The sequence below is a fragment of the Miscanthus floridulus genome, chromosome 10 (genome assembly GCF_019320115.1).
Source record: "Miscanthus floridulus cultivar M001 chromosome 10, ASM1932011v1, whole genome shotgun sequence".
Taxonomy (NCBI): Eukaryota; Viridiplantae; Streptophyta; class Magnoliopsida; order Poales; family Poaceae; genus Miscanthus; species Miscanthus floridulus.
This window is the reverse complement of record NC_089589.1, coordinates 109,410,548-109,482,397: the sequence shown is the minus strand read 5'-3', so window position 1 is coordinate 109,482,397 and position 71,850 is coordinate 109,410,548. Positions and strand designations below refer to the sequence as shown.

The 71,850-nt window shown below is 45.6% G+C and overlaps 3 protein-coding genes and 3 pseudogenes across 3 annotated transcripts in view; 2 read left to right on the top strand and 4 right to left on the bottom strand.

The window, feature by feature from the left end:
• LOC136485303 (probable galacturonosyltransferase 4) overlaps positions 1–6,741 on the top strand; it is a 6,841-nt gene extending 100 nt beyond the window's left edge. The window contains exons 1-7 of the mRNA XM_066482212.1: positions 1–195; positions 344–396; positions 519–560; positions 1,163–1,398; positions 1,508–1,865; positions 5,150–5,668; positions 5,788–6,741. The exon at positions 1–195 is cut by the window's left edge and continues 100 nt beyond it. Of these exons, the coding sequence (XP_066338309.1) occupies positions 54–195; positions 344–396; positions 519–560; positions 1,163–1,398; positions 1,508–1,865; positions 5,150–5,668; positions 5,788–6,063 (1,626 nt within the window). The 5' untranslated portion in view covers positions 1–53 and the 3' untranslated portion in view covers positions 6,064–6,741. The remainder of the gene's footprint in view (positions 196–343; positions 397–518; positions 561–1,162; positions 1,399–1,507; positions 1,866–5,149; positions 5,669–5,787) is intronic.
• A 4,947-nt stretch (positions 6,742–11,688) lies between these two features.
• LOC136485302 (barwin-like) lies at positions 11,689–12,411 on the bottom strand (annotated as a pseudogene).
• A 4,133-nt stretch (positions 12,412–16,544) lies between these two features.
• On the bottom strand, positions 16,545–22,066 carry LOC136485301 (wheatwin-2-like). Its single transcript, XM_066482211.1, has 2 exons — positions 21,868–22,066; positions 16,545–16,715 (listed from the first exon to the last, which is right to left on the bottom strand). The coding sequence occupies exons 1-2, from the start codon at positions 22,054–22,056 to the stop codon at positions 16,548–16,550; spliced, it is 357 nt and encodes a 118-aa protein (XP_066338308.1). The 5' UTR covers positions 22,057–22,066; the 3' UTR covers positions 16,545–16,547.
• Positions 22,067–34,648: 12,582 nt separating this feature from the next.
• LOC136489264 (pathogenesis-related protein PR-4-like) lies at positions 34,649–37,547 on the bottom strand (annotated as a pseudogene).
• Positions 37,548–49,230: 11,683 nt separating this feature from the next.
• LOC136489263 (glutathione S-transferase T3-like) lies at positions 49,231–50,302 on the top strand. Its single transcript, XM_066485949.1, has 3 exons — positions 49,231–49,271; positions 49,352–49,565; positions 49,673–50,302. The coding sequence occupies exons 1-3, from the start codon at positions 49,231–49,233 to the stop codon at positions 50,300–50,302; spliced, it is 885 nt and encodes a 294-aa protein (XP_066342046.1).
• Positions 50,303–51,096: 794 nt separating this feature from the next.
• On the bottom strand, positions 51,097–53,323 carry LOC136489262 (uncharacterized; annotated as a pseudogene).
• Between the last annotated feature and the right edge of the window lie 18,527 nt (positions 53,324–71,850).

Here is a 71,850-nt window from a genome sequence, read left to right as displayed (position 1 = left end):
AGATTGGAGAGCCGCGTGGCGTGGTGGGCGGCTGGCAACTGGCGGCGTGCGCGATGTGGGCGGCCGGCGGCGGGAGGGAGTCGTCCGCGGCCGCTGTGCTGCGGGTGCTGCTGATCGCGACCGCCTGCGGCTTCGTCTTCGCGCTCCTCCACCTCCCGCTCCCCGACGGCCGCGCCCGCTCCGCCGGCCCCGGCGGTGAGTCCAGCGATCTGCCTCGCTCCTCCCGTCGCGGAGAATCCCTCGCGCTAATTTGGTTGGGAGCGCCGGGTTCAGTGGTGCGCTTGGTGTCTGGTGTGTGTGCTTTGCCTTTGCTGATAGCGATGGGAACCTGCTTTGCGTGCAGGTGGGGAGCGCGGCGCTGGTGGGGGCGGTGGGGTCCGCCTGTCGGCGCAGCAGGTGAGAGTGAGATTGTTCCAGATGATCCTGATTCTGGTCCCTTCCTTCTTTTGTTCTGTCGATTCCGTTCTGGTTCGCTTCGCTTGTCTCGAATGTGAATTTCGTGCTTGTTTTTTATGCAGGGGAGGATTCCAGAAGCCAGGCTGAGTGTCGTCACCGAAGAGGTAATTCGTTGCAACTGTCATTTGTTGGGACTGTATCTATGAGCTGTGTACTATTGTATATAGTTTTTTGAAAAAAAATTCTGGGAACAACCTTTTCCATTTCATCCCTGGAAGTAGTTGTTCCTGGGACCTGGGTGTCGGTGTGGTAGAGAAGTGCCACTGCTGAATTATACTAAGAAAGAGTAGCGTTCGTCGTGCCAAATTGCTGAATTCTGTAGCCTGAATATGAAGTTGGGCTACGGTAGACAGGGGAACCGCTAATTATCTGTCATGGAACAGTAATTCAAGTAGGATTTTGTCCCTTGTTTTTTTCTTCTTGCTTATACTGTATATGTGGCTGTATACTGTATATGTGGCTGAACCTTTTCCAGTTCACAACGAATATTGCAAGGTTTTGGTCAATTTCCTCTGCAAAATGACTTTCTTTTCAGTATGTTCTGAGCAGGGGTACCCTTTTCCAGTTCACAGTGAATATTGCGAGGTTTTGGTCAATTTCCTCTGCAAAACGACTGGTCCTTTTCAATATGTTCCTGAGCAGGGACACAATCACCGTTTCAACTGAATGCAGTTAAGGATACTAATGTCAGTGAGTCTTTCTGCAGATAGATGTGCAAACTGATGAAATTGCGGCGGAAGAAGATGAAAGGATATCTAAATCTCCCCCGGACACCAAAGAAAAGATATGGATGATGCAAGATCAGCTACTCATGGCGAAGGCATACTTGCATTTTGCTTCTCCCCAAGGTAGTGTACATTTAGTTCGAGAGCTGAGATTGAGGATAAAAGAGATTGAAAGGGCAATAAGCCACTCAAGTGGAGGTACCCATGTACCTGCGAGGTAAGTTTTAGTTACAATGATCATTAAAGTAGTTCTGTTAAACCATGCAAATGTTTCATGGAAGAAAACAATTCTGTTACTGATATAAAAAAGAAAAAACACCATGCAGTGTGTTGCAAAAAATGAAGGCGATGGAGCTGACCCTTTCCAAGGCTCAGAGGACCTACCCACGTTGCTCTCAGATGACATCAAAGCTACGTGCAATGATGCATAACAGTGAAGAATTGTTCAGAGCACACCAAAGTGAATCTTCATTCCTCGAGCAGGTTGCTGTGAGGACATTACCCAAAGGCCATCACTGCCTAGCAATGCAACTCACCGCAGAATACTTTTCGTTAGATCCCATTAAACGTGAATTCCCTAAAAGAGACAGCATTCAGTTGGATGGTTATTATCATTATGCAATATTCTCAGACAATGTCCTTGCAAGCGCTGTGGTTGTCAACTCTACAATTGCAGCATCAAAGGTATGATCTTAGATTCATGAAGCAATAATACTTGGCTTGGTTTTTCTGTGAGCTGTGTGTTTACTCAATGCACTACAGTTAAAAACAATGGAACATCAATGTGGCAACTGCTGCTGTATGCTTTCTGCATGTCTATAATTACCCTGCCTTTGGTTTTCTGCAACTTTGAGGGACTAATTGGGTGGACATTTATTTCTTATTATTTTGTTATTCATGTTGTATGATGAGAATTTACATGCAAGGAGCATGGAAGGAAGGACTGCACTATGACTTCTTCCGTAGCTACAGTCACTAGTGACAAGAAATGTGGATTCCTAACGGTATGGAGCCGTTGGACCCTCCCTGGAGAGTCTCCCAACCCGAGCCCCCCACACCACCCCCCGCTCAAAATCCTCTGAAATCCACCCAAGATCCAAGGCCAAAAACCAAATCCACTACAGATCCTACTACTACTCAACGAGATCTCCCATTCAAGGGGTCGTTTGCCTATTCGGATGGCCAAGACAGGGTTGTAGCCACGTCGGAGGTGGAGGCGGCGACCTGTACGGAAGACGAGCCTGTCGCAGCCTCAGTCGCTGCTGCGCCACCGCCCGCCTCAGCTGCAGTCGCCCACGAGCTGCAGGGGAAGAGCAAGCCGGATCTGATGGTTCGCCTGGTGGAGGTGCGTGAGGCCGCAGCAGACGCGGCCCGAGTCGGCGTCGGCGACGGCGTGGGCGGCGTGGGAGCCCATCCCCAGTCTGCCGTGAGGCCGCCACCACCCGTCTCTGACCCGTGCGGCTCCCCGTCGGCTGCCTCCCTGCCGACGCCGAAGTCGATTCCCGCTGCCGCGGCCATCCCCTAACCGCGCGCGGGTGACGGTGCTGCCAATATCCATGGCCGAGGTGAGGTCGCCCCGTCGCTTCCTGGGGAGGCCGCGGCGGCCGGGCCCAAATCCGTCGCCGCGTCGCCACCCCCAGCCTTCACAGCCGCCGGCACCCTCCCGCCCGTTCACAGCACTCCGCTCGGCCGGGGCAATCCTCTAACCCCGGCTGCCGCCTCGCCTCCACCGGTGTCTACCACAGTTGGAAGGTTGGAGGACGAGACCCTGGTCGTCGTCGAGGACGTCTTGGAAGACGAGGACGAGGACGAGGACTAGGTGGAGGAGGATGACGACGAGGACGACGACGACAAAGCCGGTGAAGCTGCGCGGGCGTCCACACCGCCAGCCACAACGTCCGCCCTCTCCCCGCATGCTCCCCCCTTCTTCCCCGCCCGTCGATCGGCTGGCAGGAGTAAGTTCCGGCGTTGGGAGGAACACCCCGGCGTGGGCAGCTCTGACGACGAACTCGCTTCATCTGCCACGTGCTTGTCGTACGTGGATGCCGCTCGCAAGGCTCTCCGAGACATGCCTCCACTGCCGGTGGGGGCTCCGGACACGGCGCAGAACGCAGCCAACGTGGAGGGAAGCCACCTAGTGGCTGCCAAGGGAAAGCGGCGTCATTGGCGTAGGAACAGCACGCACGACGGCCGTGGGACACCACCGCTGCGGGCCGCGTGAGTGCCCGCGCAGCGTCGCCTTGGTCCACAGTCGGTGGCAAGGGTCCTGGTGCACCAGCACCTCGGCCCGTGGTGTAGGGCGTCAGTGCCTGACAACATCTTGGCAGCGCACAAGGCCGCGCATGTGCCATGTCATGGGCCCAACGTCGACGCCGAGGGGTTCCAGATCATTGAAAGTCGTCATCGCTGGCACTGCCTGGGGAGAATGGCCACCAAACACCACCGTCCCGTCCCGCCGGCGCTGGTGTCTCTTCTTCAACTGTCTCGCGCCCGACCACGTCGCCGCTCAGTGTCACTCCCCGTCCCGTTGCCTACGCTGCTGGGGTACCGGCCATCGGGGCCGGGCGTGCAAGCGTGTTCGTTCGCCGGCGTGCAAGCGAGACCCTCGCCGGCGTGCAAGCCTTCATCCTCGGTGGCACGTCGCCCCAGTCGGAATGCCTTTAAACGTCACCCCGCTGGCCCGAGGCGACCCAGCTTGTCGTCGGAATGTCGCGCTGCGCCAGGTCAGACGCCGACAACGTCGTCGCCTTCGCCTTGTCATGTGCAGCGGTCGACCGCGCCGTCATCGTCGCCGCAGCAGCACCACAACAGCAGTGTGCCGGTATCCCCACCTCTGGGTGACGTTGATAACCGTCCCAAGGTCGAGGTCTTCGTCGTCCAGAGGAACGTGGAGCTCGCTGCGTCTGGAGCGGACCTCTCCCTTGTTCTCGTCGCACTCGTTGGTGGAGACCAGCCAGCCGTCACGCCGGAGGAGTTCCAGGCATACCTTTCCTTGAGGTTCTGTGTCTGGGCGCGGCCGGGGTCTGTGCTTTGCTCGAGGGCCCCTTTGCACGCGAGTGTCAGAAGGACGGCCACTCTAGCGTCGCTAGGCAGGGTGGCGAAATGCAGATACAAGCAGTCTCACGAGCCAGGCCGTGTCGGAGGCGGCCCAGGCGGTGGACCTGTGCCTTTCAGGCCCAGACGAGTGCGGCTCGGGCCAAACCTCTCCAAGGACCTCACTCTTGGAGCCGGAGCAGGTTGGGGGATCCCCTTCGGTCCAGGTCGACTTCCCAAGCAACCAGGTAGGTGCAGGCGGAGGCGGCCCAGCCACGCCGACTGTTGATGGCAGAGCGCCTGACGCGATGGCCGCAACGTCGACCGAGGACTTCATCGCTGCATTTAAGAAGCCGCTCACGATGCCTGTCTTGTCGTCGCCTCCACGACTGCAGCTAACCCGGGCGGCCAGAGCGCGGGCGGGGGAGCTAGACGACTCGGAGCTTGCCCCCAGGAGGAGCGCTAGGCTTGCCGCCAAGAGCAGGAACAGGGAACAGAAGCCGGAGGTTCAGGCGCGTAAGGTGACGATGAAACGTCTAGGACTCGAGGTGGAGACTAAGCTACCTGATGAAGCCTCCTTTGAGGATTTTCTGGTCGCCTTCACCCTCCCCCTGTCGACGTCGACGCGGGAAGCCATGCAGGTCCTCTTCCCGGGCAGGAAGCAGCGGCCCTAGACGCTCGCTTTTGTCTTGCCGATTTGGTCGCAAAACACCTTTCGTATGTAATTTTTTCTAAGCGAATCCAGTAGCAGGTGTGCGTTGTGTCACAAAGGCTCCTCGCTTGCGTGATCGCCCACGGGTGTACCGATAACTTTTTTCCTCTTATTGAAAAACGGGTGAATGGCCCGATCGAGAAAAAAAAACTCCTGTATGACTTGCTGCTACTTTCATTTCATCCTGGAATCTTCTTTTGATTCAGCCTATTTTATTTTGCAGGATCCTGGAAGGATAATATTACATATTGTAACTGATGCATTGAACTATCCTGCAATGATGATGTGGTTTCTGACAAACCCACCAACTCCAGCAGCAATCCAAATCAAAAGCCTAGATGATTTGAAATGGTTGCCTGGTGATTTCAGTTCCAGATTCAAGATGAAGGGTGTCCGAGATCCAAGATACACTTCTGCACTTAACCACTTGCGTTTTTATTTGCCAGAAGTGTTTCCCTCTTTGAGCAAGGTTGTACTCTTGGACCATGATGTGGTAGTCCAGAATGAGTTAACTGGATTATGGGATCTAGATATGAAGGGTAAAATAATTGGTGCTGTTGAGACATGCACTTCGAGTGAAGGTTACCATCGATTGGATAGCCTGGTTGACTTTTCTAATCCAAACATCTTCAGCAAACTTGATCCAAAGGCTTGTGCATTTGCATTTGGGATGAACATATTTGACCTGAATGAATGGCGCAAACAGGGTTTGACTGAAACTTATCATAAATGGTTTCAACTGGTGAGTCTTGATGATATCATGTTACTTTATTTTGAGGGAGAACAACTTTCATGCAAAGTATTTTCTACGTTTATTTGTTGTTTGTGACACCCTATTTCGCTTTGGCTTCCAATTTTCAGGGCAAAATTCAGAAGTTATGGAAGGCAGGAAGCTTGCCACTGAGTCAGCTCATCTTCTACAACAAAACACTGCCTCTGGATCACCGATGGCATGTTCTAGGGCTTGGCCATGACTTCAGCATTGGAAGAAATGAACTTGAGAGTGCCTCTGTCATCCACTACAGTGGGAAACTAAAACCCTGGCTGGAGATTTCTATCCCAAAGTACAGAGACTACTGGAACAGGTACCTCAACTATGATAACCCACACTTGCAGCAGTGCAACATTCACGGATAGAGGCAATAGGGGTGAGGTGATTTGCAGGGTAGAACATGGATACACAGCTCTGCTGTAGAACTTATTAGGAGAGCAAGTTGATGTCTTTTTTTTTATTTCTGTTGCTAGACGCCCTATTATGTACTTAGGGCTATGCATTTTTTTTGCTAGTAGTCACAATCAGTACAAAAACAAAAGGAACAACAAAATCAAATAGAAGAGCTACAGTTTCACTAGTGATACTGAAGTTTCGACAAAAGTCAAACCACTAGCTACCATTATCAATAGCAGATTATTCGTGCCCAAGTTTTTTTAAGCACAGTGAACACACACCCAAGATCTCAATATTAATGAAGTTACCATATAAGCACGTCGTCTACCACTCTTCTGAGTTCTGAAAGAATAATTAGTGTTGCCTCGCACCGGGGGACGAAGAGTGCAGATTCCACGGCGCTCAGTTTGCATTGAACAAGATAGATGCATATTTTCGCAAATAATATTGTATTCTCTTACAAAGAAGGGATTACTATTGTCATTTAGAAAAGTATGCCACAGTGCTGGCATTGCCATATCTTGGTTTATTTTCCTTTTTGTCAGATATTTGTAATGTAAACTATGGGTCTCCAGTGTGGACATCTCAACAGAGCGAAGAATCTGAAAAATATGACGTGTAGCTACCGTTACATCTTCTATCATTCATTTCTATTTGAATATTGCTACGGCCATGGTCAGAATTAATTATACAGGATTCAGAGAACTTGTCATAACTATACATGATATATAGTAAATCTCCTTTTGGAATGGACGGCTGAAATGGCCACACTACCAGAGTCTGTTGTTTGTAGCTCTTGCTCTGAATCATCTACGATCCATCACGTTCTAAGTATTTGAAGCACGCAGCTCGTTCAGGTTATCCGATCGAGATGTGCCACCGTACAGCACGGCACAATGGGCCTTATTTAGTCGGGCCTTGACTAGATTGTAAGTTTTTTCACTCTCTTTCCATCATATCAAATCTTTGGACACATGCATGGAGTATTAAATGTAGATAAAAAAATAACTAATTACACAGTTTGATTGTAAATTACGAGACGAATCTTTTGAGCCTAGTTAGGCCATGATTGGACAATAATTGTCAAATACAAACGAAAGTGCTACAGTGTCAAATACTGATTCCTAACCCCAACCTAAATAAGGCCTACCAGGGACGCATTGTTTGAAATTCTGAAAGAGTACAAACTTTGGCGTATCCGTACGTCGCTGTGAGTTGCGCAGAAGTTCCCAGTTTGAGAAGAACAGAAACCGTTTTGGTTTGTTGTTTGCACGCACGTCCAGGAGCCGAACGCTGACACGCGACGTACTCCCTCCGTCCCACGGTATTTGCATTTCTGGGTTTGGGTACGCACACCAAGACAGATATAAAAATGACGATTCTGCCCCTATAAAGAGGGGGTTTTTATGTGTATGCCATTAAAAAAGTTTGTAATTATATACAAGCCATTAAAAAAATTGACCGTACACGAGTGCCATCGTTCTGAACTTCTTTACTCTCCAAGCCATTCCGTCGGTGATCTGTTCGTTTTTCACCATTTGGGAGTCCTGAAAAGTGGGTCCAGTCAGTCAAAATGTCCATAATACCCGTCTCATCCTTATCCTCTCTCTCACGCCCGCCCGCCCCTGTCCTCTCTCTCTAGCTTGCCCGCGCCCGCCCCTGTCCTCTCTCTCTCTCGCGAGCGCGCCCGCGGCGGCTGGCTGGAGCGGAGCTCGCCCGCGCGTGCCCGCGCCCGCGGCGGCTGTCCGGGCCGAGCTTGCCCAAGGCGGTCGGGGCAGAGCTAAGCCGCGCTCGCCCCGGTCCTCTCTCTCTCCTGCGAGCGCGCCCGCGGTGGCCAGGTCGGAGCTGGCCCGTGCGCGCCCGCGGCGGCTGCCCAGGACGGAGCTCGTTCGCGCCCGCGGCGGCTGCCCGGGCCGAGCTCGCCCGCGCGCGCCCCAGGCGGCCGGGGAGGAGCTCAGCCGTGCCCGTGCCCGCGGCGGCTGTCCGGGCCGAGCTCGCCCGCCCCTATCCTCTTTCTCTCTCGAGCTCGCCCACGCCCGCCCCTGTCCTCTCTCTCTCGCGAGCGCGCCCGCGGCGGAGCTCCCCCGCGCCCGCCCTTGTCCTCTCTCTCTCCTGCGAGCGTGCCCGTGGTGGCCAGGTCGGAGCTGGCCCGCGCGCGCCCGCGGCGGCTGGCAAGGGCAGAGCTCGCTCGCGCCCGCGCCGCGCGCCCGCGGCGGCTGTCCGGGCCGAGCTCGCCTGCCCCTGTCCTCTCTCTCTCGAGCTCGCCCGCGCCCGCCCCTGTCCTATCTCTCGTGCGCAAGCGCGCCCGCGGCGGAGCTCCCCCGCGCCCGCCCCTGTCCTCTCTCTCTCGCGGGCGCGAGCGCGCCCACGGCGGCTGGGGCGGAGCTCAGCCGCGCCCGTGCCCGCGGCGCTCAGCCTGCTGCAGCTCCCCGCCATCTCCTTCTTCTTGGTGCGGAGCGCGCGGCGGCACAGCGTGGAGGGCACGCCCACGGCCGCGAGCACGACGAACTCCACTAGCGCGAAGGGGAAGCAACAGCACACCGCCTGCGCCGCGACAGAGAGTTTGGGTGGCTGACAAACGGACCCCACCGTGGATAAAATGGTTATTTCACCTGTCGGTTTGACATCATTACGTAGAAAAACGGACGGAATGGCTTGGAGAGCAAAGAAGTTCAGAACGGTGGCATATATGTGCGGCCAACTTTTTTAATGGCCTATGTGTAATTACAAACTTTTTTAATGTCATACATGTAAAAGCCTCTATAAAGAGCCAGGCGACGGGAAGAGGAACAGTTGCAGCGGCGACGGGAACCATCGAGAGACGGAGCGAACAGATAAGGCTGAGCGTCCGTTTTTTTTAAGAAAAGAGAACGAGTGGCCAGGAAGTAGTGGAATGATCTGCTTTCTATTTTTATTTTATTTTGTTAGCTCTACAGCTGTGTCGGGCGTCAGACTTTGTGTCAGACTATGCTCTGTATCCAGCTATCTCGACCGATCATTTTGGGAAAATTTTTGAATGGGATACGTGCAAATATTAGGGGACGGAGGGAGTATGTGTGTAACGACGAGGTGATTATAAGATGGCTACGTAGCTGGGAAATGGTCTCTAGAAGCTTAATTTCTGTGATTTTTTTGAACTCTTAATTTCTGTCAATTTTTTGAACTGGATGTAGAAGTGAAGAAGAGCCAGGTTTGGCGTGTTTGGAAGTGAAAAATATTGCAAGTACGGTAATGCTGTGCTAAGGGCGTTCATCCGTCCGGACGCTCCTGTTGATGGGCTACGACACTAGCCTAACGGCCCAACTCTCCACTTGCGTATCCGCTTGCCAAGCCTTATCTGCTTGTGAGCCCATCGTTGTTCCTCTCCAATCACCACGCCACCATGGTGTCCGCACAGCTGCACGCGCTCTAGTGCGACCACACTGCCGTGGCGCTCTCCACCGCGCCTGACCAGCCGTCGTCCTATCTCCACCGCGCTCTAGCGCCGCCGCCCGCCATCCTTCCTCTCTACCGGGTCATCCGCTTGCCGCGTCGTTCTCCACCGGCCACCGCGCCAGCCACCTTCTCCACCGGAGCGGCCTTCTCCCCGTCGGCTGCCTCCCTGCCTTCTCCGCGTCGACGAGCCTCCAATCGTCTAAGCAACGTATGTTTCAAGTGTTTCAGATGTTTTAGATGTATGTTGCAAGTGTTTCGTAAGAATGTTGAAAAAGTAGATCGGCGTGTTGCATATGTTGCAATGGTTGTACACATGTTCCCAATGTTTCATCTATTTTTTAGAACATGTTGCAAGTGTGTTTATCTAGATGTTGCATATGTTTCACACATATGTTGCGAGTGTTTTATCTGGATGTTGTGTACGTTTGCAATGTTTCAAGTGTTTTTTAGGTGTTTTTGCAAGTATTTCATACTCATGTTTCAAGTGTTTCAGACTCATGTTTCAAGTGTTTCATCTGTCTTCAGACATATGTTGCAAGTGTTGTATCTGAACGTTTCAAAATTAGATCGGGGTGTTGCACATGTTGTAAAGGGATCCGCCTGTTGCAGCTGCTAGAGGGGGTGCGAGGGGCGAGGTGAGGCGCATACGCCTCGTGGGGTCAGATGGGGGCGCATACGTCGTGTGGGTTGAGCGGTATGCAAGGTGCAGCGCGTGGGGACTGGGTCGCATGGGGACGGGGTGCAAGTGCGAGCGTCTGGACACGGGCGTCCTGTCCGGACGTCCGGGTGCTAGCACTGTCGTTGGAAGTAACATATATGGACCGAACTTGTCGGGCCGTTGTTGGCTGCTGAGAGAGATAATAGGATCATAATAGGGGTTGGGCTGGGCTCCAAGGTGGTCTGGGCCGTGCATAAAAAAATGGTGGTCAGGCCGGCCTGCCGACCAGGTTAAGATCCGTGGTTCATTTCAAAAAAAAAAAAATCCGCGGTGAGGACTTGTTCTTCTGTGTTTGAAACCCGATTCTCAAACTCACAAAGCGTTGCCCTGGGCCCACGCCTGAAGTTTTAGTTCATTTGTACGTGACATTCGAATTCTGCCTGAGTATCTTGGTCAAAATTATCCACGATAGAAGGAATATAGTCGGTCAAAAATAGATGACAAAGTGACTTCCTGTGGAATGGGCAGCCGAGACGGCCACACATTTCTTGTTTGTGCGGCTTGTCTCTTTTGACTTGGGATGCCAAAATCCAGTCATGTCCAAATTCTAATCCACTCTTCCAATCGGGCATGACTTTCCATGGTAGGATCCTGGTTTAGATTGATGTTAGGAATCCGTATTTGGCATTATAGCACTTTCGTTTGTATTTGACAATTATTGTCCAATCATAGCCTAACTAGATTCAAAAGATTCGTCTTGTAATTTACAATCAAATTGTGTAATTAGTTATTTTTTTATCTATATTTAATACTACATGCATGTGTTCAAAGATTTAATATGAGAGAGAGTGAAAAAACCTGCGATCTAAACCAGGCCTCGTTCGAGTTATCCGATAGGATCGAGATATGCCGGCCTAGCACTCAGCCATCACGTCAAGGGCGCAGTGCCTGAAACTCTGAAAGAGGACAGATGGACATATATAAATATCGTATCAGTACGCTAGTAGGTCTTTAGTTACGGCATTTCTTTACTCCATATGCGTTCCATACCAATCGCACATCTCGCGTTCAAAAATTTTCCCAAAATAAGCATTAACATAGGGTCTCAGTTCTTGTATGTACAAAGGAGTAGTAGCTGCCTCCTGCAACCAGCTGTGGAGCTAACGGAATAAAAAAATCACCAAATTCTCTCATCCACTCGTTCACTTGGTCATTCTCATCTCAAACGGTAGGACAGAGCCTTTTTCAGAGAGTTCATAGGGGCAGCAGCGTCATTTGCCACGTACACTAAGGTTCTCATTCAAACCCGACATGTAGCGACCCCGTCCGCGGCCACCTCCCACAACCGCCTGCGGTCGCGAGCGACAAACTGCACCGTCTACCTTCAGCCCCCGCATGTCAACCCCGCCTTCCGCTAATCCGTCGTCTCCGTCAACCGATCGCCAACGAGCCTCCCCCGCCCCTGATCTGCCCAAACCCCAGATGTATAAATTCCGTCCGTTTTATTGATCGATCACGCCATGCTTGCATGATGCATGGCTTGTTATTACAGACAGTACGTAGTACTTGATCGCGTGGATGATCGAAGTGATGATCAGCAGGCGACAAACTGGTAGTTGACGTTGAGGTGGCCCATCTGGTATCCCTGCCCGTTGGTGTCGATCTTCTTGAACACCGTCTCGTAGTCCAGGTCGAGGCCGCCGTTGCTGCACTGGTCCACGATCCTCGCCACGATGGACGCGCCCGTCGCGCGGTTCGTCACCCGGATGCACTTGCCGCAGGCGGCCTGGCCCTTGGGCCCCGTGGGCCCGCAGAAGGCGGTCCAGCCGTACTTCTGGCGCCACTACAGCGGCTTGTCGGCGTCCCACGTGGCGCAGTAGGCGCTGACGGCGTTGAGGTTCCACCCGTTCTGCTGCGGGTTGTAGTAGTGGTACGTCGCCCGCACGTTGGACGCCTGCTGCGCCGCCACCATACCCGCCGCGGCGCACAGGACGACGCCGGCCACCACCAGCGCCGCCCGTACTCCGGAGATCGCCGCCGCCGCCATCGTCAGTTGCCTTTGTCTGCCTGCATGCATGGTGAGGATAGATGATAATGATGTTATCGGCAGCAGCAACCTTTATTTATTTTCTCATGCATGCTTGTATGATAAACCGTGAGTACCGAGCGAGATTTGCTTACCGTGTGGCTAACCCCAAATTAGTAGCAACGATGCGGAACCAAGTCACGAATGTGAGGTGTGTTCGTTACACCTCCATGGAGATCACAAGCAGCATTATATAGAGCGAGGTCTGGGTGCGCCGGCCAATGTGGAATTTTCTTCATCCAAGACATCCAAGGACACAAGGGAGCTCATGCATGCTGCGTAGGGAAGAAGCTAGGGTCATAACCGACATTTCGCCTGCTTGCTGAGCGGAAGTATGGTTTCCTTAAGGAAATTCCTTCGTCCTACGGTAAATAAGTAGGATGACCAAGTGATAATAATATAATTAAGAAACATACAAGTTTAAAAAAATAACTCGACCCGCGGTGGCTAGACAACCGACTGAATTTTTGGCTTAAGGTAGAGGCCTCTCACGCAGGTTAAGAAAACTCCCAAACCATGTATCCCACCAGCACACAGGGGCCTGTAACCTATGAGTGAGACGTGCCTACAAACCTGTGCTTTGGTAATGCGGAGCAGGTGAGAGTTTTTTTTTCACCTCAGGCGCTGCAAATTCACCCCGCGGGGGAACGAACTCATCAGGCCTCAAGGGTGCCAAGCGGACTGCTTGACCAGCCGGTCTAGCATCCTTTGGCAAACGTACAAGTTAGGGAACACGCATCATGCAGTTCGTCTATGTATGTAGTAGCACGCACAATTCACCATTTATTTTTTATTTTTTTTAAAAAAACTGTTGACTAACTGCTGACTGCTGACACGAATTCTAGAACATCTCGTACCTTTAGGAACTAAACGGAGGCAGTAACGAGTTTTCATGCGAAATGTGTGCGACCAGTTCGCCGACTCGTGCATTAACGGTGTTGGCGAAACCAGTCCCACCCATACGCCCTGGCTTAGGCCCTGTTTAGATCTCACCCAAAAATCAAAAATTTTTAAGACTTTTCGTCATATCAAATCTTGCGGTACATGCATGGAGCATTAAATGTAGGTAAAAAAAATAACTAATTGCATAGTTTACCTGTAATTAACGAGACGAATCTTTTAAGCCTAAATAGTCTATAATCGAACAATTTTTGCAAAATACAAATGAAAATGCTACAGTAGCCCAAAGCCAAAAATTTTTGGAACTAAACGCGGCCTTACTTACTGCTTACCCATGTGGCTGTACGTCCATGCGCTGTTGGAACGCTGACCTAGCTAGAAATGCGCGCGGCGGCTCGGTGGATCTCCACGAGCCTCCACGAACGGCGTGCGTCGGATGGGCAACTGGCCTGCTGTGGAATTCCAGCATCGTCGTTAGTAAGGCCTGGTTTAGTTCCAAAAATTTTTAACTCAAACTATCACATCGAATCTTATGGCATATGTATGGAGTATTAAATATAGACGAAAAAAACTAATTGCACAGTTTGATTGGAAATCGCGAGACGAATGTTTTAAGACTAATTAGTCAATGATTAGCCATAAGTGTTACAGTACCACCATGCGCTAATGATAGATTAATTAGGCTTAATAAATTCGTCTCGCAGTTTCTAGGCAAGCTATGTAATTAGTTTTTTTATTAGTATCCAAAAACTCCTTTCGACATTACCCAAAACATCCAATATAACATCCAAAAATTTTCATTTCGCGAACTAAACGTGCCCTAAGTGCTTTTGATGTCGACCGGAGAGTCTTCTTCCACTTTCAGTATCGTGTCGTACGTGCACTCCACGAGACTACCTTTACCTCTGGAGTATGGTGTCTGGACTCTGGTGGTTTTTGCTTTCAGATGGGACGCAGCCGCATGCATAGCCACAGCCCACAGCCAGGCCGCCACCAGCTTTGACCCGACTTTGCAGTCTCTTGTTGAAAATTCTGCATGCATGTGACATTCTTCTTGGCACACGTCTAATTTTTTTTTCTACCTATACGGGGCTATCCGCAGTACTCCGCACTAACTAACATTGGAATCTGGAAAGGTACGTTGAAAGTATTGCTCCATCCATAAAAGAATGCAACAATGTTATTTGTATCCATTAAAGTAGTTAAAGTTTGATTAACTTGGAGTAAATAGTACGTATTCACATTTATATCTTCTAATCAGTTTATTACGAAAATATATTCATAAATGATTTAATAATTAATCTAATAGTACTTATTTTATATGTATACTATGAAAATAGGAAAGGAGGCAGCGGTTGAGGTGACAGTGGTGTGCTAGCATAGTAAGGCCTCGTTTAGATTATGAAAAAATTTCAACCCGATGAATAGTAGCGCTTTCGTCTTATTTGACAAATATTGTCCAATCGTGGATCAACTAGGCTCAAAAGATTCATCTCGTGATTTCGAACTAAACTGTGCAATTAGTTATTTTTTTTACCTATATTTAATACTCCATGCAAGCGGCTAAAAATTGATGTAATGGAGAGAGAGTGAAAAAACTTGAATTTGGATGGCATCTAAACAAGGCTTAAGAAAGGGAAGATAGGAAAAGAGGAACAGACATTAGTGGAGGGTGGGGCTGCGACGGCGGCGGGAGCTAGGCAGGGAGGTTGTCTGTGTGGCCTAGGTGACGGTTGAGCCTGGCGGTGACAGATTAGCTAGGGGGTAGATAAGTTATGAGGAATAACGAATAAGACGAGAGAAGAAATCGTGTGCGGAGTTGGAAGAAGAAACTGTGTGTGTTGAAACTGTGTGCGCGTTGATATTCGAACCGACGCGCGCACACATTAATAAATAAATGGTGCTGCATATGCTCAGTCTCTAGGTGGTGAGGAGAAACCACCGTGACAAGGCGCATGTCATCATCTATCTCTCGAGGAGAGCGGGATCCCACCTGGGAGAAACTATGGGAGGATGATCCGAAAGAAAGGTGTGACAAGTTTGAGCAATTCTGTCGCACCTAGTTTTTGGAAGAAGACAAAACACTAAGTATATGTATGACCAGGATGTCCACATGACATATATAGTGAAAAATATTACAAACAATGCTATATTTTGTATTGTTAAGTATATTTATATTAACTTAATTATATCTGTAACAAAGCTATTCCTAATCTTCTCTTCAGAACTCTACACTCCACAGAGACAATTGATTAGGGGAGCACCACCTAGTACTCCTGGAACACCTCAGGTAACTCATCGCTTAACTACCATCTGGTACCCATCCAGAATTTATTGATTTATAGCAAGTATGAGCGCACCATACTCAACAAATATAACATCAAAAGGCTGGTAAGAGCCTTTCCATCAGATCTCCTATTCCTTCACCCCTATAACCAGTTATATAGGAGATCTCTCAAAAGTATTGTTAGGATATGAGAGACCTTTGCTCCAGCAGATTGCTAAAGCCTCATCCTGATTCAAGATAGGGAAAGGTCTCCCTTTTTTTAGAGAGATGGTGGTGGATTTAGGAGATATTTTAAAGAACATATGTATAGGAGATCCGCTGTAGCTATTACATTTCCTATTTAAAGGATATACATAAGGGAGAGTATAAGAGATTTGTGGAGATGCTCTAAGCATTTTTAGTTGATCATGTTTTATTTATTAAACCTAAATTGCTAGGTTATGCATAGAGGTCGCAGGTGATTATAAATAACTTTAACATGATGACAAAACATAACCCAAACCATCTATGGTAACTATCTAATAAAAAAGGATCAAAACACTGCTCATGATTGCAAGCATGGCTTGCCATAGGATTTTTTGCACGACAATAGGTCAATATTTTGTATCTAAGCCGCTTATCGCTTGAGGCAGCGGGTGAGTGTTCGAGCGCGAACATGCATGCTGTTAGACAAGGACTGATCTAAAAGTCAGCTAGGCTGATCTTTTGGCTTGCCTGCATCGAGCGATGTAGCTTCTTACTAGTGTGACCTAATCAGCGTCAACAATTGTCCAGAAGTTTCCAGTTCTACGATAAATAAACAAATTAAAAACATGGTTGTTAATTTCCCGCTTGAGTTGAAGAATCTGTTATGTATTTTTATGTATTCAATTCAACACGAGATATAAGAAATAAAAAAAACATACTTTTATTTATGGTGTAGTTTCATTTATTTTGTACTATAGTACTACATTGGTTACAGTGGTCTGCATCCGCAGCTGCAGGCTTCTGACCTTCCATGCATCTTATTCCACAACACCGCACCTCTCTGATACGCTCCTCCACCGGCTGCACGCATAGTTCATCATCATGGTGCCCTCGATATATCTCAGCAGCCTACAAACTGGTAGTCGACGTCGAGGTGGCCCATCTGGTAGCCGCGGCCGTCGGTGTCAATCTTCTTGAACACCGTCTCGAAGTCGAGGTCGAGGCCGCCGTTGCTGCACTGGTCCACTATCCTCGCCGTCGTCGACGCACCCGTCCCGCGGTTCGTCACCTGCGTACATGCATGCTCGCCGTCAACCTTTTAATTTACTGAAGCAAAAACTGCCTGTACCACTACTGGATTCAGGTTCTTTGCCGAGTGCCTGAGGCACTCGGCAAAGGCTATATTGCACTCGGCAAAGCCTTTGCCGAGTGTGGCACTCGGCAAAGCACACACGGCAAAAAATTGATCGGCAAAGCACTCTTTGCCGAGTGTATTTTATCGGGCACTTGGCAAAGGCTTTGCCGAGTGCCCCGGAAACACTCGGCAAAGAAAAGCGACCGTCACGGCGCCGGTTCCGTTGACGGTCACTTTGCCGAGTGTCAACCCTGCCGGCACTCGGCAAAGATTTTTTTAATTTTTTTTTAAAACTTTCTTTGCCGAGTGCCAACACGTGAGGCACTCGGCAAAGAGCTTCTATTTTTTTTTGAGAATTTTCTTTGCCGAGTGCCAAACCTCCATGCACTCGGCAAAGCCTTTTTTTTAAAAAAATTCTTTGCCGAGCGCCAACCCGGAAGGCACTCGGCAAAGAGCTTTTATTTTTTTTTTTGAAAATTTTCTTTGCCGAGTGCCAAGCCTCCAGGCACTCGGCAAAGATTTTTTATTTTTTTTTAAAAAATTATTTGCCGAGCGTCAACCCGGCAGGCACTCGGCAAAGAGCTTTTATTTTTTTGGAAATTTTCTTTGCCGAGTGCCACCACTCCAGGCACTCGGCAAAGTTTTTTTTTTTTAAACTCTTTGCCGAGTGCCAACACGGAAGGCACTCGGCCAAGTTTAAATTTTTTTTTAAAATTTCTTTGCCGAGTGTTATAGTCATAGCACTCGGCAAAGCTGGAAAATCTGTTTTCTGGTCGCCCATTTTGCCAGCTTTGCCGAGTGTTTTGACCATTGCGCTCGGCAAAGGGGTCCTTTGCCGAGTGCAACACTCGGCAAAGTGACCCAAAACGGCAAATAATTTTTTTTTTGCGTTCCATCATGACAAATACATTCATACAAACATATATCACATATATATCTTATCCATCACATATATATCTCATCCATCGCATATATATCTCATCCATCACATATATATCTCATCCATCCACACATCCATCCGCCCATAACACATCCATCACAATATGTAATAATAAGTGCTCAAGTCCATCCAAATAAGTTTACAAGTTCATCAAAGTCCACAAGTGCATCACAAGTCCATCACCAAGTGAACAACAAATGTAAAAAATACAACATGCACTCATCTCGGCCACTGCGACTGTGGTGAAGGCCCAGGTGCATCATTCGTAGGTGCATGAGGTGGATTATTCGAACCACCGTCAGATGGAGACTGCACAAAGGAGAAAAGATTGCATGTGAGACAAAATTATTTTGATAGCTAATCTAGGACGATAGAGGCCATACAAGCAAAGCACAAGTGAAAGTAAAAAACTTTGATACTCACAGGAGTAGCTGCAGCTGCAGGACGCGGAGGCGGAGGTGGAACCAACAGCCCAGGTGGCAGAGACAAGCCCATACGTTGCCCAAGCCCTTGTAGGAAATCCGTAATGTCCATCAGCCTCTACGCCTAGGCCTGCCGCTCGGCCCGCTCGGCCTCCAACTGGGCCCCCAGCTCCTGACGTTCCTTCATTTCTTGTTCTAGCCGGGCCTGCAATATTTCACTCCAATGTTTCAGTAATGCAAAGCTAATTAAGGTGTGTAAAGATCAATGTATGACGAGTAAAACAGGAATAACCTCGAGTGCGTCGACCCGGTGCTGTGCAGCGGTCGGCCGTGTGCGAATGGCCGGGCTCTCGCTCGTGCTCCGTGCTCGGATCTGGGAGAGAGAGGGAGTAGAGGCCGTGTCGATGACGCCGTCGCCAAGCCAGAACTGTCCATGCTTCTTGCCTTGCCCCGCCCTCATGACGGCCTCTCCATCGAAGTCCTGGGTGCTCGGATCGTGGTCTGCCCCATGGAGCGACCTCGCCACCTCAGTGTACTCACTGATGCGAGAGTGGACGCTCGGGTTCGTGTATGCCTCGGGCGGGTCCTCCAGGTTGAAGGAGACATCGGACGTCGCCTTACCCTTGTGGGCCATACACCATGCCTGGAAGTCCGAGCAAGCCTGGCCACTATGTGACGCCGACTGCGAGAAAGACAGCACGATGATTAGAAATCAGACAGAACTGAGCGTGACAATAGATAAATCAATTCGCATACCCATGCTTGTTTGTATCCGGCGAGGTTGCGGCTGCCTTGATGGTGTGCTGGACCTTGCATCAGTAAATGACGGTCCCGGGTATCCCTGTGCATCTTGAGGTACTCCTCCGTGAACCACCTGTCCACCATCATCGCCCAACACTCGGGATACGCTTGGCACCACCAGGGAATCACCTACACGTCATCAAGTATTGGATATATAAGAAGATCAAATTAAACCAACTTAATCTCAAATCGAATCAATGTTGATGTTCTTCATTTACCTCAAGGTACTGCTCCCGGGTCAGCTGCATCTCTCTTGCGTCTTTCTTGGTTTTCCTCTCTCCAAGCTTCGACCCGTAGTAGGTTACGATGGCCTGGATGCGCGCCTCGTGATGCATGTCGGTGACGAGTTTTTTACAGGCTTTGGTAGTCGCCTGCTCCGCCCTGGCCTCAAATCCCTCCTCGCATCTGTAATAAGTCTGCATACAAAAGCGATGTATCGATTCATTATTTCAAGAAAAGTCTAATGAATGCGACGTATTGAGCAATGTTGTGCAAGGGAGACTTACCCAAAACTCTGCCTTCACCCGCGCCGCCTTGTTGGGGTACTCCGCATCGGAGGCGACGACGTAGTGGTCAAACGAGTAGGCCGGCTCCGTCTTCAATGCGTACGTGACAATGCCGGGGAAGTGCTGCCTGCACAGAAGACCCAGGATGCCGTTGACTAGCCGTGCGCTACCACCCGACACAACCACCCAGTTCCTGCACGAGTAATTAAGAAAAATTATTAGTTTTTTTCATCATATCATATGAAGTAGTGGTGATAACATATACAGTTACTTACTTTTGTCCTTCGGGGCGAATCAGTGGGCATTGGTGACGAAGCGGAACCTGTGGGAGACTCGCGGGACCTCGCAAGTAGACACTCGAAGAGGAGTTGGAGGAAGCAGAACCCGTGCCTGCCGCCTCCCCCTCCTCCTCCTCCTCCTCCTCCTCCTCCTCCGTCTGCCGAACCAACTCCTCGTCTGACTCGTCCACGGGCGCCACCTCCTCCTGTGGCTGGCGGTCCTCCTCACGTGGCGTGGGAGGAGACGGCCCCCTCCTGCGGCTAGCGGTCCTCCTCCTCCTGTTCGATCCCTCTGCCGCCCCCTCCGCCCCCTCCTGCGACCGGCGTTGTCTTTGGTAAATCGAGTTCACAGACCTATGACGGTCGCCCGCCATCTTTGTTCAATCACCTGCAATAAAAAAGAAAAACAAGACATAATTAGAAATAGGTGCAAAAATAAACAAAACATAATTACAAAAAATATAGTATTACATGTATTAGAAATATATGCAAAAATGAACAAAACATAATTACAAAAAACATAGTATTACATGTATTAGAAATAATCTTCATGATTGAAATTAGCTGGATCATAGGTCTCGTCATCACTATCAACATTGTCCAACTCATCAACACTATCCGAAGGAGGAATGTTGTCTTCATTGTCATTGCCGAAATGTAATCGCTCAAGCATTTGTATATCCTTCAGATTTCGCACCTCGTCTCCAGCGTCCTCGTCATCATCCCTTTCATTATCTACTTCCATTCCTATCTCTTCGGTTAAGTCTATGTCAAACCTCCCTTGTAGCCCCTCTTCTTGATAGAACTCTCCATCATATGTGTTTGGGTTGAAGTTATAATCTTCATCGTTTGGGACAGGTAGTTTACCGTGTGGCGATACATTGTGCACAATAGACCAACCCTTAAGATGCTCGGCGTCTTTGCACGCGTATGACGTATAATAAACCTGGACGGCCTGTTGAGCCACAATGTAGACATCTTTTCCTGGATAGACGGAATCCTGGTTTGTAAGCATCGTACGTGACAACGTGCACGAAATCTTCTGAAATTTTTATCATAGCCTCCACATATGATATCACGACATCTCAACATGTTTCATGATTTTTGGACTTCGTTTGCATTTTATAGAATTTATAAACACTTCACACGCAATTTCGCGGACATGTTTCGTGAACGAGATAACCGAAATTTCGGGTCCGTTCCTGGATACGGCCTCTCATAATACACACTAACATGACTATCAATTTTCGAATCATTAAACTCCATTATTCGTACCACGTGCAGTTCAAATTTCTAATTTCCAGAAAAATTCAAGTAAACGAAATAAAGTAACTAAATATAACAAAAAGCCACAAAAAAATCTCCAAATTGTAACTAGGAGTTCCTGGTGCTTTAAAAAGGCTGCACAAAAAAATTGGAGGCCAAAAACAAAAAAACAAAAAAACTTTGCCGAGTGCCGGGGCATGGCACTCGGCAAAGGGTGTCTTTGCCGAGTGCCAGCCGTCAGGCACTCGGCAAAGAATGTTTTAATTTTTTTTTAAATTTTGCTCTTTGCCGAGTGCATACACAGGAGCACTCGGCAAAGAAATAATTAAAAAAAATTTAAATCTTTGCCGAGTGCCGTCCAGGGAGCACTCGGCAAAGTATTTTAAAAATAAAAAATTTTTCTTTGCCGAGCGCCAGATCGGAGACGCTCGGCAAAGAATTTAAAAAAAATAAAAAAAAATCTTTGCCGAGCGCCAGATCTGGGGCACTCGGCAAAGAAATTAAAAAAAAAATCTTTGCCGAGTGCCTAACCGCAGGCGCTCGGCAAAGAAGGACGTGGCACGGCGCCGTTTCACGGGCAGCCTATGCCGAGTGTATAGATTTTGCCGAGAGTTTGGCGCTCGGCAAAGAAGTCCTTTGCCGAGTGCCTGTGTTTGCCGAGTGCCCGGCGCTCGGCAAAGAAATCTTTGCCGAGTGCAATTCTTTGCCGAGTGCTGCACTCGGCAAAGAAGATCTTTACCGAGTGTCCGATTTTTGACACTCGGCAAAGAAATTTACACTCGGCAAAGTCTCTGTTTCCAGTAGTGTACCCGACGTATGCTCACAGCTCACAGCCCACAGGCGCTGAAGAATCAGCAGCATCTATCTTCTTACCCGGATACACTTGCCGCAGGCGGCCTGACCCTTAGGTCCCGAGGGGCCGCAGAAGGCGGTCCAGCCGTACTGCTGCCGCCACAACGTCGCCCGCACGTTGGATGCCTGCTGCGCGGCGGCCGCAGCCGCGGCGGCGCAGAGGAGGGTGGCCACCGTGAGCGCCCGCGCGCCGGTGATCATCGCCGCCATGGCTAGCTTGCCTTCTGAGATAGATATATATCTCCTTGTACCAATGCAACTTGACGTCGGATGCAACAAAAGTAGTGGCACGTACACGATCGCTGTCCTCAGTGATGATGGTGTGTTCAAGTTATGGTGGTGGGGGTATGGATCTTCTAGCTCGATCGATCTCAGGGGCTTTGTATATATAGTGTGACTGGGAGCCGGACAATGTAGACTCCTGCTTGAGCTTTGAAGCCGAGCAACTCAGCACATCAAACACACACGTTGATGGCTTACGTGTATACGTTACGCTGCTAGAGGCTAGCCTCGATCAGCAGCCTTATCCAAAGCTAGCTAGCTTCTCATCGATCGATCGCCATGTTCCAACGACGATGCTGACCTATGCGCGTGAGAGTCGGGCGTGAGAGCTTCCAAATTGCCGCTGAACCCTCGCTTGCATGCGCGTGTTGTCTCTTGTCTGATACTGCCCACATCCCCAGCTAGCTAGCAAGCACCGGGGCGCCGACTCAAAACGTGAAATTTTTGTATTTTGGTCTCTTTTGAAAATAATTTTTAGAAAAATACCTACGCCAAAACATTTTCTGAAAATAGATCATTTTTAGGCGTCTTAGCACATGACGCCGAGATATGAGGCTCGGCGTCGAGTGACACGACGCCGAGGTATTGCCACGTCACGGACGACCGGGGTCGTCGGCGACACGGTGGCGCGTGGGGTCCCAGACGTCGGCGTCGTGGCAGCCAACGCCAAGGGCCCAACCTCGGCGCGGCTGGACAGCGCGCTGAGCTATTGGCACCATCCGGAGCGCGGCCCAGGCAGCCCAACAACGCACGGTGGCCCAGTAGCTCGGCGTTGGGTCACTTAACGCCGAGCCTCCAGACCTCGGCGCGGCCCGACTCAACACTGAGGTCTGGTCCCTTGAGGCCGAGGCCCCCTTCTTCTTCTTCCCTCCCCTCCTCCTTTCCCCCACGGCTCCCAAATTCTGAAGACCGCCGGCTCCCAAATCCCCCACGGCCCCCACGAAACTCTAACCCCCAAATACGACTCTAGGTGCCCGGATCTTATCTCCCGAAGCTTCCTCGAGGTAATGGTCCCTCTCCTCCTCCAATCTATCCGCGTAGATGTGCTTGCATTGTCTCTAATCATATGGAATCATGGGTGTATGGTGTTTTGGTATATTTGTGTTTGCATTTGCAAAATGTATGGCTTAGGATGATTGAGTGCATTGTTGTTTAACTGTTTTATGTGCTGAACATGTTAGGTTAGTTTGGTTTCTAGTTATTTTGGTCATTAGGGTTCTTTGTTTATTGTAGGTGTTATTAGGGTTAGTTATTTGTTGGTCATTAGGGTTAGTATGTATTTTATTTATTTGTTGGCTATTACATTTCAATTTTTATGACCAAGGCGTTTTGCTAAGGTACTCCTCTTTCCCCTCTTTTATTTCATCCATTTAGATTCGTTTGTTTTTGAACTTGGCATTATAGGTTTGGTTCATGTTTATGTCATTCGTGCAATGTATGGTGGTTCAAATGATTGAATGACCTAAATGTATGGTTGTTGCTGTTGTTGTTGTATATGTTATGGTTTATAATCATTAAGTTAAATTTTGTGTTTGTTGGGATTCAAATGTGCTTAGGGTTTGTAATGAAAAGCTTATTTGGAAGGTATGGTGATTTAGTGTTAGTAGCTTTACATTCGTTGCAAGGTACTTTGGATTGATTTTTTTTTCTACGTAATGTTAGGATGCCAAGGCGTGGTAAAGCTCGTATTCCAAGGTAATCCCAATGTTTATTCATTATCTGTGCAACAAATAGAAAACCCTAGGTTTAGGTTTGGTTCTCCGTTAATATGACTAAATTCTTTCAATTGTAGCTATGGTCGTCAGAGGGCAAATCCCTATGACCTAAAGCCTCTCCCTGAAGGTGTTCCTCGACCAATGTGCTTTTATGGTGATCCTTGCAAGGTAGACATCTCTGAAGATGAGGAAACATATAGACAGAGGTACTAGATGTGTCCCAATTATGCATGGGAACCTACAAAGCAACAGCGCCGTGCATCGTTTGTGAGGAATTTTTATTGTGTGTTAATTAATTTTCTTGTGATATTAAGTATTGCTTATTTATTTATTTTGTAATAATTTGTTTTTCTTGCAGACCGTTCCACCATTGTGTGACTTTGAGCAGTGGATTGACACTGAGATCAAGGAGTCGGACAAGTAGCATCTAGAAGGACTGAAGGAGTGGGATGCGGAGGTTAAGGAGAGGTTTGAGCAGAGACGCAGACTGGAGGCTATAGAAAAGGAGCATAAGGAAGAGGAGGAAAGGAGGCGTGTTGCTGCGTACAGGGCGGAGAGGGAGAAGAAGCTTGAGCGTGTGCGCCGAGCGAAGGCAGCGATGGAGGAGAATCCCGATGCCCAGAGGAAGAGAAAGTGGCCTCGCTGCACTCAGTAGGTATTTGGTTTATTCACGAGCGATGTCGTGTAGCCCTGGACTTTTTTTACTATGTTGTAATGCACTATGCTTTTATTTCAGATGGTCTTATGCCCTGTACTTCATTAACTATCCTAAGACTGTAGTGCTACTATTTGTATCACTGAAAAGGCTACTTGTGCTGTTGCAGTCACTGAAAGGGCTACAAGTACTATTGCAGTCAATGAAAAGTCTATTTGAAAACTCACTGAAAAGCCTAGATTCGTTTACTGTTGTATCCGTATACGCAGTGAATTAATATCAGAGTGATGTACTGTATTTAGATGAAGTGACAAAACACAGGTGTAGCCTTTTCAGATGAAATGACCGGTCATGGTTGTAGGCTTTTCAGATGAAGCATCTAGCCTTTGCAGATTCAATAAATGAGTACGCACACAAGTTTTTTGTCAAGTAGCATTCATGGTGAACCTGCCTTCATCTCTATATATAGTGGTCCATGTCTTGCTCCACATCCACACAACTTGTTTTCTGGTTTAGTTTTAGGAAATGTCGAGCGGAGGTTCCTCGAGTGGAAAGGGTTTCGACGGAGGGAGAGGAAAGGGGGTGAGGAAGGGACCTCCGATTGCGTGGGAGGGTTCTCTGGGTCCTGATTCTTTTGAAGAACCAATAGAGGAATTTCCTTTGGAGAGAAAGAGTGACTTCACCTGTGAGAGACCTCTTAGATCATACGACAAGCGCATTGAAGATTGGCCAAAATGCCGCCACGGTTTGGATTGCATTGTACAGATGTACAACGACTGTGATGGTGGAGGCCGTCGTTTCTTCAGATGCCCGTGAGGATTTGTATTTCCTTTGAACTCTCTCCTTTTTTAGATTTGCATTTGGTTTCTAGTAGTACTTATTGGTAGATGGGTTTTTAGGATTCAAGCTGTCCAGATAACTGTGGCTTCACTAGATGGGTCGACCCTCCTCCTATCTATCTCCATCAATAGTACATCACATATCTACAGGGACGCATCTTTGACCTAGAGTATGGCCCTGGAAGTGGTAACAGGGACAAGTCGGACGACGACTATAGCAATGATGCAGAGGAGGCACTATGCAATAATCTGTACTGCGAGTGCCCATGCCATAAGAAGGACGGGCCTCCTTCTCCACCGCCATCGCCACCGCCACCACCTCCGTCAACTGGAGGATACTATGGGGAAGGCGCAACTCAGTTCAATATGTGGGAGCATTATTAGGACCAACCTTTGTTAGTCAATCCGAATGTGGAATGCTTGTATGAGTTGTTCTTTTCAATCTCCTAAGGCATGCTAGGTTTAGTTTGCAACATGCCATTGTTAGTTTTCATGTGAGTGTGTACCCTTTGCAATGTTTGTATCACTTGTTTCTTTCAATCCCCTAAGGCATGCTAGGTTTAGTTTGCGACATGCCATTGTTAGTTTTGATGTGAGTGTAATCGTTGTGCATTCGCTATTTCATAAATTGTAGTTTACGTACCTCTAAGTTTCATGTACTATGGTTGATTCCCAAACTGAAAAAAAGATTTGACTCTCTAAAAATAGGGGATTGAAATCGAACCAACATTCAGTTTTTCCTACAGGAACAAACATAAATATAGCATATCTACTCTTATTAGTATAACTCGTTTTAGTAGAAGAGGAATCGTTGAGAAAGATTTTTCATTTGAATCATGCAAATAGGATTGCAAACCAAAGGTTTACAAGACCTCTGTCTTTAATACTTTATTCTTTCTATTTTATGATTCATAGGCTCGGCGTCAAGTCGGACAACGCCGAGATAGAAGGCTCGATGGTGAGTCGGCCCATGCCAACCCTAGGGTTTGGCTCGGCCGTTTGCGAGTTGGGCTGAGGCTTGGCGTCGAGTTGGCCCACGCCAACCCTAGGGTTTGGCTCGGCCGTTTGCGGGCTGAGGCTCGACGTCGAGTCAGCCCACGCCAACCCTAGCACCAGGTTTGGGCCAAACCTCGGCGCTTAGTCGACCCACGCCAAGGTTAATGGCTCGGCGTCAATTTACGGCACGCCGAGGTTGGGCACCTCGGCGCTTCGAGGCAAAGGAATCCAGTATGCACCAGTGGTCAGCGTCAAATGACTAAACGCCGAGGTGCCCACCCTCGGCGTGTGTTCAATTGACGTCTTGCTCCTGGGTTCACCAAAATATATCATCTCTTCTTTGATTTGGTTCACCGTGGATCACATTTTCATTCCAGAAATAAAGTATAGCTTTTCTTAAATTAAATATCATGGTGGATACGCCGAGCTTGGGGTTCACCAAAAAACATAATACACAGAATACACAGAATTTCACATAACAAATGACCACACCGACATACACATTCATTCAACATCCATACATACATAAGGTCCAACACATTCAACATCCAACATAGTCCAACACATTCAACATCCAACATAGTCCATACATATGCTTCATCAATAAACCAACATAGTCCAAACATAGTACAAGGTCCATACATAGTGCATTACATAAGGTCCAATGCATACATAGTCCATGCACAAAATATAGCATATGAAGTCTTTGGATCTTTTATCGCTCCTTGTATCTTAACGTGGACGGCGAGCGTAACGCTTTCCCCTCCCAAACGGATAGGTACCTAGAGTGTACCTGTCCACTGGTCTGAGCATCCTCTGTGGACGTCTAGAACCGGAGGGGTCTTGAGTTCCTTGGGGTGCATCTCCAAGCTGGGACATGCCAATCTCATCATACTCATGATCATAGTACTCTCCCTGTCCTTCATCATCTTCATCATCATAATGACCATGTCCTTGACCACCCTCTGCACTAGTTGCTGCACCATGTGAAGAAGAAGTCCTGCCACCATGTGCATCATGTGAAGATGAAGTCCCTCCAACATGTGTAGTAGAAGGTCCAGCACCAAGCTGTTGTGGGACTGCCACATCCAGGGAACGTCTACATCCAAGGCGTGCAGCTACCTTTCGGAGGCGATGCATGGCACGCTGCATTTTTGAAAGCACTATTAGTAAGTGGGGTTGGTCGCAAAACTATATAAAGATGTAACATCAACTGAATGAGAGGAGACTACCTGAATGTGCTGTCGTAACATGGAGGCCTCATCAGGATCGCCCACAGGAATCATCAATGCCCTTCCTTGCTTGGCCACTGTCCTCATTATCTCCGTGCTCTATGCAACAAAAACAAGAATTTAAGTCTCCATGACAGCAAAGACCTCATAGATGGAAATAGTTGTATCACTTACAGCTCTGGCTAACGCAGGGGCGATCTCAACTTGCCTGCCTTCTCGGGTAGCTTGGTCATATGGGTTGTTGCCCTCATCCTCGCTCGCAATGTCAGCAATGTCTTGCTCCGTCCAAGCGGGCCTCAATTGAAGCCTTGTTCGTTGACCAAACCAAACAAGGTAATCATCGAATGCCTTGTCACGATGGACGGCGTGGATGCCCATGTTGTTTTGCTCCATCAACATCCACTCATCAATGTAGCGCTGGTGCTCTAGCTGCCAGTTGGTGATCTTCTTATTTTTTTGTCTGCTGAACCTGCAAATTTTACACCATAGCAGGAATATGAAGGCCTACTCAATGATTCATTCATGTGAAACGAACAAAATATTGCATGTTACGTACTTGTGGAGCGGCCAACCGATAGAGAAATCATCGGGCGGAGAAGGCTGCAGCCTACCAAACTGTCGTGCTACACGGTGAGGGAGATGGTACTCCACTGCATAGAAACAAATAAGGGGGTCCTCATCGTCCAGACGTCCATGTCTGCCATGCACAAGGAGCTCAAGTTGAGATCCGTGACTTGCCTCCGCCGATATGGGTGCCATTGAACCTGTACACAACGTCATCATTAACTGTTCGACGCTCAATTTGTGCACATATCCTCGATTAGGCCAAAAGGGTGGGAAACTTACATGCTGTGGCAAAAGGGTGTCCAGCTCGTTGGTGAAGCTGATGTACGCGTGGCGTGACATGTGGTAAGTTCCATGGGCTCGCTCATAGAGGTGTGCCACGGTAGGGGTGACAACTGCATCTCCTTGAGGAAACCAAGGTTGTGGGGGATCAAGCTGATGCGGTCTCCCAACTGGAAGCCTCTCCCACATCCAAATCTGCAAAAAAGAGTGGAAACTTGAATGTTAATCACTTTTGTTAAGAAAAAACATTGAATTGTAGTGGAAACTTGTACAACTTTGCTTTATTACCTGCAACAGTGTGATGCACCCTGACATTGTAGCGTGCGCGCCTCCAGGACGGCAGCATGCCTCGCAAAGCTGATGGTACAGGAAGGCAAGTATAGCCGAGCCCCAACTCCTATTGCCGGTATTCTCCCAGTTCCCAAGGCACGGGATGTACATCCAGGACGCCGTGTCTCCAGTGCCGTCAGGGAAGAGAACCGTACCAAACATGTGCAGGACGTAGGCCCGACAGTAGTATGTCACGGTCTGGGCGTCTATGTTGGGTGGGCACTCCCGAAACTGCTAACGGAGCCACCTCAGGGACACCCCACTGCTGCGCCGTTTCTTGCTAGCCTCAACTGCCGCTAGGGGCCGTCCCAAGAAGTGCTCAACCTGCTGTTGCCATCCTTTAGACTCCGTGTCTCCTGTCACTGGGAATCCTCAGATTTTTACTCCAAGGATCATGGCAACGTCCTCGAGAGTGACCGTCATCTCCCCGCATGGTAGGTGAAAGCTGTGTGTTTCTAGACGCCACCGATCTATCAACGCTGTCAGCGCCGCTGGGTTGAAAGGTGGCGTGCCTCGACGACAAACACGAGCAACGGTAGCAAGGTTCGCCGGCTTCAGGAGGGACGTGTACCTCTCGTCGTAGACCATGGTCGTAGAGGCCTCATGTGTCATTGGCCTCAACACATTCAAAACCTACAAAAAAAAAGAGAAGCATGAAAAAGTATTAGTTCATGTCACTTTATAAAGAGCATGGACTATAGACCAAAAGATGAACAATGCACCGTTTCATACGAATTGCTGAATATACCTCTCCGTTCTCGATCCTTCGAGCCCGGTGGTGCTCATCGAACCTTGGATCAAGAAGGGGGAACCAATCCATCCTGCAACATAAGCAATGCCAAAGCATTAGTATAAGTTAAAGCATGTGTATGTGGTACAAAGTAACATAAAAATAAAAAAACAAAAGTAAACTAATGTACTATTACACAAAGCAATTCAAGTAGCTAGCTTGGTGGATACCTGTTGTCTAAGTAGTTCAGGACATTTTCTCTTATTGTGGCCCGGCTTATGGCAACTAGAGCAACGACTCTTTTGGGTGTCCTCTACAAAATGTCTCCCAACCTTACTCGTGGTTAATCTACCTTTCGTGGCTCGGTCCATGTCCATCCTGAACCGCTTCCGCCGCCTAGGTCCTCTACTCTTCTAGAGTAAACCAAGATCAACCACATACTTGAGGCCATCATAAGTAGGCCATTGACTCTCGTCAAGAAATGGCTTGAACTGAGGATTCCAGGTGCTCATTAGGTTCCTCAAAGAGAACTCTATGACCATACGGGGAGGAACCTCAGTGTCAACACGTCTAAGGCGACAGGCTGTAATCATGTGGGAGCAAGGCCTATGGTATATGATCGGTTTTCCACACGTACACTTGTTCTCATTGATCACTACTTTATGTTTTCGAGCACCCTGGTCTTCACCACCAATGTTAGTTCCACTACCCTCTAGAATCTCATATCCATGGTTGATCGGATCGAAACATGAACCCTTCTGTCGTTTAGACTTTTTCTTTGAGAAAGCTAGTTCCTGAGATGCTAAAAGTGGCCAAGCTTTGCCTGCTATCCATAGAGACCTCGCATGCTTCTTCCTTGAAACGAACCAAGAATTCAACTTGTAGAAGGTGAATAAGGCAATAGCAGTCACAGGCAGACCACGACAACCTCTTAGAAGGCTATTGAACATCTCTGCCATGTTACTAGTCATGAAGCCCCATCTCCAACCACCGGTGTCATATGCAAGTGACCACTTATCCTTCGACGCCATCAACTCGCTCAAGAATTGCCTGCCATCAACATTTGTGGCTAACTTCAGGGCATCTAACTTGTCTTTGAATAATTGAACCTCTCGCTGCCTGCAAACCTCCTCAAATAATTTGAAGTTGTCCTTTGTGTGATCACGCCTTATAAGATTCTGAGCAAGGTGTCTGGTGCACCACCGGTGATGTATTTGGCCGTAACTAGGAATCTCTTGTTCTACGGCATTCAGAATACCAGCATGCCTATCGGATATCACACAAACATCACGTCCCAGACCAATTACCACTTGTCTTACTAGCCTAAGAAACCAACACCAACTATCCGTGTCCTCCTTCCGAACAATCACAAAGGCCAATGGCATAAGCTGGTCTTCTGCATCTGTCCCAATACAAATAAGCATTGTGCCTTCAAATTTCCCTATAAGAAAGGTCCCGTCAATTGAGACGACGGGCCTGCAATGCTTGAATGCTTCGATGCTCTGCCCGAACGCCCAAAACGCCCTTCCAAATACCTAGCTACCATTCCTTGTTTCACCCTCCTTAGGTAAATACTCGAAGTGCATCCCAGGATTTATAGCCCTCATTGCGTTCAACATTACAGGAAGGCGCTCATAAGCTTCTTCCCAATTTCCAAATATTATTTCCAGTGCACGCTGCTTTGCCTTCCATGCTTTCCCATACTTGACATATTAATTGTACCGTTGGAAGATGATCTCAACCAACGTAGACACCATAATGGTTGGCATATGCTTCACCACGGGGCATAACTACCTTGCAATGAACCTAGAATTGAGCTGCAGATGGTTCTCTTCTGCCTCAGCAGTGGCACAAACATGTGGTTACTTCACTGAGGTAATCTTCCATTTGCCTGCCTTCGTCTTCCTAGCACATACTCTCCAACCACACTGTTGTTCTTCACAAGCAACACTGTACCTCTTCTCCTTGAATGAATTGATGACCCTAAAAGGTCGGTTGTGTACAATGGAGTACTCTTGCAACCATGATTTCAATTCATCCATGGTAGCAAACAATATGCCCTTCCGTATGATGAGGCAACCGCTAACATCAGACACAGTTGTATCACTTGGCCCACCATCAGCTACTGCCCTATGACCATGGCTAAGGTCCTCGAAATCACCAACTAGTGGATCTCTCCAAGGCAAGACCCTAGACAATATCTCTATTTTCCTAAAATTGAGACGACCAACAGGGCGATCGTCATCAGAGTCTTCGGCTATCTCCTCTACGAAGGATTCATCATCTACAGCTATCTCCATGTCAAAACAGTTCGTAGCCCTAGCATCACCAAAGTCTTCTTCACCACTGAGATCATCTTCATCGCTGAGCTCATCCTCAATAGAAAAGTCTCCGCTAGCGTCGTCCAAACCTTCTTCTGCATCACCAATTACATAATCATCATCCTCTTCATCACTATCATGATTGCCCTCACCATTAGCAACCGGATTCTCTTCCTCATCTCCACTGTAGCCTAGTTGTGTGACAAGTATTTCTTCTTCAGACAAAGGACCATAACCTATATGAGCAGGGGAAGATGGCCATGCTTCGAAGTTATCATTTCCTAAACCGGACTCCTTACTTACTACTAAATTCAAAGATCGCACTTCTGAGGCCAATACAACTGCCTTGTAATCATTCCATTCAGTCTCGCTTGTAATTTTGAGCAACCGCTTGATCCGAGGACCCTTCGATGACCCAACATCTATGACACCTTCAAACTGAACATGCACGTCTCATTCATTCTAGCCTAACTTAACCTTCACTCGCTCCACTAACTGGGTCAAAGATGGTGTTTCAGAAAAAATCAACAACTCCTCGCACATGTCCAGAAATTCTAAACTATCATCTCTTGTCCTAACAATACGGCCTCTATGATGCAACCTCACTAATTTATCCATCTACAGCCATCACACAACAAGTAGTGTCACATATCAATATATCATGCGAGTTTCAATCCAATAAGTAGAAACTAAAATATATCATTTCATCTTTTTCAACCCCAACAACATAATCATTTCTAGTCGTACAAAATTGAAATGTAATGGCCAATAAATAAATAAAATACATACTAACCCTAATGATCAACAAATAACTAACCCTAATGACACCTAAAATAAACAAAGAACCCTAATGACCAAAATAACTAGAAATCAAACTAACCTAACATGTTCAGCACATAAAACAGTTAAACAACAATGCACTCAATCATCCTAAGTCATACATTTTGCAAATGCAAACACAAATATACCAAAACACCATACACCCATGATTCCACATGATTAGGGACAATGTAAGCACATCTACGTGGATAGAATGGAGGAGCGGGGGGACCATTACCTCGAGGAATCTTCGGGAGCCGAGATCGTGGCACCTAGGGTCGATTTTGGAGCCTAGGGTTTGGTGGCGGCGCGGGGGAGAAGAGAAAGAGAGGAGGCCGGCGGTTTCAGAATGGAGGGAGGAAGAAGAAGGGGGCCTCGGCGCGGCCTCAAGGGACCAGACCTCGGCGTTGAGTTGGGCCGCGCCGAGGTCTGGAGGCTCGGCGTTAAGTGACCCAACGTCGAGCTACTAGGCCACCGTGCATTGTTGGGCCGCCTGGGCCGCGCTCCGGATGGTGCCAATAGCTCGGCGCGCTGTCCAGCCACGCCGAGGTTGGGCCCTTGGCGTTGGCTGCCACGACGCCGACGTCTGGGACCCCACGCGCCACCGTGTCGCCAACGACCCCGGTCGTCCGTGACGTGGCAATACCTCGGCGTCGTGTCACTCGACACCGAGCCTCATATCTCGGCGTCATGTGCTAAGACGTCTAAAAATGGTCTATTTTCAGAAAATATTTTGGCGTAGGTATTTTTCTAAAAATTATTTTCAAAAAAGACCAAAATACAAAAATTTCACACTCAAAACGACCCTTTCGTCGTCCCAGCTTTCGTATGCATGTTCACAGAGGATGTACGAAATTTCTCGGCGCATTGAAAAAAGGGCCAAAACTTTTTATGTATTTCAAACTCCTATAAAATTCTAAGTTCCATGCAATTCCAATTCGTGTAGGATTTATTATGACCTGTTTGGTCCGTTGCCAAACATTATCACACCTGTAATGTGAGGTTGATGCTCGGCAAAACCAATGGTAATGTGGGGTTGATGCTCGGCAGTGATGAAACTATTGTAGTAGTGATCTACTGGCAGGAAGGAAGCATATATAATCTATAATGGTCGCATCAAGTTGGGATTTCATCTAGCATATAGTGGCGGAGTGGATTGGTAATTAAACTTTTAGATGTATGCTTAGCTCTCAAGTTGACCATTTCTTCGGTTTACAAATTATATTGAAAGCATCTAGGTCCTTAATATGGTTTTACGTACGATTAATGGCGACATAATTATTATGAACAACGTGTGTTTTGCAGCGACATTACTTAACAAGGTCATAATGATGGATATTGATTTGGCTCTTATGGTTTTATGCCCCTAATGAGGCTGGGATTTCAATCACTTCCAAAGGATATGCATGAAAAGCTAAGGACGAGCTAGTTCAAAGTGTCGTTTGATGCTAAGGAACACTGAGAGGCTGTTTGGCTGATGGTTTCTGCGGCTCATAAACCGGCTGAAGCTGATTTATTGTCAGAGAAAAATAATGTTCCATGACTGATAAGCGAGGATGATAAGTTCAAGCGAACCGGGCGATATGAATGGGTAGCTTGACCTATTAAGTTAGTCTAGTGAGTGGAGATGATACACTTGTGAAAAATTAGCACTCGGTAGCTCAGTTCAAACACCCAAATTAGATGGATGCAACCTAAACCAAACTCAAGAAATTTAAATTGGAAAAGTTTTCTTATTTTTATTTGTATATATATGCACCGGAGGGCTCCAACGTGAGAACCGTAGAATCCACCAATGATATGGAACAGTCCATACGCTGACCTTTACGTAGGTGTTTTGCATTTCTGCGACATGACCGGACACGGGTAGTCGAGTACTCACATAATTCAGTTTATTCAACTCTTTATTTCAATAGCAATGCTTGCAATGATTCAATAGGTACGTGTGGGATCACATACATATAATTCTTGGAAGAATTAATATATATGCTACTAGCAGTATACGCGCGGACGCTGCTACTAGTGATCGAAGAATCATCAGTTGTCGCCGCAGTTGACAAACTGGTAGTACGTTGACGGTGAGGTGGCCGGCATTGATGCCCTGCCCGTCGGTGTCAAGCGGCTTGAACGCCGTGTCGTAGTCCAGGTCCAGCCCGCCGTTGCTGCACTGGTCCACGATCCTCACCGTGAGCGACGCCCCAGTCGCCGTGTTCGTCACCTGTGTACATGTGCGAAAGGCATCCATGACCATGAGTAATAATCGACACTAAAATCCGGGTAACTAGGGATGTGTCTGGATATAGGGGCTAAAGTTTAGTCGTGTCATATTGGACGTTCGGACGTTAACTGGGAGGATTAAACATGAGCTAATTATTGAAGTAATTATACATGAGTAGACTAATTAGCGAGACAAATCTATTAAGCCTAATGAAACTATAGTTAGTAAATGCTTACGGTAGCACCACGTTGTCAAATCAATGCCTGAGCTTACCAGGAGACACTGCCCGCACGCGGCCTGTCCGGTGGGGCTGGCAGGCCCGCAGAAGGTGGTCCAGCCGTACTTGCTATGCCACGACAGCGGCTGGCCGGCGTCCCACGTGGCGCAGTACGTCCCACTTAGGTCCCAGTTGTTCTGCGCCGGGTTGTAGTTATAGTTGGCCAAACAGGCCGCCCGACACGACACTAGCATGGGCATGGCCAGGCACGGTCCGGCCAGGCACGGCACTACGCTGCACGGTAGACTAGCCGTGCCGTGCCTGTTAGTGCCGCCGTATCGAGGTGCCGGCTCAGGTATGGCACTATCAGGTCTTAGCCGTGTCGTGCCGTGCTACTGGGCACGGCGGCCCAGCAGTGCCCGTGCCGGCACTGGCACTATAAGTGATCAAACACCTCAAACTGATCAAAATATCAGGGACAAGTTCATCATCTCAAACACCTCAAACTGATCAAAATATCAAACACCTCAAACACTTGATCATCTTAATCTTAAGTTACAAGTTCAGAGAACTTATCAAAGACTCAAAGTTACATGTTCACAGAACTTATGAAAGACTCAAAGTCACATAATCACACAAACACAAGCAGAGAACAAGGGTTAGGGTTAGGGATCCAGCCATCGCCATTTGAAAGGTCCTAATATGGTTAGAGGGGGTGAATAGCCTATTTAAAAATTTACAAATCAACTAGAGCAATTATATTAGTATGACAAATAGCGAAATGCAAACTTGCTCTAGCTCTACAAGGATTGCAAGCCACCTATCCAACAATTCTAGTTGCAATGATTACTAGGCACACAACTTGCAATGTTATTACTCACTAAGAGCTCTCAATCTTGCTACTCTAAAGAGCTCCACTAGATGAACTTAAAATAACAAAGCAAGCTCTCAATTCTAATTACACTAAAGAGCTTGCCACAACTAGTTTGCAAGAATATAAATGAGTGAGTAGGGTGATTATACCGTCGTGTAGAGGAGTGAACCAATCACAAGGTGAATATTAAATCAATCACCGAGAGAATACCAAATGGCAAGAGACAACAAATTTTCTCCCGAGGTTCACGTGCATGCCAACACGCTACGTCCCCGTTGTGTCGACCAACACTTGGTGGTTCGGCGGCTAAGAGGTGTTGCACAAACCTCGTCCACACAATGTGGACACCGCAAGAACCTACCCACAAGTGAGGTAACTCAATGACACAAGCAATCCACTAGAGTTATCTTTCGGCGCTCCGCCGGGGAAGATACAAATCCCCTCACAATCACCGGAGATGGCCACGAACAATCACCGACTCGTGCCAATCCTCCTCCGCTGCACCAAACCGTCTAGGTGGTGGCAACCACCAATAGAAACAAGTGAATCCCGCAGCGAAACACGAATACCAAGTGCCTCTATATGCTATCACTCAAGCAATGCACTTGGATTCTCTCCCAATCTCACAATGATGATGGATCAATGATGGAGATGAGTGGGAGAGCTTTGGCTAACCTCACAAGGTTGCTATGTCAATGCAAATGGCCAAGAGAGTGAGCTTGAGCTGGCCATGGAGCTTAAATAGAAGCCCCCATGAATAGAGCCGTTGTACCCCTTCACTAGGCACAACACGGGGTGACCGGACGCTCCGGTCAGATTGACCGAACACAGGACCCCAGCGTTCGGTCGTCCGATGCTTGCCACGTGTCATCGGCTTCAAACGCCGATCGCCCAATCTCAACAGTCAAGTGATGACCGGACGCGTCAGTTAGAAAGTGACCGGACGCAGGACCCCAGTGTCCGGTCGTTTCCAGTAAGGTTCCAAACACGAAATTTCATGACTGGACGCGTCTGATCAAGCTCGACTAGACACACCCGGCGTCCGGTCACTCAATGTTTCCTCTGTGCGCCTCACGTCAGCGCTGACCGGACTTAGACCATGAGCGTCCGGTCAGTTTACACGCCAGCGTTCGGTCATAAGACCGAGACCATGTGCTTACTGCTGTCACTGATCGAACTCTGAACCCAGCGTCCGGTCACTGCATCACCAGCGTCCGGTCACTCTGTGAACCCCTATCTTTTCTATATAGGGTGCTAGTAAAGTTTCTAACCCTTGCTCAGATGTGCCAACCACCAAGTGTATCACCTTGTGCACATGTGTTAGCATATTTTCACAACCATTTTCAAGGGTGTCAGCACTCCACTAGATCCTAAATGCATATGCAATGAGTTAGAGCATCTAGTGGCATTTTGATAACCGCATTTCAATACGAGTTTCACCCCTCTTAATAGTATGGCTATCAATCCTAAATGTGATCACACTCACTAAGTGTCTCGATCACTTAAAACAAAATGGCTCCTACTATTTATACCTTTGCCTTGAGCCTTTTGTTTTTCTCTTTCTTCTTTTCCAAGTTCAAGCATTTGATCATCACCATGCCATCACCATCGTCATGATCTTCGCCATTGCTTTATCACTTGGAGTAGTGTTACCTATCTCATAATCACTTCGATAAATGAGGTTAGCACTTAAGGTTTCATCAATTAACCAAAACCAAACTAGAGCTTTCAATCTCCTCTTTTTTGGTAATTGATGACAACCCTTACACAAAGATATGAATTGAATTTTAAGTGAATCCATGTTGCTTGCCCAAGCATATTTACCATGTATAAAAGAATATGGGTAAGTTTCATGAATCCCATATGGTAGCGATTGCTCCCCCTACATATGTGCTAAGAGTTTGGAAAGAAGCTTGCACATATGCTTAGATAGAAAATATAGGAGACAATGTCTACCAAATGATGCTAAGGTATAAGAGATGGACCTTTGAAGCGTGATACCAATCGGAGTGCACCAATGTACCATCCTTAGCACCATTAGTAACTAGACATACACAAAAACTAGAATACCCCATGAGATCAACATTACAAGCAAGGGTCTAGTTTCCATAGAATGACCATAAGTCTAGTTACTTTAGCCTATGCATGCTAGTTTTTCATTTCACCATTCAAGCATATAACTAGCATACACCACACAAGCATGGATATTGAAATTTAAAACTTGTGTCATGCAAGCAAATATATGAAATGCACATTCAAATGCAACATACAAGTTTATGAGCTTGCTCCCCCTACTTTTGTGCATTTTTTATTGACCCCCTTACAATATCATTTCATTTGTTTGCTCCTCCTATCTTAATATCTTTGTGAAGTTCTATCCTCCTTTATCAACAATTAGTACAAAATGTGAGCTCAAATTATAGATAGGTTGGGGTGAAACCATGTGAAATAAGGATTATTTTCCCAATTTGGTTCAATCTAGATTACTTGTGAAGGATATTTAACTTGGTTTGATCCAAGGACAAGCTTCTTCATACCTCTAAATAAGGGTTATCTTGTACCATGTTGAGTTAAACACTTATAGCTTATTTTCTAGACCAAACACTAGGTTTACAAGCCCACAAACATGTTATATGCTACCACTAGATCATTTCAAGCATACAAGCAATAGTGGTACCATACAAGCATAAAATTCATTTGATTTCCATGAATGAGCCTAGGACAAGATAGGAATGACTAGATGCACTAAACAAGTCCTTAGCAATGGATGGATGACATGTCAATCAACTTTACCTTGCTTTGTTCGATGGAGAGGCATGTCATATAATGGGGGGTGCATCAACACATATTGGAGAAGTCAAGTATGTTCAATTCATTCCTTAGCTTGCAAAATCTCTTTTCATCAAGTGGCTTGGTAAAGATATCGGCAAGTTGATCTTCGGTGCCCACACTCTCAATGCAAATGCCCCCTTTTGTTGGTGATCTCTTATGAAATGATGGTAGACATCAATATGCTTTGTTCATGAATGTTGAACCGGGTTGTTGGTGAGCTTTACGGCACTTCATTGTCACATAGCAATGGCACTTGCTTGAATTTAATTCCAAAGTCACTCAAAGTAGCCTTCATCCAAAGTAATTGAGCATAACAACTACCGGCTGAAATGTACTCCGCTTCGGCGGTTGAAAGTGCTACACTGTTTTGCTTCTTTGATGACCAAGACACAAGTGATCTTCCCAATAGTTGACATGTGCCCGATGTGCTCTTTCTCTCAACTTTGCATCCCGCATAATCGGAGTCCGAATATCCAATCAACTCAAATCTTGCTCCTTTGGGATACCACAATCCAACATTTTATGCATGCTTCAAGTACCTCAATATTCTCTTTGTTGCTTTCGAATGACTTTCTCTTGGTGAGGCTTGGAATCTAGCACACATGCATACACTAAACATCACATCCGGCCTTGATACGGTCACATAGAGTAGGCTTCCAATCATAGACCAATACATCTTTTGATCCACCATGTTGCCACTAGCATCACTATCCAAGCTTCCACTTGTCCCTATTGGTGTACTAATAGCTTTAGCTTCATCCATTCCAAACTTTTTTAGCATGTCCTTGATATACTTGTCTTGACTCATAAATGTGCCATTCTTCATTTGCTTGATTTGAAGACCAAGGAAGTAGCTAAGCTCTCTAATCATGGACATCTCAAACTCACTTGCCATCATCTTGCCAAACTCCTCACAAAATCTTGATTTGTTGACCCAAAAATGATATCATCAACATAGATTTGCATTACAAACAAGTCATTTTCAAGATTCTTGATGAAGAGAGTGGTGTCAACCTTTCTCATCTTAAATCCCTTAGAGAGTAGAAAATCTCTCAATCTCTCATACCATGCTCTAGGTGCTTGTTTTAATCTATACAAAGCCTTTCTCAACTTGTAAACATGGTTGGGTTTCTTCTCATCTTCAAAACCAGGAGGTTGCTCAACATACACAAACTCATTGATGTACCCATTGAGAAATGCACTCTTCACATCCATTTGGTACAACTTGATGTTGTAGGCACAAGCATAGGCTAACAAGATCCTAATTGCTTCCAATCTTGCAACTGGGGCATATGTTTCTCCAAAGTCAAGACCTTCAACTTGAGTGTAACCTTGAGCCACTAATCTTGCTTTATTCCTTATTACTATCCCATCTTGATCTTGCTTGTTCCGAAAGACCCACTTGGTTCCAATCACATTATGATCCTTAGACCTCTCAACTAACTCCCATACTTGGTTTTTTGTGAAGTTGTTTAGCTCTTCATGCATAGCATTGACCCAATCAACATCCTTCAAAGCTTCATCTATCTTCTTAGGTTCAATGGATGACACAAATGAGAAATGCTCACAAAATGAAGCCAATCTTGATCTAGTTTGTATATCTCTTGAAATATCACCAATGATAGTGTCCAAGGGATAATCTCTTACAACATTGGTTGGTTGAAGCACTTGCACTTGATTGCTTGCATTTGATAGATCACTTGGTTGAGATGATGAACTAGCCACTTGTTGATCTTGTACTTTGTCATCACTAGTTCTTGCTAGAACTTGATCATGAGAACCACTAGCTTGCACATTTGAGTTAGAGAGCACTTGATTCTTGTCATCCTCAACATCAATCACCTCTCTAGGCCTTATATCACCAATATCCATGTTCTTCATTGCATTGACCAATTAAGTGCCTCTTACATCATCTAGATTCTCATCTTCCTCTTGGGAACTATTTGTTTCATCAAACTCCACATCATGAACCTCCTCAAGAGTACCACTAGCCAAATTCCAAACTCTATATGCCTTGCTAGTAGTGGAGTAACCAAGCAAGAAGCTTTCATCACATTTCTTTTCAAACTTACTCAATCTAGTGCCTTTCTTCAATATGTAGCATTTGCAACCAAAAACCCGAAAGTATGCTATGTTGGGCTTTCTTGCATTCAAAAGCTCATAAGGTGTCTTCTCCATCATGGGGTGACAATAGAGTCGGTTGCTATAATAGCAAGCCGTGTTGATTGCTTCGGCCCAAAATGAATTACTCACATTGTACTCACTCAACATTGATCTTGCCATATCAATCAAAGTTCTATTCTTTCTTTTAACTTGGCCATTTGATTGTGGAGTATACTTGGCCGAGAATTGATGTCTAATTCCAAATTCATCACACAACTCATCAATTCTAGTGTTCTTGAATTCACTACCATTGTCACTTCTAACTTTCTTGATAGTTGTTTCAAACTCATTGTGAATGCTCTTGACAAATAATTTAAATGTTACAAACACATCACTCTTGTCAACAAGAAAGAACACCCATGTGTATCTAGTGAAATCATCCACAATCACAAATCCATATTTGTTTCCACCAATGCTAGTGTATGTGGTTGGTCTAAACAAGTCATGTGCATTAACTCAAATGCCTTAGATGTGCTCATCATGCTTTTCTTAGGATGTGTATTACCAACTTGCTTTCCGGCTTGACATGCACTGCATAGCTTATCCTTCTCAAATATGACATCTTTCAAGCCTCTAACTAAGTCATGCTTGATCAACTTGTTCAATTGTTTCATTCCAACATGACCAAGCCTTCTATGTCATAACCAACCCATGCTAGACTTAGTGATCAAACATGTTGTCAATTGAGTTTCTCTAGCATTGAAATCAACCAAGGATAGATTCTCATATCTAAATCCTTTGAATATCAAGTTAGAGCCATCTACACTTATGATCTCTACACCATCCACACTAAATATGCACTTGAAACCAAGATCACACAATTGAGCTACCGATAATAGATTAAAGTTCAAGCTTTCCACTAGTAACACATTGGAGATGCTCAAGTCATTGGATATTACAATCTTACTAAGCCCTTTGACCTTGCCTTTGTCATTGTCACCAAATGTGATACTATCAATCCCATTGTTCTTGTTTTTATTGATTGAATTGAATATTCTTGGATCACCGGTCATGTGTTGTGTGCACCCACTATCAAGCATCCAATGCCTTCCTCCGGCCTTATAATTGACCTACAAAAGAAGATCAATTCTTTTTAGGTACCCAAACTTGCTTGGGTCCTTGAAGGTTAGTTACCAAGATCTTTGGTACCCAAATGGCCTTCTTCTTTGGGCCCACAATTGGTGTACCAATAAACTTAGCCTTTGCACCATTGGCACCCTTAACAAGCATGTAACAAGAATCAAATTTAATTGATGATACAATAGGTAGCTTGTTCTTGTTAATCTTGTAATATTGCTCTACATGCCCAACTTGCTTGCATCTCTTGCAAAACAGACCATTGCCCTTCACAAAGTTAACTTTGGGAGCGACAAAGGCCACCTTGCCTTTCTTGGGGGTATAGCCTAATCCCTCTTTGTTGAGAGAAAACCTTTGGCTACCCAAGCACTTTAGCAAGCGGACATTTCCACCATAGGCATTGCCTAAGGCACGAGTGAGCTCATTCACCTCCTTCTTGAGAGTCTCATTTTCCACCATTAATGAGGCATCATAAGTGAGACCATCACTCAAAGGTGAAGTAGAAGTAGTAGTGCTACAAGAAGTTTTAGTGGGAGCAACTATAATGGGCTTATAAAAATTCATTGATAAGATCACATGTTAGTCCCACATCACATGATACAATCACTTGCTCCTTCTTGGCTTCCTCTTTGACTTGCTCGATGAGAGAGGAGTGAGCTTTCTCAAGCTTAGAGTGAGCTTTGCCAAGCTTCTCATGGGCTTCCATTAGCCTCTCATGAGTGGCATTGAGCTCATCAAGGGATTGCTAAAAAAAATTGACTTTCTTGTTCAATTCCTTGCACTCCTTTCTCTTCATCTCAAAGCAAGTATGCACTTGCTCACACATGTCCATGAGCTCCTCCTTGAAGTACTCCTCATCATCATCATCACTCCTACAAGCATCACTTTCACATTCATCATCATCACTCACATCATATTTTACCTTGGTAGGTTTTGCCATGAGGCATGTCGAAGGAGTGTCGAAGATGGAGGGCTTGTTGTTGATGGCGATGCTTGCTAGTGCTTTCTTGATAGATTTCTTGCCATCATCACTAGAGTCATCACTATCCGAAGAGCCATCACTATCCCAAGTGACCACATAGCCTCCACCCTTCTTCTTTTGGAAGGTCATTCTCTTCTCCTTCTTCTCCTTCTTTTCTTTCTTATCCTTCTTGTGCTTCTTCTTCTCATCCTCATCATTGTCACTATTGTAGGGACAATTTGCTACAACATGATCGGGACTCTTGCAATTATAGCATCTTCTCACATATTCTTTGCTTTTGGTGTGATCTCTTCTCTTTCTTGCACCATAGCCCTTCTTCTTCATGAATTTTCCCATCTTGCGTCCAAAGAGGGCCATAGCTTCATCATCAATATCACTAAGATCATTATCATCACTTAATTCTTTCTTGGACTTGCCCTTGTTCTTGGATGATGATGAGCTAGCCTCGAATGCTATACTCTTCTTCTTCTTGTCTTCTTCTTCCTTCTTGTCATCCTTGTCATCCCCCCCTTTCCACACGGTATGTCTCTTGGGTCATGACATCACCTAGTACTTGGTTATGGGTAATCTCCTTCAATCCTCCTCTTATGATAAGCAATCTCAACATCTTAAATCTTGGAGGTAAGCACATCAAGAACCGATGAGAGACATCATCATCCTTGATCTTCTCTCTCAAAGGCCTTCAAGTCATTTACAATCACTTGCAACCGATGGAACATTTCTGGAATGCTCTCATCTTCCTTCATCTTGAACCTTGTCAACTTATCCTTGAGAATGTATAACTTAGCACTCTTCATCGCCGGTGTGCCCTCATATGTTTCCTCCAATCTCCTCCACACCTCATTTGCTCTTTCACAATCCTTGATTTGCTCAAACACCTTAGAATCAATAGCATTGTATATGGTATTGAGAGCCATTGTATTGCATTGCTTGTTGGTCTTGTCTTGGTTGGTGGGGTCATCGGGATCAATGATAGCATAGTCATTCTCGGTCACCTCCCATACTTGATCATTGATTGAACCAAGATATATCCTCATCTTTCTCTTCCAATAATCATACCATGTGCCATCAAAGAACGATGGTTTGCCCCCACATGGTTGAACACAACTTGAGCCATAATTTGACACCGAGGTTGTTAAGCCTTCAATCAAACGGTGACCACGGCTCTGATACCACTTGAAAGGTCCTAATATGGCTAGAGGGGGGTGAATAGCCTATTTAAAAATCTACAAATCAACTAGAGCAATTAGATTAGTATGACAAATAGCGAAATTCAAACTTGCTCTAGCTCTACAAGGGTTGCAAGCCACCTATCCAATAATTCTAGTTGCAATGATTACTAGGCACACAACTTGCAATGTTACTACTCACTAAGAGCTCTCAATCTTACTACTCTAAAGAGCTCCACTAGATGAATTTAAAATAACAAAGCAAGCTCTCAATTCTAATTACACTAAAGAGCTTGCCACAACTAGTTTGCAAGAATATAAATGAGTGAGTAGGGTGATTATACCGTCGTGTAGAGGAGTGAACCAATCACAAGGTGAATATTAAATCAATCACCGGGAGAATACCAAATGGCAAGAGACAACCAATTTTCTCCCGAGGTTCACGTGCTTGCCAACACGCTACGTCCCCGTTGTGTCGACCAACACTTGGTGGTTCGGCGGCTAAGAGGTGTTGCACAAACCTCGTCCACATAATTTGGACACCACAAGAACCTACCCACAAGTGAGGTAACTCAATGACACGAGAAATCCACTAGAGTTACCTTTCGGCGCTCCGCCGGGGAAGGTACAAATCCTCCCACAATCACCGGACATGGCCACGAACAATCACCGACTCGTACCAATCCTCCTCCGCTGCACCAAGCCGTCTAGGTGGTGGCAACCACCAAGAGAAACAAGTGAATCCCGCAGCGAAACATGAATACCAAGTGCCTCTAGATGCTATCACTCAAGTAATGCACTTAAATTCTCTCCCAATCTCACAATGATGATGGATCAATGATGGAGATGAGTGGGAGAGCTTTGGCTAAGCTCACAAGGTTGCTATGTCAATGCAAATGGCCAAGAGAGTGAGCTTGAGCCAGCCATGGGGCTTAAATAGAAGCCCCCACGAAATAGAGCAATTGTACCCCTTCACTGGGCACAACACGGGGTGACCGGATGCTCCGGTCAGATCGACCGAATGCAGGACCCCAGCGTCCAGTCGCCCGATGCTTGCCACGTGTCATCGGCTTCAAACGCCGATCGCCTGATCTCAACGGTCAAGTGATGACCGGACGCGTCAGTTAGAAAGTGACCGAACGCAGGACCCCAGCGTCCGGTCGTTTCCAGTAAGGTTCCAAATGCGAAATTTCACGACCGGACACGTCAGGTCAAGCTCGACCGGACACACCCGACGTCCGGTCACTCAACGTTTCCTCTATGCGTCTCACGTCAGCGCTGACCGGACTCAGACCATGAGCGTCTGGTCAGTTTACACGCCAGCATCCGGTCACAAGACCAAGACCGTGTGCTTACTGCTGTCACTGACCGGACTCTGAACCCAGCATCCGGTCACTGCACCACCAGCGTCCGGTCACTCTGTGAACCCCTGTCTTTTCTGTATAGGGCGCCGGTGGCACCATCGGACTGTCCGCACTCTACGGGCGGACACTCCGCCGGTGAAGTTTCTAACCCTTGCTCAGATGTGCCAACCACCAAGTGTATCATCTTGTGCACATGTGTTAGCATATTTTCACAACCATTTTCAAGGGTGTTAGCACTCCACTAGATCCTAAATGCATATGCAATGAGTTAGAGCATCTAGTGGCACTTTGATAACCGCATTTCAATACGAGTTTCACCCCTCTTAACAGTACGGCTATCGATCCTAAATGTGATCACACTCGCTAAGTGTCTCGATCACTTAAAACAAAATGGCTCCTACTATTTATACCTTTGCCTTGAGCCTTTTGTTTTTCTCTTTCTTCTTTTCCAAGTTCAAGCATTTGATCATCACCATGTCATCACCATCGTCATGATCTTCACCATTGCTTTATCACTTGGAGTAGTGCTACCTATCTCATAATCACTTCGATAAACGAGGTTAGCACTTAGGGTTTCATCAATTAACCAAAACCAAACTAGAGCTTTCACCAGCAAGCGGCGCTCGGGTGCAGTGGAGAGGGAGGATGGCAGCAGGCAAGCGGCTGGGCGTGGTGAAGAACGCCACGGCGGATCGGCCGCCGTGGACCGCGCCACGTCGGCTCGAAGAACTCGGCGGCGAGTGGTGAGTGACGGTGGGGAGACAGGAAAGCAGGCGGCGGCGATCGGGCGCGGTGCAGCACGCCGCTGCATCGCGCCCACGGCGGTGCGGGCGCGGCAGTGCGGTCATGGTGGAGCAAGCCGCATCAATGCGGGCGCGGAGAGTTGATTCGAAATGGATGGGGAAACAACAACGATTTGAGAAGAAGATGAGAGCTGTGATTTTTTATTTTTATTTCTGTGTGGATGGCAGTGTTGCCTGTTAGGCTGTTCGAACGTCGAGGCCCACCAACGCACATCTGGATGAAACGGACGTCCTACGCACGGTATTATCATTTTTTTTGTCACCCTTTTTTACGTGAATGATCGATGCCAGCGCGTCTGTTGTCCCATCAAGAATACCAAGAAGACGAGCAGCACGCACAACAAGCAACACCTGAGCGCGTCATACCAAAAAATTCTCCCGTGTCAACTTTTATGTCACTGGAATTGAGAATATAATAACAAAAGCCAAAGAACATGAACATGGCGAGGCCATGCATGCATGGCGAGGGCGACATCAAGGGAGAAAAAAACACCACTATTCGCAACTAGATGTATGTTCGGAGTAGGTTGCTGATGTCTTCATTATATAGCACGACACATAGGTAGATCATCTCCACTCTAGTCATCATTTGGAGAGCCATTTATATAAAAATTATTGTCTATATCTTTCTACTCTTCAACGACTTCTTTATTGTGTACTTTAGAAAGCCAATTTTGTTCTTCATATTTGGCTAGCGAGAAATTCGAAATAGAGAATAACAATATTTAAAGATCTAATTAGAGAAGCTGCTGAAGGGTTTACTATCAAAATATGTATTTTCTATCAATAAAGGAGGATATAAAGAGCCTCCTGGAGTTGCTCTAATAACAATATAGAATAGGAAACTAAATCTATTCTATTCAGTTAATGCTACGGTACTCCAATTACCTATAGGAGATAATAACTGAAATGAATCCAAACCATTGATTTTTTTATTTTCTAAAGTTGTTAAATAAATACAAATAATTTATGAAAAGAGAAAAATATTCCTAAATCCCATAATATAGGAGAATAAAGAAGTAGGCGGACGAATGGACCTTTAGTTGAGTTGGTTAGATGGTTCGACTAGCACTCATCGAATCTTTGGTTTAACTCTTATGAGAGCGAATTTTAGGCTACAATTAAATACTGGGGAGCTCTGCTCCACGTCTTCCTTTAAAAAATATAAATAAATGAATATAAGTTGTTCATGCGTACAAAAAATAAAGGACGCAGATAATGCGCGACCCATCGCGCTGTAAGACTGTCCGCACCGCGCGCCTGGAACCGAGCCTGTACTGGAAATATACAGAGGAAAGGCTCGCACCGCTGCTCTCTATTTCATCCCCAATCCCTCCGTTTGCTACAGGGCATCTGCAAACATAGCGCAGTGGGAGACGAACGCTATCCCGTCCACCACACTAGCAACGCTCCTCTCGCGCCATTGCTGTGAAGTGTCCGGCGACCTCCCCGACAGCATCCTGGAGAAGCCGGCGGTCTCCCTCAAATCTGAGGGCATTGGGGAGAGAGGGGAGTGCAGGGGCGGGTCAGCAAAGGTGGGCAACAAGCCTCATCCACCCCGTCGTCGATCCAAGTTTGAAGCTGTGAAACGGTGGCAGAGAGAGTTGAGGCGGGCGCGGACGGACTCGGAGGAGAGCTCTACGGCGCATTCGGCGATTCGCCATCGACGGAGAAGGTAGTCCTGTACATCAGTCAACACCCTGTAGATCTGGAGGCGCTCGGCGGCTGTTGCCGCTGCGACCTGCCGCGGTGGCTTCCCCGGCCTCGCCGCGGTCGCCCCGCCGTCCCGTTGCAAGCAGCCGCGCTCCTCGCTGCAAGCAGCCGCGCGCGCCCTGCCGGACCTGCCTCCATTGCGCAGCCGCTACAATGGCCCCCAGGCCTGCCGCCGCACTCGCAACGCGGCGCCGCCGGCGGCCAACCTCCGAGCGCTCGCTTAGCCGCGCTGGCCGCCTAGCTCCGCTGCCGCGCTCGCCCTGCTGCCCGCCGCTGCACTCGCCACGCAGCCCCGCTGCCGGCCACCTTCGCCGCCACGCTCGGCCCCAGCATCGCTGCCGCACTGGCCGCCCGGCTCCATCGCCACGCTCAGCTCCCGGCACCGCTGCCGCTCTGCCCCCAGCTCAGTTGCTCTCGGCTGTTTCAGCAGTAGCTAGTTTCTTGAAATAGCTAGTTGAATAAATTTGGATCTTCCTGTTGTTATACAATTCAGTAACTTCAGTTGGTCTACGGCTTTCTGAACATATGGATAGATAGACAATTTTTAGAATCATCCTGCAGCACACCTGTCATATGGATAGATAGACATTTCTTAGAATATGCTTCTACTTGAATATACATTTCGGTAACCAAATTTGTTTGATTCACTATTTCACTACATTGTGCGTAGGACAACAGTAACATGGCTTTGACAACGGAATTTTGAAGAACAGTTACCTGCAGCAGCTAGTTCCCTAATTTTCTTTGTGTATCAGCAGTAGCTAGTATATTAATTCTTAGTTGTGGCATCTTCACGTAGTATGTTACCTGAAACCTGATGGTAGCATGATCTAAAGATAATTTCAGCTTGTTGAACTCTGACAGAAATACAGAACAAAAATGAAAACATGCTGTCCAGTCCATAGATGTACTTAACCATATGGTTTATAGGGGCATTGTTGCATTTACTTTATTTTTTTGCAGGATGAATCCTAATAATTCTGATCAAGTTGGTGATGACATTACCGGTTTCGGCGGGGGTCTTCCAATGCAAGGCTTCTATAGAGGGTGGAACCCAGGGCTGCAACCATATGCTCTGCAGCTCTGAACCAAGGGTTCATGCCGCTCCCAAATCCACCATCATCTCCTACAGCACCTGCTCAAAATCAGCCTATCGCTGCAACAGTCAAGAGTGTTGAACCAGTAGTATTGAAATAGAGTCAGGGTGATGGTGAAGGAGCATCGTTGCCAGGTGGTCGACGGCGCAAGGTCATACCTAGTCGCACCAAGTTATCCAACTTCTCCCCAAAAGAAGATGTGTTCCTTGTGAAGTCATGGTTGGAAATTAGCTGCGACCCAATTATAAACACGGGGCAGAAGAAGGACGGGTTCTGGGCTAGGATTACAAGCCAGTACAATAACAGGAGGGGTTCCTACCTTGAGAGAAGTTTCAGATCGCTGCAGAGTCGCTGGGACACTATCAAGGCTGAAGCGAATAAATTTGCAGGGTACATGGCAGATGTTCTTCGAGACAATCCGAGCGGGATGAGTGATGCGGATAAGGTGAATTATGAAACCATCGTTTTATTAACAAAATATGATCTGGTATTGTCATTTGGTTTGATCTCGAGTTTGCTTCATAATTCTAAAATTATGTACCCCTTTTGCAGACCTCTTTAGCTCTAGCGAACTTTGCAGACATCGAAGAGTACCCGTTTATTTACGTGCATTGCTGGGATTTGCTGAAGGACGAGCCTAAGTGGATGGAGCTCAACCTCAGAGGGGCACAACATGGAGACGACGATGCAATAGCTGATTATATTCCCATAGCCTCCAACATCAACGATGATGACCCGGGGACACCGTCCTCTCAGTACTCAGGGAGCAAGAGGCCTATGGGGAGAGATGCATCTAAAAGAGCAGCTAAGAAATCTGCCTCGTTCTCTACGTCAGATTCATCTCAGTATGTTTCTAAGTTGCAGGACCTGTCGATACAAAAGCTTTCAATATGGCAAGAAGAAAATGCGAAGAAAGGCTCTCGCTATGAGCAAATGGCAGCCATCGACTCACAGAGATACGATGAGCTGCGCCAACACAATCAGCACATGGCAGCAATTGAGGAAGAGAAACTACGACTCATGCGTAAGAAAGCTGACATACTACAAACACACAAGGAAGAGCGCATCCTCGGGATTGATCTGGACAAGTGTGTTCCACGCCTCCGCAAGTACTATGCAAAGAAACAACAAGAGATACTGCAGAACATTGGTGCCAATGTAGATGACAATGTAGACCCTTAAACCAGTGTTGTAATAATCCGAACTCATTTCTTGTACTAGTAGACCATTAAACTTCTGTTGTAGTGTGTTGCATTGAGGGTTGTAATAGACTCAGTAGCTGAGGCTACCTTGCAGTGGTTGTGTTGTACTACTAATAATTGTGAACCCATGTTATAATTTAAATGTTTACTATGTTTGGACCTATGCCACATAATTGTTTATTTTGCTGTTCTGTGCTGATGTTTCTGTACTTCAATTCTAAAGAAAAATCACCTAGGCCACATATATATTCATGTCTGGCAGGTACACAATATTGCTCTAACATTAACCATAGATTTTTTAGGGAAAAGTTGTTTGACTTGTCTCATATTACTATATTTGGTTAGTAAAGAGTGATCGTGGCTCATGGATGCATTATTGTAGCTTTGCTGGTGATTGTCTTTTTTAGGATAATGGATAATGCGCCCAGCAGGGTGGCAAAACCACAGCACTGCAACAGCTACTGAGCATTTTACCAGCTTGAATTAGCATAAGCACTTCCATCAAACCATTTTACATTTCACTAAGCATAATTAATCTTGGCAAGAAGAAAAATCCAAGAGGCAATACTGGCGTTGAGTTGCCATTCGACAAGGATCAATGGCAAAAATTTCAAGATTCATAGAAAGTTAAACACAACTGCTCATGTATTAGCACATCCTCCCCTTGTCTTCGTACAACGTTTGTTATTAAAGCTTGATGTCGTTGATCAAGCTTCCACTGACGACATGAAGACCAACCCGACAAACATGAGTGACAATCCCTATTGAGATGATCTAGTCCCCTTTAGCAGTTCCTGAAACAAGAATGAATTCAGATATTTAAAGTCTTCAGTGACATTCATAACAAGAATCTGAACGCATATTGCAGTACCTCGATTAGGATGAACCATGCCTCATCCATTGGTGTTCGATGAGGTCCATCTGTAACTGGCTATGGATGGTAGTATTCTTCAACTTATGATGCTTATTGATATACTCTGATCTCTCTTGGGTTATGGTCTGGTATGGAGTAGCATGAACCCCAACATTGTCATAGTCTGTGTTCTCCGCAAGTTTCCCTTCATCCTCACTAATCATATTATGCATAATTATGCATGCTGTCAAAATGTCCCTAATCTATTCACGATTCCAACCATACGCAGGGCCTCGAACAATAGCCCACCTAGACTGAAGGACACCAAAACAACGCTCAATATCTTTACGAGCTTTTTCATGCTCCTTAGCAAAGTGTGATGCCTTCATATCCAGAGGATGGGAAATGGTCTTCACAAAAGCCGGCCAATTGGGGTATATACCATCGGCAAGATAGTAACCCATGTCATACGTGTGACCATTAATGGTGAATGATACCGGAGCTGCTTTGCCTTTGAAATATGCAGAGAAGACGGGCGACTTTTGAAGCACATTAATATCATTGCAGCTGTCTGGCATGCCAAAATATGCATGCCATATCCAAAGGTCATGCGAAGCTACCGCTTCAAGTATCATGGATGGATGCTTCCCACGCCCTGTGAACATGCCTTTATATGCCGAGGGGCAATTGCGCCACTCCCAGTGCATACAATCCATGCTTCCCAACATTCCTGGAAATCCACATTCCTCTCCAATTTTCAGCAGCCTTGTTACATCTTCTGCGTTCGGAGCACGTAGGTAGTACTCCCCGAATACATAAATGATAGCCCGACAAAAATGGTGCAGAGCCTTACGAGCAGTTGACTCACCAATGCGGACATACTCATCAACAGCATCAGCAGGTAGACCATATGCCAGAATGCGAATAGCAGCAACTGCCTTTTGCAAACCAGTGAGCCCAAGACGGCCAATGGCGTCCTCCTTTTGCTTGAAGTACGTGTCTGCAGCTTCAATGGCTTCGACAAGCCGCTGAAACACATGGGCGCGCATTCGAAACACTGGTACAGAACAAAGCTTTACTCCCGGTGGGGAACCCCCTCTAGTCCCGGTTCCCCACCCGGGAGCAAGCATCCGGGACTAAAGGGGGGTCCTTTAGTCCCGGGTCAGGAACCGGGACTAAAGGGGGACTTTTAGTCCCGGTGGGTAACACCAACCGGGACTAAAGGTCCTCCCAGCTTTAAAAAAAATAATCCCTCCCACCGCTGCGTCCCGTGAGATTTGAACCCAAGACCTCATGCATTGCCTCGCGCGTAGCTTACCACCTCACCTACACAACACATCTGACAAAGGATGGGATGCTTCCCTTTTGAACTAACCCATCGGGGGACCTTTAGTCCCGGTTGGTATTACCAACCGGGACTAAAGGGTCCTTTAGTCCGGGTTGGTGTTACCAACCGGGACTAAAGGGTATACCTTTAGTCCCGGTTGGTGTTACCAACCGGGACTAAAGGTTAGAGACTTTTAGTCCCGGTTGGTGGCTCCAACCGGGAGTAAAGGTCCACCTTTATTCCCGGTTGATGTCTCCAACCGGGACTAAAGGTCCCCTACCACTATACCGAGCGCAGTAGCCGTTGGGCAGGGACCTTTAGTCCCGGTTGGAGACACCAACCGGGACTAAAGGTCTCTAGTCCCGGGCGCAAAAAATGCCGAGACTAGAGCCCATTTTAACCTCGGATGAAAGGTCTGTTCTCTACTAGTGAAACCTGCACATAAAGATAAGGTCTCTCAATGTGGTACAAATATATGAATAATGTAATCCGTGACTAGCAGATTCTACAAACACACCGTCGACGGAACTGGAACGCTGAGTAAACAGGATTGGGACCAAAGTAGTCGGCATGGATCCTCGCATCCCCGTAAGCAGGGGCGGATCCAGCGGTGGGGCGGGGGGGGGGGGGGGGGGGCTCAAGCCCCCCCTACCCAAACTGAATCAGTGCAAATTACTGTAGAGCCTCTATGAATTTTTAGGCAAAGTTCTATAGTATAGGGGGGCTGAGACTTAAGATCGAGCAGCAGTGTTGTTCAATCCCCCCTAAAATATTTCCTGGATCCGCCGCTGCCCGTAAGCATGATCCCTCTGTCGTATCTGCTTTGGTGGAGCATCCGAGCGATGGATACGACGAGAGGATCCAGCATTCTCGAGCTCCAATAATTGCACTGCCTCCAAGTACTCATCATCATCAATCAAATGAAAATCATCTTGGTCCTCCTCTTCGTGCATCACCCATGTCCTACACATGGAAGAACCAAAATAGCCTGCCATGGCCATGAAAATAGGAAGCCGCCGGGTGGCACAGGGTCTGTCAGCGTAGGAGAACAGGGAGAGGACCGCCGGGGGTGGACACTACAGAGTATCCATGGAGTCTACAGAGTATCCATGGAGTGGACGGAACAGGCGACGAACCCTAGCAGGCGGCCATGCCGAGATCAAATCTGGCTACTTGGGCTGCTAGATGGGGCAGATGAGAGCTCACACGGATGCTTCTAGGCCATGGCCAGTCGTTGCTACAAGGAATCGAAGAGCTGCTCACCGGATAGGACGGAGACGGCGGCGCACTCGACCTCCATGGCGGCGGCGGCAACTTCCGTTGGTAGTTTATTTGGAGACTGCTATACCGGGTGAGTGAGAGCAGCGCTGGTCCACTACTGATCTGTAAATGCATCCTGACGTGTGGGCCATAGTGCCTTTACAAGTCCATTTAGCACTTGGGCGGTGCGGACAGTCTAAGCGAAGCGCGCGACCCTGCTTATTTCACGCGGACGTCCTGGCACGCGTCTGACGACGAGCCCCACTAGCGTGCACTCGGCGCTTCCATTTTCAACCAGCGGTCCAAGGCACGCACGGGCCCCATCGCCACTATCCATTTTTAACCAGCGATCAAGGCATGCAAATATCGTTGCATGTCACGCTGACGCATGCCAGAAGAAAGCAAAATGTTTATTTTAAACTTTAAACTACTATAACATGGGAATGATGTATCCATTTTCAATTCTGTTTGCACCAGTGTGTTCTACATGGTGAGACGAATAAAATTAGACCTTACTTGCATATATTTCAAAGAATTTTTTCTAGTAGCAATTTATGTGTAAAAATGTGCTAGAAGATTTATGAAATAAGTTGCTACCATGTAATACTAAACTTGCTACTCCAAAAATAAACTAAAGTTTTTACGTGGTATGCACATTAATTATTACCATAGGAATATAATAAATTTGTTTTATAGTATTTAAACTAAAGGTACTAATCTCTAAAGAGAGTAGCCCACTAAAACAAGACAAGCTGCAATCTGGAGGAGCAAATTATTAAAATAAACATTGGATAAGCTGTCATTTAGAGGGCAAGTTATTATACAACACATTACAAAAAGCCAGGAAACATTACTTTCCGCCAACAAGGGGCGTTTATTAAAAAATGAGGGTAGCGGCACAAAATAAGACAAGCTGCAACCTGAGGACAAATTATTAGGACAAGTATTGCGTAAACTGCCAACTAGAGGGGCAAGTTATTATGTAACCCACTATATGAGTCAGGAAACATGACTAGCTGAAAATTGGAGGGACATTTATTAAAAAGATAAGAGTAGCGACCCAAATAAAGCTGCACCAGAGGACAGATTATTAGAAGAAGTATTGCATAAGGTAAAAGGGTGACTGAAAACTGAAACTAAAAAACATTAAAAAAAACTTGATTGAAAACAAAAGCTAAGAAAAAATGACTGAAAACTGAAAATAAAAAACATTGAAAAAACATAACTTATTTAACTGAAACTAAGAGACACAATGAAAAAAAGAAATAATGAAAAGAAAATCAACAAAACAGAAAACTAAAGGATACACAATGAAAAAATAAAACCAAAATTACAGGAAAATGAAACTGAAAATCACAAATAAAAAATGAAAACTAAAGAAAAAACAATGAAAACCAAAAGAAATAAAAAATAAAGAAGGATAAAAAAATGAAAAGAAAACTAAAAACTCACGTAAAACAAAATTAAGACTAGCTGGCAGCAGGAGAGACAAGCAAAATGCAAGAGCCAAGACAATCTCCAATAACATCACCTAAAATACAAGATCTATTCCTCATTTGGGTACCGTTGTAAGTAAAGGATTTAATACCAATTTTTAGTCTTCTTCAACAATGGGACCAAAAAGAGAACTCTTTCTACAAATGAGTATCCAGGAGAGAGGATACTAATATTTGGGTTGTGCCTCTGTTGTAACCTAAAATAGATCTCACATATAGGTATTTTGTTGGAGGCACAATACCATCCCAGACTTATTTTAGGTTTGGATGGGTCATCTATTCGAGACATTTAATACAGTTGAGACGCGTCCTTGAACCTCAGTGCAATTTGCTCGAAGTGCTTGTAAGCACGTAGTACAGGTTGGCATCACTACATAGCAGCTAAAAATAGCGCAAGACTACAGCCCGCGCGAATTTGAACAAGGCAGGCCGAGTCTGGTAGGTTCGGGAGGGCCCAATGGCACGCAGGCCAGGCCGCGTGCAGTCGCTCCCTCCACCAGGAGCGCGACCCCGCGCGCCATAGACTTTGCGAAAAATAAAGAAGTAGGCGGGCCCTTCCTTGTTTGTTCCTGCGCACCAACCAGCCCGTACCTACGATTTTGGGCCCTAGAGCAAAGCACAAAATGAGACCCCTGTCTCGGGCCTATTCGCTGGTTAATTTCTGAGCTGATAAGTCCGATTAGTGTTAGTTTATTGTGAGAGAAAAAGCACTGTAGACTGGCTGATAAGCCCTGGCTGAAACCAACAAGCGAACAGGCTGATCTTGACAAATAAAACAACTAAATTAGGTTCCACAGCATAGATTTTCCAATAATAATAGGAACTACAATTGGTATTTAACCCTCTCAAGCATTCACCGAACCATTAGGCAACAAAACACACTATTACGCTAATTGAGAAGCTAAATGAGAATGATAATTGAGAAGGAATGCCTGTAGAGAAAAAAAGTACAATTAACAAGTAGGAAGTACTTATTGATTGACAAGTGTCAGCTTCAAGGAACTCGTCATGGCTAGCGCCCCCTCGTCCCATCAATAGTCATGATGTCGCCTGCAGTGTGCGCTAAATGATGATGCCATGTGTATTGGTTTGTCACGTGGAAGGCGAGTGGTCACGGTGGACTTGAGAATCGGAACATTGCAACGGAGACACGTAGGTGATTGGTGAATGGTTACATGGTAATTTTTGTGGGCTACGTCAAGAAACTAAAAACAACATTAGCTTCTAGTTTTTAGGGGCCCGGTGTGGCCGCGTCACTTGCGCCTTCTAATATACGGCCCTGACACCAACTGGTGCAGCAACTCACGGCACTGGAAGCGCGGTCCATCGGCTCTGTCAAACGGGGTAAAGTGAAATAGCTTCACTGGTGAAGCCCCTAAAAACATGTTCTCACAGTGATTTGGGGTGGGATGGAGCCAAAAAAAAAAGTGGCTTCTCCCGGCTCCTCCTCCAGGCTCCTAAAAACATGCTCTCACAGGAAAGCCATTTTGTCAAATGGTTTACCAAAACCGCTTCAGCTCCACTGGTGGAGCTATTCGTGGAGCTGAAGCAAAAAAAAAAAGGCTTCACTAGTGAAGTGAAGCTCTGCCAAATGGGTTAGTGTAAACGTCGTCCGTGCAAGATACAGTGGGCGAGTGAGTTTTTTTTTTAGCTGGCTGGATGCAACATGTAACGTTAACGGAAAATCATCAACAATTATAAGGACAGAACATGTTGTGTGCAATTAAGAAAAATGTGTTACATGCATAAGAAAAAAAAAGATTGGTAATAGTTGGGAAAAATGACGTACATGAATAAAAAAAAATCTCTGCATAAGCCTAACACACTAGCTACCAGGAGGGGTACACGTTCATGTGCATCAAATGTATTAAAAAAAAAGTGAGCTAACACGACACTGTTTGCAATTAAGGAGGCATTACGTGAAAAAAAGCTTACACGCTAGAAATATATTACCAAATAAAAAGAATTACCATGGTCTGCATCAAAATTAGATTTAAAAAGATTTTTATATCTAAAACTTTCCTTATTTATCCTATTTTTTTCCAAATTTTAAAATTAAATAAATATTACATTTCACCTATTACCTCTTATACATAGGAACGAATAGATGAATGTATCCATCCGACCTAATCAAATGAAGGGCTCACCGTCATTTGGGAGTACCACAACAAATCTCTTTTCTATTACCACATACATCTCAACTACGTGCACGTGCGCGAGTAACCGGTCCAGCAATATGTAATTGTGTATAGGTGTATCCATATCGACGGGGGTTGATGTCCTCATCACTAGTCAATAAACCATGTTAGTTATTGAATGGGGTAATGGATATTAAATGTTTGTGAACAAATATTGGTTCATGACTAGTCATTGTATAACCAAGATATTTTCTGTAGCAACTTACTTATATCAGAATCTTGCACAGTATTCCTATAGTCCTCCAAGCTGACCACTTTCCCATCCAATTCACTTTGCCTAGCTCAAATCTGGCCAACGGGGCCAAACCTTCTCCCTCAGCTCCCTCAATATGGGATATGACGCGCTCATATCGTGCCTCCTCTTCATGCATTTGATGCCATTGCTCTGCATGTATCCACCTAGCCTAACCGCTGGCATGCTGTGCTCTCCCTTTCTTGGCATCCACTCCACTTCGCTTTTGTAACCACCACTACCGGAAACTGGCGATTTGCCGAGTGCCGAGGCTTTGCCGAGTGTATTTTATCGGGCACTCGGCAAAGACCGTGTTTGCCGAGTGCCAAATAAAATACACTCGGCAAACAAAAACACACGGCAAAATACGTCTTTGCCGAGTGTTTTTTTCTGGCACTCGGCAAAGATGTATTTTGCCGAGTGCCTTTGTTTTGGCACTCGGCAAAGAAGCTTTTTGCCGTGTGCATTTTTTTTGCCCTCGGCAAATCATTTTTTCGAAGCAATTTTTGAGGCCCTAAATGAATTCAAATGAAAAACTTTTCAACTACAAAGTTGTATAACTTTTCAAGATCTACAAAGTTTATTTTGGTCATTTCTTCATTTGACAAAGCGACAATAACGTTGTTCATAAAATCTACATCTCGCATATTAGTTTCATGAAAGTAGAAGATACATATATAAGATTTGTGAACAATGTTACTACCACTATGTCGGATGAACAAATGACCAAAATAAACTTTGTAGATCTTGATAAGTTATGAAATTTTGTAGTTGGCAACATTTTGATTTGAAATCATCTTGTCATGCAAAAACGACGTTTGAATTTGAAAATTTTAAAATTTGAATTTTTCAAACGACCTCGGATGAAAAAACTTCCTAAATGAAAATTGTAGATCTCCAAAAGTTATGAAACTATGTAGTTGACAACTTTTTGATTTGAAATCATCTTATCATGCAAAACTATGTTTGAATCTCTCAAATTTAAAATTCAAATTTTTCAAACGACCTCGGATGGAAAAACTTACTAAATGAAAATTGTAGATCTCAAAAAGTTATGAAACTTTGTAGTTGACCACTTTTTTATTTGAATTCATTTAGGGCCTCAAACAAGCAATTTACTCTCAGTTTGCCGAGTGCTTTTTTTCTAGCACTCGGCAAAGCCGTATTTTGCCGAGTGCCTATGTTTTGGCACTCGGCAAAGAGGTATTTTGCCGTGTGTATTTTTTTGGCCCTCGGCAAATCAGTTTTTCGAATCAATTTTTGAGGCCCTAAATGAATTCAAATGAAAAACTTTTCAACTACAAAGTTGTATAACTTCTCAAGATCTACAAAGTTTATTTTGGTCATTTATTTATTTGACAAAGCGACAATAACGTTGTTCATAAAATATACATCTCTCATATTAATTTCATGAAAATAGAATAGATATATATGATTTGTGAACAATGTTACTACCACTATGTCGGATGAACAAATAACCAAAATAAACTTTGTAGATCTTGAGAAGTTATGAAATTTTGTAGTTGGCAACATTTTGATTTGAAATCATTTTTCATGCAAAAACGACGTTTGAATTTGAAAATTTTAAAATTTGAATTTTTCAAACGACCTCGGATGAAAAAACTTCCTAAATGAAAATTGTAGATCTCCAAAAGTTATGAAACTATGTAGTTGACAACTTTTTGATTTGAAATCATCTTATCATGCAAAACTACGTTTGAATCTCTCAAATTTAAAATTCAAATTTTTCAAACGATCTCGGATGGAAAAACTTACTAAATGAAAATTGTAGATCTCAAAAAGTTATGAAACTTTGTAGTTGACCACTTTTTGATTTGAATTCATTTAGGGCCTCAAATAAGCAATTTACACTCGGTTTAGTATAATATATTAGGAACTAAAACGGAATCTAGACACAAGTGACAGTGTGGTGTAGTGGTAGAGGAGGTTTGTGCGCAGCGAGATGTCTTGGGTTCGAATCCCGTCGGCCGCGTAGCCGTGAAATTTACGCGAAAAAAGCCGGAGATGGATGGGCGCTGACCGGTGGGGGCCTCCACCAATTAAAAAAAATTTCCATTTTTTTTTTGTAAAAATTCCCATTTTTTTCGGGTTTTTTTCGGGTTTTTTTTCGGTTCCAACTTTGCCGAGTGTCGGCACTCGGCAAAGGCTTTGCCGAGTGCCCAATAAAAGACACTCGGCAAAGACGTCTTTGCCGACTCTTTTTTTGCCGAGTGCTCTTTGCCGAGTGCAGCACTCGGCAAAGCCTTTGCCGAGTGCAAATTGGGCTTTGCCGAGTGCCCCTGGCACTCGGCAAATTCACTGAGTCCCGTAGTGCACCAACTTCCGCTGTTACAAGACTAGGACATGACAACCAAGGGACTCCATCTTCCCAGCTCATCATATCTTGCCTCTGTCTCCTTCTCCTGATCCTTGAACTGTTCTCACTTCAGTTCGGCCGAATTAGCCAAACAACCCACACGCGGCATTGTGCCGTCATCTGTGGTTCTTCCTCTTGGCCCCCACTTGTCATTAGGTAGACACTGAGTCTGAAACTCTCTCTCTCTCTCTCTCTCTCTCTCTCTCTCTCTCTCCATCTGCATCTGTATTTATATACACTAGTGTCAGTGTGATGGCATAGTGCATCAAGGTGGGAGAAAGAAACTGGCGTACAAGATGTGAGAGAAAGGGAAAGCGTGCTTGAAGATGGTAGCAATGGGAGCCAGAGATGAGAGAGTTCGACTGCAAGTGCTTCCATGGCCGGTGGTGCTTCCGGGTGCATTGTTTTGATGCTGCTATCTGAAGCTGCTGTTTGCGTAAGCTCAGAATAATCTGACTTGCTTTGTGCGTGCCCTGCAGCTGCTCCTTGTTCATGTTATTTAGTTTCGAAGAATTAATGCCACATATATAGCACTTTGCACTGGACAATGTTGAACCAGTGCTTGCTCGGTGGAATCAGTACAAGTAAAGTTGTTCCTACTCGTAAAGTTTCTACATTACTTTTCCTGCCTATTGCGTGCTTCTCCGTAGCTTCCTGTAAAAACTGTATCATAAGAGCAACATAGTATGTTGTATTTGCATTTGTGTGATGTTTGTGGTCTTTCATTTTCTAATATGATGTGGTTGACGAACGGAGGATTGTGAGTTTATTACGATGTCTCACCTCACCTTGCTTTATATATCAGTATAATTGGCAAAAGAAAGGTCATAAATCGATTTCAATAAAAATAAAGGTGAATAGTTTAACAATCTGACACTGCACTTGAGCTACTCAAAATCCATACTACTTTGCTATTGGATTTTTATGATCTCTGAGGGCTTTGACCTGTCACACCTGATTTTGTAGAGCCAAATCCGGATGCATATCACATGTGTGCCAGATTAATTTCCACACATATGACTTGACTTCATCAGTGATAATAAAAACAGTATACGAAAAAGAGTATAACATTATTATTATTAAAAAAATGATCATAGTTGTGATTACAATCGTAGCGTCTTTTGAAACCAAAGGCGAAGCAACAAATACCCTCCACAGGAAGGTCTATGATAGCATACGCGCGCCTAACATCCGGGTATGTCCTCCGGGTGCCCATCCCAAACGTCATCTTGTAAGCAGCCTTTAATTTTATTTAAGGATGGCAAGGGTGAGTATTTGTCGTACTCAGCAAGTACATGCGGGAAAAAATATGACATGCAAGGCTTAAAAACAAGGAAAAAGCTGACTCGGGCTTACTGCAGATTAGCATTTTTGTTGACAAAGTTTTATTTAAAACAACCTGTAATTTTCTAAGTGAGTAATGAAAGATCCCATATCCTTAGTTAAAAGAGAGTATTATCGTTAATTATAAAACAAAATCCGAGGTAGCCACCTCCATCATCATACGGCATAGGCATGCCCAAAATAATTCCGAGGTAGCCACCTCAGTCATGTTTATCAAAGAGACTCTCGGGATGATCTTGTCCAAGGCTTACTTCAAACTTGGATGAGTTTTGTTTATTAAAGGGGTTGACTTAAGCTCATCGTTTGGATCTAAAATAGGTTTAGGTTCACCCTTAAGGTGTTGGCCTCGTCGAACCATTCTTTACATGCAACGGCACATGAATTCTTGATATCCTCTAGCCGTTGTCGTTGCTCTTCTTGGTCATCTTTGTGGTCTTCATGCAGTGGTGGAGCCAGGATTTCATGGCAGAGTATTCCACGTACAAAAAATTTCCAATGCAAATATGCAATAGTAATAAGCAAAGTACAAAATGCAATAGTAATAAGCAAATATACAATAGTAATAAAAAGAAAATATGCAATAGTACTAAGCAAAGTGCAAATATGCTAGCACCCTTCTTCAAGCCGGAGCTGGGAGGGGGGCTGAGGGGGAGGGCCAGTCGGCCGGAGCCGGAAAGGATGCAGCTGGTCTGCTGCAACTTGTCGTCGTCGACGGCTCTTTTGCAGGGCACTGGTTGTCAGCGCTAGGGTCTAATGGGGGCGCAGTTGAGCGGACCTAGGAGGGGCGAGGGGGCCACGCAACATCCAATATACTAACATGCTATGCTATACCATTTAGGCCTGTGAATGTGTGCGCACATGCTGTGGTGGCCGACGACGCCTTGCCCCTGGGCCGCCGCCAAGCTTGCGTTGCGAGAGCACGACTGCATGAGGCGGCCGCGGAGGCTCTGCGCGAGCTGCTGCTTTGCTCACACGTTGGTCGTGCATGCTGCTTTGCGAGAGCATGAGGGCAGCACTCTATGCATGCACAGGGCCAATACCATTATACATATATGTATATATATTTGTTTTTGCTCCCAAAACTGTCATACCCAATTTTAACGATAAAATTGGATGCATAATCTTATGTACGCCCAAAGATCCATCACACACATAAGCCAATAAATTATAGAAAGTACCATCACAAGTGTTTATTACATCACGAATATTATCACATAGTCTTCATATAAATATAGCGAAAATATAAAGATAACTCTATCGCGGTAGCTCCATGGCACAAGGACATCAACTAGTTGACCATAAGACTAGTAATCCTCAGTAAAGTTATTATTACCATAGCAATCTGTTACCCATCCAGGATTTTTATCCAAATAGTGAAAATAAACAAGCGTAAGTACATCTCGTACTCAACAAGTGTAACATGGGGTTTATGAGGCTCAAAAGCTTGACACGTGTTTGACTGCATTTAGCTTTTAGTTGTCACAATTTTAGCATTTGAGTAGCATCAAGTTGTCATAATCCCGTATTAAACACATGATCAATGTAAACATGATTAATAAATAACATAAACAAATAATTAATAATGATCCTCTATTCCATAAATGTTCCAAGGCCGTTTGTAACCGTGAGCATGGCTGATATACTAGTTTTATACTCTGCAGACGTTGTACACTTTCACTATGAGTCGTGTTTCCCATTTGCCCGAGGTTTGCAAGTCCCCAAAACACTACTAAGGTGAGCAAGTAGGGTGCACTATGAAGCCTTTCAAAGGTTCATCTAACAAGTTAGGACCGCTAGGTTTTCAATTGGCAAGCGGATGTAGGAACCATCTTTTGAATGGCACAATTCCTTCGCGACTATACACATAAGAGTAGAGGTTGTCCTATACCCGACTCGGCAAGCCCCTTTTGCGCCATAAATGTAACCACTAATAAGCTAGAAAATGTCCTGATACTTGGCTAAAGCCAGAGCCATGTGGCCCTCACAGTTGTACTATAAGTCCCGGATGATCACTTACAGATAAGTCCTTAAGGAGAGGAATCTGAAGCATTTAGAAAGTAGCTAAATACTCCGGCCCCCTTTTATCAAGTTGCTAAAAAGCCACATTTTAAGGTTTATTGCATATACCATTAGTCAATTTATAAGATCATGGTTTAGGTCGAGCACTAGCAATAGCTACCCAATGCAATATGCTATAGGATTCTAGGCATAAGTTCAATTCTAGGAAATCCTTATCAAGGTGACACATGCATATATGAATTAAATTTATTAAGGTTAATAGGAAACAAGGATGGTCCAATGCTATACTTGTCATGAGCAAAGTGTTTCGGCTGATCCTGCTCGTCAAAGTAGTATTCTTGATCACCCACGAATTGCTCACCGTCTATACTCGATCAACGCAGCAACATACAAGCATCTAGAAGCAATCATGCATAGCAAACAAAGGCTATAGATTAGAACAGTACACCAATGACATAGAATTAAGATGAAAAGTTTGTAAAACTAATCTACGTCTCTATATGAACACACAGACGCGAAGATCACAAAAATTGGAGCTATAACGAAGAAGTTATGAATTAAACAAGATTTTCTTTAGTAAAATAATAGATTAAAACTAATCTCGAATTTCAAAAGTTGAAAACATATTTAACACTAGTATGAACATGTATATTATGCAATTACGAATCTAACACAACTTGAACGGATCAAAATAGAGTTAAAACGAAGTTTTTATAAGCAAAACAAAATCAGTGGCAATACTGTAAATAAAGAAAACGTATTTTGAATCTAACAAAGAATTCTACGCTTTATAAAAGAGAAAACGTGTTATGGGAATACACCATGGACTGCGGGTTCTATTTAGATAAAATAGAGGGTCTCTTTAGCAAAAAGAACAGCAAATGTGTATCGCATGATCTGGATCATTGGATTGAGATTGGACGGTATAGATTAGATCGGAGGAGGTGAAAGTCGCCGATGGCGAGCTGGGACGACGGCATTGTCGTCGGAAAAACAGGGGACCTCGCTGGTGTTTGTCGTTCTTGATGTTCCAGGCATCATCGGTTGCAGGGAAAGCACACGAAGCAAGAGGAGAGGAAGGAGAACTCACCACGATAGTTTGTCGTGGCAAGGAACAGACGAAGATGGTGGACGGCTCAGAACAGCGGCGACACAGCTCCTATACACCACGATGACACGGGGTGAGTGAACCGAAGTGAGAAAAAGAGGGAAAAAGGTCTCGGAATCATCGTGATCTCATCGCGAAGCTCGGTGAAAAGCTTACGGTGACGAAGAAGCGGCGGAACGAGCTCGGCGACCACGACGCTTAGGGTTGCGGCGACTGCGAGCTTTAGGCGAGGGCGGCACTTGCTCTAGGGTTAGGACAGGGAGGCGATGCGGGCATAGGGCCACTATTTATGAGACAGAGAGGCATGGCACGCACGCTAGGATCATAGGAATCGGTGCGGCGATGGAGTCCGACTTAGGGCAGAGTCCTAAACAGAGACGAGCACGAGGTGGGGGAAGGCGCTGACACGTGGGGCTGGCTTGTCAGCGTCACACGAGAGAGAGGAGAGCTCCCACGTGGCTTGCTGGGCCGGCCTGCTAGTGCCGGTCGCGGGAGTGGAACTAGGCCTATAGGTGAAGGAGCAGGGCAGCTGCTGGGCCGCGAGAAGGGTGAGGCCGAGCGGGGCAAAAGAGAGGGAGAAGGGAGGATTCCTTTTTCTTTTTATTTTTAGAGTTTCCAAAGCAATTTTCAAATGTTTTGAATTCTCTTTAGAGTTTTTGAAATAAACCATTCAATACAAAATAATATACAGCAACATGTATGCACAGACATGCAGCTAGGCCTTATAGTTGTTTTTAATTTAAGAAAAGTTATTATTTCTCTAAGTTCAAATGCTAAAAAATGCATAAATAAATCAAATTAACCTATTTTAAAATGATGCAAAATTTAGGGTGTTATAATTCTACCCCCTTAAAATGAATCTCGTCCTCGAGATTCGGATGATGCATACTCAAAAAGCTACGGATATGTTTTCCTCAGATCCTCTTCTCTTTCCCATGTAGCCTCATCCTTGGTATATCGATTCCACTGAACCTTACACATCTTTATAACTCGGCTCTTTGTTACCATTTCTGCCGTCTCCAAGGTCTTTACCGAAAACTCCTCATAGGTTAGATCTTCCTTAACAGTAAGCTCCTCTAACGGTATCTGCTCCTCCGGTACACGCCAACACTTCTTTAATTAAGACACATGAAACACATCATGCACACCCAACAAACTCTTAGGCAATTCCAACTGATAAGCTACTTCACCACATCTCTCTAGAACCTTGAAAGGTCCGATATACCTTGGTGCTAACTTTCCTTTCATATTGAACCTTCTCACACTTCTCATTGGTGACACTTTTAGGTAAACATAATCTCCTACTGCAAAAACTAATTCTCTTCTTTGAGTGTCAGCATAACTCTTTTGTTGAGACTGTGCCACTCTCAAGTTGTCTATAATTATCCTTACTTGCTTCTCTACATCTCTTAGAACATCCGGTTCGAATACTTGAGTTGCTCCTGTTTGATTCCAAAACTACAGAGTTCTACATTTCTGTCCATACAAAGCCTCGAAAGGTGCCATCTTGAGACTTTCTGATAACTGTTGTTATATGAGAACTCCGCATAAGGCAAACTCTTGTCCCAACTTGTACCGTACTGCAGTGCATAAGCTCTCAACATGTCTTCTAAAATCTGATTTGTCCTTTCAGTTTGTCCATCCATCTGTGGATGGTAAGCTATGCCGAAGTTCAGCTTCGTTCCTAACAAAGTATGCACCGTTTGCCAAAAGTGAGACATGAATTGAGTATCTCTGTCTGACACAATCTTCTTTGGAACTACATGTAGGCATATTATTCTCTCCATATATAATGCCACCAACTGGGGTCCAGTATAGGTAGTCTTGACCGGTAAGAAGTGAGCAACTTTAGTTAACCGATCCACTATTACCCATATCGAATCATAACCTCTCTGGGTGCGTGGTAACCCAACAATAAAATCCATACCAACTTCTTCCCTCTTCCACTCAGGGATCTTTATTGGTTGTAACAATCATGTAGGTCTTTGATGTTCTACTTTAACTCTTTGACATGTATCACATATAGCAACATATTCAACAACATCCCTCTTCAGCCCATACCACCAATACTTCTCTTTTAGGTCCAAGTACATCTTGGTACTCCCAGGATGTATAAAACAAGCGGACTCATGTGCCTCACATAGAATTGCCTCTCTTATAGCCTTGTCCTTAGGCACACATAGTCTTTTCCTAAACCATAAAGTTCCATTATCATCCGTACGGAAACCTGGTGCCTTACCAATCACTATGTTCTTTGCTATCTCCTTTAACTTCTTATCCTGTAACTGACCCTTGTGTATTTCTTGCTCCAATGTAGGTTCTATCACCAACTCCACTACATTAGTGATAAAACCCAAGTTTAGTTGCTCAAATTCAGCACATAACTCACTTGACATAGGCGTCACTTGCACCTCATTGGAATAACTCTTCCTGCTAAGAGCATTGGAAACAATGTTTGCCTTTCTAGGATCATAGTGCACTTCCAAATCATAATCCTTAATCAACTCCAACCATCGATGTTGTCTCAAGTTCAGATCTAACTGAGTGAAAATGTACTTCAAACTCTTGTGATCCATATAGATGGCACTTTTATGTTCAACAAGGTAGTGGCTCCATATCTTCAAAGCATGAACCACTACTGCTAATTCTGAGTCATGAGTAGGGTAGTTCAGCTCATGCTTTCTCAACTGCCGGGATGCATAGGCCACTTGTCTTCCTTCTTGCATAAGAACACATCCAAGACCTTAGCGAGATGCATCACAATAGATCGAGAAGTTCTTGTTTAAATCGGGCAAAACCAATACAAGGGTTGTAGTCAATCTCTTCTTCAATTCCTCAAAGTTAGCTTGGCACTTCTTAGACCACACAAACTTAGCATTCTTCTCCAACTGAGCTGTCATAGGCTTGACATGCTTAGAAAACCATTCAATGAACCTTCTGTAGTATCTAGCCAATCCCAAGAAACTATGAATCTCCCCTACATCGGTTGGTGGTTTCCAGTTCAATACATCTCTCACCTTGCTTGGTCCACTACTATTCCACCATTAGAGATGACATGGCCTAGAAAAGAAACTTCCTTCAACCAAAACTCACACTTGCTCCGCTTAGCATATAACTTATGTTCCCTGAGCTTCTGCAAGACCAAGCTTAGATGTTCAGCATGCTCTTATTTAGTCTTGGAGAATACTAGTATATCATCAATGAATACCACCACGAACTTATCCAGAAACTCTAAGAATACCTTATTCATCAAGTACATAAAGTATGCAGGTGCATTGGTCAAACCAAAGGACATAAAGGTGTACTCATACAAGCCATATCATGTAGTAAAAGCTGTCTTGGGTATGTCAGTTGCACGAATCTTCAATTGATGATATCCAGAACGAAGATCAATCTTAGAGAACACACAAGCACCTCTCAACTGATCGAACAAGTCATCAATTCTAGGAAGCGGGTACTTGTTCTTGATAGTGACCTCATTGAGTGACCTATAATCAACACACATCCTCTGGGTACCATCCTTCTTGTCAACAAATATAACCGGTGCTCCCCAAGGTGAAGAATTAGGACGAATGAAACATTTTTCTTGCAACTTCTTTATTTGTTTCTTAAGTTCCTCTAATTCATTAACCCCCATTCTATATGGACGCTTAGCTATAGGTGTAGTTCCAGGTAATAATTTAATAATAAACTCAATGTCACGGTTATGTGGCATACCTAGCAAGTCATTGGGGAACACATCCAAAAATTCATCCACAACACGGTCCTTCTTGTTGGTGCTATCATCAAGCTGGTTCACTATGGCTATCGGTTGTGCTTGCACTACCACATTGACACCGAATCTATCCGTATTTGGCGTGGTCACAACAACTACCTTCTCCTGACACTATATTACTACCTGATTTTGCTTCATCCAATACATACCTAGAATCACATCAATGCCAGATGTCCTCAACAAAATGGGGCTCACTTTAAACTCTACCCCCTTAGAGATAGACTAGTTGGGAGGCAACGATAAGAAGCTTGCATACTTCCTCCTAGTGAGTTTACTAGTATGGGATCTTTCATGGCACATAAAGGTATGCTATGCGTTCTAACAAATGCTTGTGATATAAAAGAATGCGAAGCTCTAGAATAAAAAAGAACGGTGGCAGGAGTGGAATTGACAACGAACATACCAAGCATGACTTCTGGTTCCACAAGCGCCATTTCTGTAGACACATGATTCACCCTTCTAGTGTTGGGTGCTAGCTTCTAGGGCGTTCCATTCTGATTGTTGTGCTGACCCTGGGGTGCTTGTTGATTCTGCTTCCTTGGACAATGGTTAGCATAATGACCAACTCCACAGCGATAGCATACGTTGGGGGTGCTAGGTGCACTGCTCTTCATAGGAATATTATTGGCATTCCCTTGGCGTGTCACCTGATGGCCATTCTGCTGCTAGGGGTGTTGATTGCCATTCTATTGCTGATACTAAGGACACTGCTGGTTCTGATTACGATTCCATTGACTAGGTGGCCCCTGGTACCTCTGCTAGAAACCTTGCTGAGGGTTGGTGCGTGGATGAGTATTGCTTCTAGAGGCTTGTCCCTGAAGCCTCCTCTTTTTGGCCTCCATTTCTTTGTGCTTATTGTCAATCACAATAGCTCAATTCACGAGCATCTAGAAGTTGGGGTATGTATTAGACATCAGCTGGAGTTTGAGACCATCATATAGACCCTTAAGAAAGTGACACTGCTTGTTAGAATCATCAGCCACCTCATTCAGAGCATAACATGACAATTGAGCAAATTTGTCACGATACTCAGCTACAGACATAGACCCCCTGCTTCAAAGCTCTAAATTCCTCCTATTTTAGCTCTATCAATCCTTTAGGTATATGGTAGGATCTGAAATTCTCTCTAAACTCCTGCCATGTAATCGCAGGAGCATTATTGGGACATCCATACTTGAATGCCTCCCACCAGTCCTAGGCTTCTCCCTGAAGCTGTCGTGACGCATACAACACCTTCTGCTGGTCATCGCACTGCGCCATGTTGAGTTGCTTTTTACACCGTGCGAAGCCAGTCATTAGCTTCTAGTGGATCAGTGGCATAAGAAAACACCGGGGGATGGCCCTTCAAGAATTCACCACGCTTGTCATGCGGTGCCCCACCAATTGGATGATTCTGCACCAAAGCTTGCATAAGCTGTGTCTGCACTGCCAAAAGCTGCTCAATAGTAGGTGGCGGCGGTGGTGGTGGATTGGGGGGACACCTCCACAACCCCTGCCTCTTCCTCTTATGGCCATCAGTCATCCAACACAAATATACAAACTTTGAGATTTCCAAGCTATAGATCACTTATAAAGATAAAGAATGAAATCTGAAAGTTTTCGCGACGAGTTCAAACATCAACAGTTCGGTAAAATAGTCATATGTCGAGTTACAAATGTCCAAAAGAGACATTATTTATATGGTTGGAAATCTTAGAAAATTGTCTACAACTTTTATTTAGATCACATGCTGTGATTCTGTCGTTATGTTAATCAAAAATAGGACGCAACCGAAGCTGTTATAGATTCTAGATTGCGCAGAAACTTCAATTTGAAACAACTATATCTCTCGAACCAGATCAGATAAAAGGGTGATTCCAGTGGTATTTGAAAGATACTTAAGTCTAGTTATTCTCATAAAAAATTCATATCTTTTGGTCAAGCAGATTTAAATGAGCATTGAGATAAAGACAAACTGTTCTAAAAACAGAACTGAGAGAATAGGATAAACCAAACCCAACTATTTATTCATTAAACTTGAACTTAATATTCTTAACTATAGAACTTGCGGACATGCCCACAAACTCCCATCATGCATTACAAAAATCCAACTCATACATAAACATAATAATAAATCAACTAAACATACCAAAGTTTACACCACACCACTCGACTCGACTCGACTCGATTCACGATACTATATCGCTTCTATTGCAAGGGACCTCATAGCCCTAAGGGGCGGTGTCGGTGGCAACGAGGGGTATGTCGATCTTCTCATGAATGCATGGTAGGTTCAGCTGAGCTGTATAATCATCAATCATCACCTGAGCCTACTTATTGAAGTTCCTCTGCTTCCGTAACTCCTCCTTAAGGACGTCTATCAGAATTTGTTGATTATTAGTCAACTGGACTTGTGCCTTGAGAGTCGGTGATAAGCCTTGAGGGTTCTTTATCACCCAAGTGTCTTCTATTGGATCATAGTGAGGGAAGAACCTAAAGCAATCCTCCTTCATAGGCTTAAAGCGGTGGCCATGATAGTAGAGGTTGGCATTGACTCCACCTTGCGAGCATTCTTGTCCGCCTCCTAAGCTTTGACGGATAACTCCATCTTCTAGTATGAGTTCATCAAAGGGTGCTTATGCTCAATGCTACGATACTCCATAGTGGCTTACAGATCAGTGTAGTAGTGCTCCAATGTCTCCACGAGTAGGGTGTGGTAGAAGGTATCATCCTCAGGATCCTTGGAATTGTGCTCCTCAATCCATCGCACGTGCTGGGGTGGATCACCTGCTATAACCATTGGTGGTGGTGATGTATGTTCTACCTCCTCCTAGAGTGGCTCAAGTGCAGGTGCAGGTACTGGTGCTGGTATTGGTGCTGGCGGGATGACTGTGGGGTGTACAACCCCGGATACCCACGGTAGACCACATGGGCTGCGCCCCTTAGGGTGGCCCAACCCACGAGAAGAAGCCTTGCGAGGCACGACTCTGCTCGGCACCTCCTACAAGGCATCAGGAAGATATCCTAAAGATACTACGAGATCTGTTAGGATATGTATGATCCCAAGATTCCTATAATCAGTTATTACTTTCCAGTTATCTCTCAGATCTAACCGACTTGTAACACTGCCTCTCGGACTATATAAGGTGGGCAGGGACCCCCCTCTAAAATCGCGGCATATTATACGATAGCTAATACAAAACCAACAGACCACAGGAGTAGGGTATTACGTCATACTGATGGCCTAAACCTGTCTAACTCGTGTGTCTCTGTTGCCTTCTTGTTCTTGATCTCACGCTCCTCTGCCGATCAACCTACCTTCATGGGATACCCCTCAGAGGACTACCGACGATATTCTGTTGATAGTTGGTGTGCCAGGTAGGGGTGTGCGTGCTGTTTCCTTGTCGAACAAGATGCCTTTTTCATAGCCCGACTAGATCTTCACGGTCGGATCCATCTCGTGGGTCATCAACGCTGACGGAGTCGGAGAGCTCCTTGAGCCAGGGTAGATCGGTTCTGCACCGACCACCCCTGCACCTGCAACTGTAGATCCGATCTCG

What these genes read in the sequence shown, in the direction of transcription:
- LOC136485301 (XM_066482211.1), bottom strand. Translation starts at nt 22,056, where the DNA reads ATGGCGGCGATGATCACCGGCGCGCGGGCGCTCACGGTGGCCACCCTC. An exon ending in CCTGCGGCAAGTGTATCCGG is followed by an intron (nt 16,716 to 21,867) that starts GTAAGAAGATAG and finishes GCATGTACGCAG; the next exon opens with GTGACGAACCGCGGGACGGG.
- LOC136489263 (XM_066485949.1), top strand. Translation starts at nt 49,231, where the DNA reads ATGGTGAAGGAGCATCGTTGCCAGGTGGTCGACGGCGCAAG. An exon ending in CAGGTGGTCGACGGCGCAAG is followed by an intron (nt 49,272 to 49,351) that starts GTCATACCTAGT and finishes GTTGGAAATTAG; the next exon opens with CTGCGACCCAATTATAAACA. An exon ending in GGATGAGTGATGCGGATAAG is followed by an intron (nt 49,566 to 49,672) that starts GTGAATTATGAA and finishes CCCCTTTTGCAG; the next exon opens with ACCTCTTTAGCTCTAGCGAA.